The 72,089-nt window shown below is 36.7% G+C and overlaps 1 protein-coding gene across 2 annotated transcripts; it reads left to right on the top strand.

Moving 5' to 3' along the window:
- Positions 1-60,376: 60,376 nt before the first annotated feature.
- CAV2 (caveolin 2) lies at positions 60,377-69,075 on the top strand. 2 transcript variants are annotated; one of them, XM_046021629.1, is made up of 3 exons: positions 60,773-61,332; positions 61,658-61,845; positions 66,862-69,075. In XM_046021629.1, exons 1-3 carry the CDS (start codon positions 61,183-61,185, stop codon positions 67,010-67,012), a joined length of 489 nt encoding a protein of 162 aa, XP_045877585.1. In that variant the 5' UTR covers positions 60,773-61,182; the 3' UTR covers positions 67,013-69,075. The 2 variants fall into 2 exon arrangements, with proteins under 2 accessions (XP_045877586.1, XP_045877585.1); XM_046021630.1 differs by lacking the exon at positions 61,658-61,845 and having other exon boundaries at positions 60,377-61,332.
- Positions 69,076-72,089: the final 3,014 nt, after the last annotated feature.

Below are 72,089 nucleotides of genomic sequence, written 5' to 3'. Positions count from 1 at the left end.
ATAGGGAAATAGCATAAGCTTTTCATACTTTGTGCATATTTAAAATAAAAATATTCATGAGCAGAAGCAGCATGCCTTGATGGATTCAAAACTAGGAGTTATGAGCCCCAGGCTTATTCTTCAATGGAACTTTTTAAAAAAATCACTTAAGTGTACCACAATTTTTCTTTCATGAAATTTTTCAGCTTCATGTATCAATCAGAGAACTCTGGACTGATTCACTAAAGCTCCTAATAAAATTTTATAATCTGAAGGCCAAGTAAGAGTGTTAATTCAAAATGAAGATTTTTCTTTTTTTCACCCTGGAAATTTTTCAGTCCATAATCTACAGGTAGAAATATGAAAAATTGAAATGTTGTTATATTCAACTATATGAGAGGAATAAGAATTATCTAGGAGGAAAGGAAGGAAATGCCAATGATTTTAATATTGAATTGCCATCATCATAAATAGTATGTTGGAAGGATATCAAATCACACTTGTCTTATCAGGATATTTTTATATACAGGAAAAAAAAAATCTACTACACAGTCAAATTCTGGCAGTGGCGTTTCTCACTCTGATACATCTTGGAAGATCACCAAAGCCAAAATAAACATCAAACTATTCAAAAGGCACCTGGATTATTAAAAATAAAATGAAGTCCTCATGCCATATTTTGGAGCTAAATATGAATTCAGTGACTGGCCTAGAAAAAGTACTCAGAAAGTATTTTTTAGAAACAATAAAAGTGCTCATTCATCAGATTGGTACGTTGATAAAATTATAACTCAGGGTTGCAAAGACCAACACTATCCCTTGTTTCACAAGAAAGATATGAAAAAAATTATAGTGTGATGCAGTAAATGGAAAAACAGAGTCACATCAAGTTTTATGGGAATATAATAAATGATAAATAACTCTGCCTACAAAGTTTGCACAAGCAGGCACAAAATATAAGTAATATTTGAGCTTGTTCTTGAAGCATGAATAGGATTTAGGTAGATAGAGAACAGGAAAGGATCTCCCAGAAGGGCTAGCATGTACAAAGGCACAGTATTTTAAAAAAATCTCTGTTTAAAGCAAAGTGGGCAAGTTTGGGGTGTATGTGTGAAAGAGTGAAACAAGATGTAGCTGGGAAGTCAGGTTCAGATCTCGTGAAAACACCTGTAGGCTGTTGTAAGGATTTTGAATATTTTCCATTAAGTCTCAGGAAGCCATTGAAATCATTTAAGCAGAAATGAGGTATAATTGAAATGGTGTTGGAAAAATTGGACAGCTACATGCAAAAGAATGAAACTGGACTATTTTCTCAAACCATACACAAGACTAAACTTGAAATGGATTAAAGACCTAAATGCAAGACATGGAACCATAAAAATCCTAGAAAAGAGCACAGGCAGCATTTCTCTAACATCAGCCATAGCAACATTTTTTCTATACAATGTCTCCTGAGGCAAGGGAAACAAAACCAAAAATAAACTATTGGAATTACATCAAAATAAAAAGCTTCTGAATAGCAAAGGAAATAATAAAACAAAAAGACAATCCACTGATTTGGAGAAGATATTTGTAAATGACATATCCAATAAGGCATTAATATCCAAAATATATAAAGAACTTATGTAACTCAACACCAAAACCCCTAAAATCCAATTAATACATGGGCAGAAGACATGAACAGACATTTTCCAAAGAAGGCACAGAGATGGCCAACGGATGTATAAAGAGATGCTCAACATCACTCATCGCTGGGGAAATGCAAAGAAAATCACAATGAGATATCCCTTCACACCTGTGAGAATGACTAAAATCAAAGTGTTGGTGAAGATACGGAGAAAAAGGAACCCTTGTGCACTATTGGTGAGAATGCAAACTGGTGAAGCCACTGTGGAAAATAATATGGAGATTCCTCAAAAAATTAAAACTAGAACTACCATGTGATTTGTAATCCACTACTATTTACTCAAAGAATATGAAAACACTAATTTAAAAAGATATGTTCATTGCAGCATTATTTAAAATAGACAAAATATGGCAGCAGCTCGTGTCAATTTACAGAAGAATGGATAAAGATGTGGTATATACACATACAATGGTATTATTCAGCCATTAAAAAAAAAAAAAAAAAAGAATGAGACCTTAACATTTACAATAACATGGATGGGTGTAGAGGATATAATGCTAAGTAAAATAAGTCAGTCAGAAATACAAAGACCATACAATTTCACTCATATGTGGGATTTAAGAAACAAAACAAATGAATGCCATTAAAGAAGACAAAAAACCAGACTCAACTATAGACGACAAATTGAGGCCACCAAAGGTGAGTGAAAAAGATGGGTGGATAGGGTCACCTGGGTGGCTCAGTGGGTTAAAGCCTCTGCCTTCGGCTCAGGTCATGATCCCAGGGTCCTGGGATCGAGCCCCGCATCGGGCTCTCTGCTCGGCAGGGAGCCTGCTTCCTCCTCTCTCTCTGCCTGCCTCTCTGCCTACTTGTAATTTCTGTCTTTCAAATAAATAAATAAAATCTTTAAAAAAAAAAAAAAGATGGGTGGATAGGTGAAACAAATGACAGGGATTAAGAGTACACTTGTAATGATCACTGAGTAATGTTGAATCACTACATTGTACACCTGAAACTAATATAACACTGTATGTTAATTATACTGGGGCTAAAAAAAAAAGAAGAAGAAGAAGAAGAGTTAAGGTATAACTGAATCTGAGTTTTGTAAAAATTGTTCTGTTGGCAGGCTGTAAGAAGACTCAGTAATGGAGGGAGGAAAAAATTATGTGAAAGCCTCTCAGGAAAGAAATCCTGAGAATCCACAGAGAATTTACATACAACTGACAAGTATGCACCAGCCTATCCCCAAGAGTTTGGTGTTCAACTATAGAACTTATCAAATAAGTGAGCATGTGAATGCATGTCTATTGGAGTTAGCTTTGAGGTCACTTTTAATCATGGCATATGTTATTTCAGTGAAACATGGAAGAACTGAGATTTCTATAGGTTGATGAGGTTAGGATTCTGTGATATCCTAACCACCTACTTTTCAGAAAGATTTTGGTCATATTTAGTTGCATGGGGGTTCAGAGTAAAATTGAAAAACAGATTTAAATTAGAAAGGTATGTTGCAGAGTTTACTAGATAGTAGTATATATACTGTTTTTATAATTACAAATATTACAAATATAAATATAATTATATACTTACATATATATAAATTATATTTATATATAATTATATATTTACATATATAAATTATATTTCTATATAATTGTATATTTACATATATAAATTATATTTATATATAATTATATATATTATATAATACATAATTATACATAATTATGTAATATGTACATAATTATATAATATAAAATATATGTATATAATAAAATATATAATATAATATAAATAATATAATATATATTATATAATATATATTATTATATAATAATAATATAATATATAATATTATATAATAATATATAATATATTATATATAAATATATATAATATATAATATAATATAAATATAATTTACATATATAATAATTATATAATTTATATATTATATATTATATATAAAAATATAATTATATATAAATATAAATTATATTTGTATATATATAAGTTTGTATATATACAAATAAAATTACAAAATTTACAAATATAATTACAAATATTATTATATTATTCAATGAGAATTATATAACATTCAGTTTTATTTTCAAACTATTTTCTCTTTCATATTTACCTAAAAAATTCAATTTCTTAGTAGTCTTATTTCATATTTTATAAAAATTTACAGATAAATGCTATTTCCCCTGAAGAGTTTTAATATGATATGATATTAAAGATTTCCTGAAAAGATTGTTGGAATTTAGAAATTTATACCTCAACAATAAATGGATCTTTAAGCAATATTGTGATAAGTCACCATATCTCTGAAAGCCCACATCCTCAAAATGAGGAATGTAGTAAGAACTGGGGTTCCCTGCCTACTCTTCATTCTCCACATCTCCCCCACAACTACCTTCAGTTTGTTTATTCACATAAGAAATTCATGTACTTCAGGGAAAGTTGACTTCAACACTGGGTTTAGAGGTGAGGCAAGACATTCAGGTATACACTGATCTGCACAAATCCATCCACTCACTAGCCATTGGTACTAGAGGGTACATGACCTAATTTCTGTCTGTGAGGCTAGAAGACATATTTAGAGGTGATTCTGTGACAGTTTTCTCTTTGGGGGGACAATTGAAGACAATATCTCTTCTTCTAGATCATAACTCATAGAACAACTATAGTCATCTCCCTACCATTTTCTCTACCTAGTTGAAGATGAGGCTGACATCTCAAGAAATGCAGGGCTGTGAGAATCATAGGGAACCAAACCACAGCCCAGATAAGCTATCCTAGAGTCTGACCTATCTGTGAACATTTTGGTTACATGAGTCAATAAATCCTCTACATTTTGAAATGGGTTTTCTGCAACTTACAACTAAGGCATCACCAGGGGTAGAAGTGGATAACATAGAAAATTACTACAAAGACATTACAAAGAAGCAGTAATACAGAGAAAAAGAGAAGGGACTTTGAAACCACATTGCCTGCTTGACTCCAGTTCTGTATTCCCTAGTCATGGACATTTGAGAATCCTGTAGACTTGCTGTGCCTCATTTCCATCATCTGTAAAATGAGGATAATAATGCTTGTCTCACAATGTTACAAGTTAATAACAATGAATTCACAAAAATGAGTTAATACCTATAAAATACTTAGAACAGTATCTAATACACTGCCAATACCTCAATAGAAGATAGCCTTTATTAAGGTCCTTCTGGTCCTGAAGAATCTGGAAATTTCAGTGCAAACTTCACAGCCAAATTAACTCTTAAGTTCAAGCATAGACTGCTAGTACATCTAGGACAGAACCTAAAACTTCTGAACCATTCAGTCATTCAACAAATAATTAAAGCTCTCTGTTATGAAAGATACTGGATGTATAGATACATTGCTTTAACAACTGCAGTGGGCTGGGTATTTTTCTAAACTCTTGGATTACAGTAGTAAGCAAAAGAGACCAAGTCTCTACCCTCACGGCATTTCCACTGGAGTGGCCATCTGAGCTCCATAACTAGATTATGTTCACTACCCTTAACTTATTCACAGCCTGCAAGTACAGTTGGAGTCCCATACAGAAAAAAATTAAAGATTGCAATTCACTAGTAGGTGCTATCATATAGCAAAATATATGGTATGGTGGAGGGCAAGAAAACAAGGGAGGATTAAAAAGGTGTGCCTCCAGAATAAAATGGAATTTGCCAGAGATATTGGTATTAGGCAGAGGCGAATAAAGAGCTCATAATGAAGAGAACAGGGACTGTAACATGTAAAGGAAGAGGTGTGACACAGCATGATAAACTGATTTAGAAAATACAAGGTGCCTCAATATAGACCTGCAGATAGCAAAGTCAGGGCAACTGGCAGAGTTCAGAACCTGGAGGGCTGTGTAATCAATGCTAACAAGTTTAGACGTGACATGATAGGAACTCCAGAAGAGATCTGTCACTAAGTGGGTGCCTCCTGACAGAGAGTGGATAAAGGAATGAAAGAAGTATTAAAGAGGATGAAATGTATTCCAAAGCAACTTTCCCTTACTAATTTTCTTTTAATTGATCCAGATCAGTTAGGAATATCTCAGTCATTTCTTAGAGGGTTTTGAAAAATAGTAGAGAAAAACACTGAACTTCATAACGCCAAAATCTGTTGATTCACTTTGATCCTGAAAACATAATGCTTTATTAAAGCCAACTAACATGTTTATATTAATTTTTAAAAGATAAAACAATACCTATGCTGTTACAGCAAATAATGCTTAGAATCCTAAGAAATTACATTAGCTTCATATCCAGACATTTTGGCTGGAACTAAAATATCAAGTCATGAAGTCATGTCATCTCAGAATCATAAGATGTTAAAGGTCATCTAGTCCAACATCAAGACCAATGCAGGAGGCCATCCTCTCTATGACATCCAACTTATTTTAAAAATCTTTTTTATTTATTCATCTAATGAATATTTGTAGAGTACCAACAACATGCAAGGCTCTTCACTGGGTATTGTACATTTGGGAGTTAAACATAGTCTCTTTCTTCATGAAACTTACATTAAAAAAATGATTAATAGTGTAGCAAGTATCAATTTGGACTGCTGTTTTTCTTCCCATCATCACTATACCCCTCCTCTCAACACCAAAAAATGCAAACCATCCTACTGGTCAAATATGTCAAAATATGTCCTGGCACATTGTCCATTGCCCTTGGGAGTAGCATGAATTCTATTCATAGCCTAGTCTACTCCTCAAGTCTTGAGCCATTCCCAAATGTTCATGCCTATCTCTCTCAGATTCTTTGTCTTATGGCTTACAAAAACCCACTGCAGCTACCAGAAACAAGAATATGATAAAGGTTCCCTACTCATAAATTCAAAGGCCTAATTATTTCAATGATACCAGCTTACACTTACATATACCTCCTTCCATAGTGACCCCCATTTAAATCAACGTCATTTTTGTTATACATCTCTCACTATTCATGCAGGATCAGGTCGCACAGATGAAAGTTTCACCAATCTCTGTCCCACTTACTCCTAGCTTTTTTCCTCCACTACCACTAAAATTTTTGAGGGTCTAACATGTTTTAACAGATACCTGAGCTTTTCTTAATTGTTAGAATCAAGGACAATGGTTTGTGACTCTCAAAGATTTTAAAGACTGTTCTAGTATTTACTTTTAGTTCTGACTTGCATTAATTTTTTTTAATATTAATTAATTAATTATTTTTTTCAGCATAACAGTATTCATTGTTTTTGCACAACACTTTACCTCTAACATGGGGTTTGAACTCACAACCCCGAGTTTAAGTGTCGCATGTTCTACCAGCTGAGCAGCCAAGTGCCCCAACTGACCTGTATTATTCCTACCTTCTCACATAACTAGTAGTTTTACAAGATTCTAGTTTACTTTTAATAAATATGGACTTCCATTTAATAGATATGTATAATCATTTATAGAGAAAATAAATATCCAAATAACTATGTATAAATAAATGCAGGTTTGTGTAATCACAAACAATGCTACAATACTTTTTAGATGCCTATGATTGATTTTTGTTTTGGATATATCTGAGTCTGAACTGTCCAATATGGAAGCCATTAGCAATAGCTGGCTATACTAAAGATTTAGTTCCTCAGTCACAAGAGCTATACTGCAGGAGCTCAGTATCCACTAGCCACACGTGGCTAGAGTACTGGGCAGCACAGACACAGAATGTGTCCATCACCACAAAGTTCTATTGGACAACAATTATCTAGATGGTATAACAATGGTGAAATACATCTATCAGAGAGAAGACCAGGCTAAAGTCCTTTAAGTTGTTAAATCCAGCCTTCTTTGTCTCATGAGTAAAATAGAGTAGGTAAATGCTCCATTTTCTAGTTCTTTCTTCTCCTTTATCACACAACAAATATTCATTATTGACAAAGTTAAAATATAAAGAAGTAAAAGAAAAAGAGGTAAATCATAAATCACCCTAAATAAGATATGCTACCATGATGAAGAAATTCATTTATAAATAGTGACTGGTTCTTCCAATTTTCTGTTTAAGGTAGCTTTTCCCTTGATTCTTTTAATAGGTAATACATTGATCTGCTATGAGAACTCACAAAAATCTACAGCAATTATACATATTCATCAAGTAATCATAATGTCTGAATTTTTAAAAAATTAGTTACCAGAACACAGGTGCTCCACCCAGAGGGAAAAATGTAACACTTTAATGAAGAGTAGCTAATTTCAACTATTAGGAAACCCAGGGAATCCCATTCTTCTATAAAAAAAAAATATTCTCGGCCAACAGACACATGAAAAAGTGCTCCGCGTCACTCGGCATCAGGGAAATACAAATCAAAACCACAATGAGATATCACCTCACACCAGGCAGAATGGCTAAAATCAACAAGTCAGGAAATGACAGATGCTGGCGAGGATGCGGAGAAAGGGGAACCCTCCTCCACTGTTGGTGGGAATGCAAGCTGGTGCAACCACTCTGGAAAACAGCATGAAGGTTCCTCAAAATGTTGAAAATAGAACTACCCTATGACCCAGCAATTGCACTACTGGGTATTTACCCTAAAGATACAAACATAGTGATCCGAAGGGGCACATGTACCCGAATGTTTATAGCAGCAATGTCTACAATAGCCAAACTATGGAAAGAACCTAGATGTCCATCAACAGATGAATGGATAAAGAAGATGTGGTATATATACACAATGGAATACTATGCAGCCATCAAAAGAAATGAAATCTTGCCATTTGCGACGACGTGGATGGAACTAGAGCGTATCATGCTTAGTGAAATAAGTCAATCGGAGAAAGACAACTATCATATGATCTCCCTGATATGAGGACATGGAGAAGCAACATGGGGGGTTGGGGGATAGGAGAAGAATAAATGAAACAAGATGGGATTGGGAGGGAGACAAACCATAAATGACTCTTAATCTCACAAAAGAAACTGGGGGTTGCTGGGGGGAGGTGGGATTGGGAGAGGGGGAGGGGGCTATGGACATTGGGGAGGGTATGTGCTATCGTGAGTGCTGTGAAGTGTGTAAACCTGGCGATTCACAGACCTGTACCCCTGGAGATAAAAATACATTATATGTTTATTAAAAAAAAAAATTTGGAAGGGGAGGCGAACCATAAGAGACTATGGACTCTGAAAAACAACCTGAGGGTTTTGAAGGGTCAGGGGTGGGAGGTTGGGGGAACAGGTGGTGGGTAATAGGGAGGGCACGTTTTGCATGGAGCACTGGGTGTTGTGCAAAAACAATGAATACTGTTACGCTGAAAAAATAAATAAAATGGAAAAAAAAAATATTCTCACACTCCCTGTGAAGAGCAGAGTGGGAAAATGTTGAGCAAATGAGGCCTTCCTGTTTCTGCCACATGTGGATAATAATCCAGCTGCATCTCCAAAATAAGTATGGCTGGGAAGTTCTTTCAAAGATCTCCTTGCAGCTGAATATCAAAGGGAAAATTTGCATGTTTCTAAAACTATTGTTCTTGTGGTGCATGATGGATTTATGAGGGATCTCCTGTTTTTGTCTCTTAATACATAAATAAAGTTCAGTAATTTGAACCTACTGGATCTCTCCACAGACTTTTTTTTTTCCTTTGCTTTATTTTTTTTTCTTTTTTATATGATGGCTATATCAAAAGCAAGGAATTTTTTTTTTTTTTGCAAGGAATGTTTTGATGACAACAAGTTGCCTTCATTTATGTGAGGCCAAACACCACTATAAAGTCTTTGTTCTACTTGATACTCAGATTTTTGGGGTGTTTTTTTGGTGGCTTTGGTGTTAGATTTTATTAAATACTCTTTAGAGTACTGCTTAGAGTACTTTTCTACACACATCTAAGAAAGAGCATGTCACAATAATAATGGTCATACTTTCCTTTGCTGGGCAAAATATATTATTTTACAGATGTTACTCTTTTATAATAAATAAATATCTAAAGGAGCTTTAGATAACCAGTTCAGTCCATTCTGTTTCTAAAGAGGGTGGATGAGGCCTGAGCTGGTGGTACCACCAAGTCACATTTCCTGATAGCAGGAAGTAGTACAGTAGTTGAGAAATAACAAACAGAGCAAGAAAGCAGTTCTGGGCTCCAGCTTCAGCATTGTGACCACGGTGCTTCCTCTCCTGGATGGGTCACTTCCTTAGAAAAGGAAACTTCTACCTCATTGTTAAATAGAAGAGTTCAAAACCATTCAAACATTTCTCATACAATGTTAAGGAGTATAAGAAAGGGTAATGGTGAAAAAGCAATCAGTGAAAAAGAACAACCAATACATACTAATCAAAACGATGAAACCTTCCAAGTGAATTAATTTAGCAAACATTAATTTAGCAAAGGAATTCTTTTATGTAGAATAAAGAAGTTTAAAACATGGCAATGTATATTTAATAAAAGGTATTAAAATATAAACCAAATTTAATTCAAAAATTAAAACCAAAAATTACACTGTTACAAGAGTCTAAAATAGGGTGAGGGCTTTGGGCCTGGAGAGTGATATTGGTCAGAATCAGAAAAATGTACTGTGATTTCAAAGCTGGTAATTTGAAAGGAAGTTGGGCCTCTGAGAGAGGTGAAAGGGAAGGCAGTATAAATATTTTTCCACAAACACTCCTAGATCAGGAATTTATGTAACTGACTAAGGCATGATGCATAACAAGTTTTTTTATATGAGTGTAAAAAGATGTGACTAATTTCTATGTAATTCTTTGTGCTGTACTTCTTTTCATGAAAGTAAAGCAGTGTTGTCTTCAAGTTTTAATATTCGGACAGTTTCCCACAGAGAATATCAAAATATCAAATATTCTTCTACTTCCCTTATTCTTCCACAGTTAAATCCTGGCTTCACGCCTCACCTTTTACAGGACTGCGAGCAAGTTACCGAACTCTCTATCTTGGCTTCTCCACCTAGAAAATGGAGATACTAATAGCACCTATGACATATAGTTATTGTAATGATTACATGAGCTAATGCAGATAAAGTGCAGAGCACAGTGCCTAGAACATAGTTGAGTCCTCAGTAAAAAGAAATCATTCAAACTATCTCTGCTTTTAAGACCATAGAGATATTTCACAGGAACAAAGCAATGATGTATGTAGTTTGTCAACCCACAAAGAGAAAAAACAGCCAGTGTGACAAAAAGAGTAAATGTCAGTGCCCACTGAGATATGGCTCTAGTTGGTGATGGATCCTGTACCTATGGATTTTCTTTTCTTTTCCTTCCTTCCTTTCTTTCTTTCTTTCTTTCTTTTTCTTTTCTTTCTTTCTTCCTTTCGTCCTTCCTTCCTTCCTTTCTTTCTTCCTTTTTTTCTTTCTTTTAGAGAGAGAGAGAGAACATAGGAGGGGCAGAGGGAAAAAGAGCATCTTAAGCAGGTTCCACACTCAGCACACAGAGCCCAACTCAGGGTTTGACCTCATGATGCTAAGGTCATGACATGAGCTGAAATCAAGAGGTTGATGCTTAACTGACTGAGCCACCCAGGCTCCTCTATCCCTGTGGATTTCAGATGACCTACTAAACACATAAAATTCCCAATAAGTATACTTGTCTGCATGACAGAGAAGCATTCTGTTGAACAGTGTCATCCGGTAGAACTTTCCCTGATCATGGAAAAATACTATTTTTCTGCATTTAAGACAATAGCCTCTAGCCAGATGTAGCTATTGAGTAATTAGAATGTGGGTAGTATAAATGAGGTACTAAATTTTTATTTTACTTTATCTTTTTTTTTAATTTTTTTAAATAGACTCCATGCCCAGTGTGGAGTCCAACACAGAGCCTGAATTCATGACGCTGAGATCAAGAATCAATAGACTATGCCACCCAGGCACCCCAATTTTAATTTATTTTAAATTTAAGTGGCTACCTGTTGCAAGATTACCATTTGGACAATACACCCATACACAGACACAAACACCATACTTAGTTCATATATTTAAGACAAACTTCTCTTTTCATCACTTTGCATTACTCTAAAAATAAACTTTAAAAGTGTGAGTTCAATTACCACGCATCATCCTTAAATTATAGTATACTACAACACCAAGCATGTATGTATGTATATGTGTGTACACATATATATATGGGCTTAAATCAGCTAGCCCTAAACCTTGGCATAGTTACATTTCTTAAATTGAGAATTCCCTTTCTGGTAATGGCTGAGGAGCTCTTATTGAACAATCTTCCTGAAGATTAACAATTATACCCTCTGGGCAAAATATTAAAAAAAAAAAAAAACAGTTACCTAAAAATACTGGAGAACAAGCCAAAACAAGGAGGATCTGAATATGGGAAAGAATCCACACAAAGAGGGGATCAGCCGTGAGTGAGCTCCCATTTCTTATAGCCTATTGTCCCAGGACAGGGCGCAGTTTGGCTCAGTGCTGGGTAGCTAGAACTCTGATAGAATCCAACAGTCTCTCTGGTATAAAGAATGAGGGAACAGGGTGCTGGTGATCACAGCAGCTAGAAAGTGAGTAGTAAATCCCAAAATGGAGAGAGCAAGAGAGGAAGTGCTCCAAATGCTGTGCATAAACTCTACCCAAATTTCTGGTAAACCCCGCACTATACACACTCAGGGAAGACTGTAAGCTTAGGACTAAAAAGAACCAAATAGGTATTTTAACTGTTATTCATTACAAGAGAGACAGAGCTGGTAGTGTGAATTTAGCCAAGTTTATTGCCAGCTTAAACCAAAAGTGAACACTCTTCTAAGGAATATAAGAGAATCCTAGAGTCTCTAGAACATATCATTCATAAAGTCCAGCATGTAATCAAAAACTCCTAGATTATAAGAAACAGAAAATATGACCCATATTTAGAAAAAAAGCAACCAAAGGAAAGAAACCCTGAGATGACCCAGATTTTGGAGTTAGCATACAAGTGTTTAAAGCAGATACTATAACTATGCTCAATAACAAAAAATATGCTCATGATCAATGAGCAGATGTAATAAATCTCAACAGAGAAATAGAAACTATAAAAAGGTACCAAAAGGAGATTCTAGAAATAGAAACTACATACATAAAATAAAACTTCAGTTTATGAGCAAATTAGAGATAACAAATAAACTTCAATATTTAATTCATATTTTTAAACTACAGATGTCAGTGAACTTCAATATAAAATAATAGAAAAAAGAAGAAAAAGAGGAAAAATATTTTGAAAATTTAACAGAGCCTTGAATATCTATGAGAGAATAGCAAAATATTTCTGATATGTATGCATGTATATGTATGTACATATACTTATACATATATTTGTAATCCCAGAAGGGAGGGGAGAGAGATAATGGGACAGAAAAAAAAAATATTTAAAGAAATAATGTCTGAAAATCTTCCAAATTTTGTCAAATATATAATTTTGGGGGCTTCTTAAGTTTATTTTAATTCCAGTTAATTAACATACAGCATTATATTAATTTCAGGTGTACAATATAATAATTCAACAACCACACATCACCCCGTGTTCATCTCAAGTGCACTTCTTTTTTTTTTTTTAATATTTTATTTATTTGACAGAGAGAAATCACAACTAGGCAGAGAGGCAGGCAGAGAGAGAGGAGGAAGCAGGCTTCCTGTGGAGCAGAGAGCCTGATGTGGGGCTCAATCCCAGGACCCTGGGATCATGACCTGAGCTGAAGGCAGAGGCTTTAACCTACTGAGCCACCCAGGTGCCCCTCAAGTGCACTTCTTAATCCATATCACCTATTTCACCCATCCTGCACCCTTCTCCCTTCTAGTAACCATCCATTTGTTTTCTATGGTTAAGAGTCTGTTTCTCGGGGCACCTGGGTGGCTCAGTGGGTTAAAGCCTCTGCCTTCAGCTCAGGTCATGATCTCAGGGTCCTGGGATCTGCTCGGCAGGGAGCCTGCTTCCCTTCCTCTCTCTCTGCCTGCCTCTCTGCCTACTAGTGATTTCTCTCTGTCAAATATATAAATAAAATCTTTTTTTAAAAAAATTCTGTTTCTCAATTTCTTTCTTTCTCTCTCTTTTTTTCCTTTTGCCTGTTTGGTTTCTTAAATTCCACATATAAGTGACGTCATATGGTATTTGTCTTTCTCTGATTGACTTATTTCACTTAGCATTATACTCTAGCTCCACCCATGTCATTGCAAAAGGCAAAATTTCAATCTTTTTATGGCTGAATAATATTCCATATATATAGATGTGAGATATATATGTATCTATATATCTCACATCTTTATCCATTCATCAGCTGATGAACTCCAAGGTAATGGTGGCAGACTATTTCCATATCTTGGTTATTGTAAATAATGCTGCTATAAGCAGAGGAGTGCATGTATCTTTTTGAATCCATGTTTTTGTATTCTTTAGATAAACACACAGCAGTATGATTGCTGAATCATAAAGTAGTGCTATTTTTAACTCAAAGATATAAATTTAAAGATTCCAGAAATTTACCAAATATTATACATTATACACACACACACAAATAAATAACAAAAACTAATAAAATATAGTAAGATAGATTTCATAGTATACACATGATACCACATACCATCACACACATCATATTGCATATACATATCATTCCGTGATGTATGTATTGTCACACTGTGTATGTATTGTCATATATGTTGTATTGTACTTGGTCTGCTTTCCAAATTAAAGTGCGTTCCCTAAGGAAAGGAGTTTTATTTGTCTCCATTCCAGTTTCTGGAACATAGTACAGGAAAAATATGCATAAAGTGATGAATGAATAAAGTGTCAGGACTTAAATCACAAAAAAAGTTAGTGGTACAGCCAAAATTTAATCAAGTCTTTAGTATTTCCCCTAGGCCTGCCACCATTACCTTGGGGTTCATCTTCTCTCTACCTAGTTAGGGACACACAAACTTCTGCTTAGAAATTTAGGGATTTGTTTGCTATGTCAAGTGAAAGTTAAACAGGTTTTATGAAACTAATCTCCATGTTAAGCCACAGAAAGTATCTTAATAAAAACAGGGATTTAGATATAAATAAGCTATATACAAACTTGACCTCCTAAGTGGAGGGAAGATTAAGGTTGGACTTAATACTTCAATTGCCACATTATGCAAGCAATTCCCAAAATCTGGATCATGCCTATGATGTGAAAGAAGAGAAGTTCCTATCTTTTCCTATTGGAAAACTATCTTCAGAATACATCTTAGGTCCTCAAAAACATAAGGAGAAATTCAGTGTGTAGGTATTTCTATGTGCTCAGATAGGACTAATACTTCTGAATATTTTTGAATAATTAACAAGTCAAGATAATAAGAATAAAAATAACTAACATTTATAATGTGTATTTTATAGGTGTGGGCATTTTGCTGTGTTTTACATGAGTTGCTTTATATTAGCCTCTTGGCAGCTATCTAAGGTAAATACTATTATTGTTCCCATTCATAAGTTTTGAAAGAGTAAGTCAAATGTCTAAGGTCATGTAGTCAGTAAGAAGATGAGCCAGGAATGGCACCCACTATCTGGCTTCCAAGCCAGGCCCCTCACCACTAAGCTACAGTCCTCTCTTTTCCTGAAATCAGTTTTTCACAAGGCCACCTTCAGTCCAGGACAAAGCAGTCTGTCCTGCTGGCACATCAAGACATCCCTCAAGCCTACAAAGTGGTAAAGAAAATATCCAAAAAAAAAAAAAAAAAAGTACTTTCAGGAAATAATAAGAAAACAGGGAGACATAAATTTGACATACTTAAAATAGGAATCATGCAGACATTGACTTTATTGTAGACAACTGTCTGGCAAAATGATTTTGTGAGACAAAATTCTTGGGACTTTGGATTGTGTACATATTGTAGTTAAGCTGATCTCTTGGTTTTAATTTATGAGTATATTTTATTTAGGAACACAATTGTTTTCATAATACAGCAATAACAAAATTGTCACTCTGAATAAACAGGAATATATGTTTATATTGTACAGTAATTTGTTCCAAGGAGTTATTAAAACTGTAAACCAGGCTTTACAGAAGGCAGGGAAAGTATATTACTATCTCATCCTGCAGTGCAGATGAAGATATCAAAATGGGCAATTGCCTGCCAGGCATAGTATAAACTGTAATTGGAGGAAACTAAATAAAGAATCAAGATACCATGCCAAAACTTTAAAAGAAAACATTTTTGTTTTTGATATATTTTTAAGAATGTCAGAATAAAAAGATAATTAAAATCAATGGTTGGTTTTTACATGTTTCTTTCCATTTTCCAGAATTTGTTTGCCTTTCTCATTTGCCATGTCAGGGTGTTTTGGATTAAAACGCTTTCCTTCCTAAATTTAAAGCAATAATGAAATGTTGAATTCAGAAGTAAAATGACAGTATGTATTAAATGGAGTTCCAATAGTGGATTACTGAAAACACGAATCTAGTTAGATTATTGTTGGTGCAACATTTTTCTTTCGTTACATATGTATTGGGGAGGTAGTGGGGGCCTAAGTTAAAAAGGAGCTTCCGAAGAAGATGATGTGGACTGAGACACTTTTTACCCTTTTTCCTTTTTTAGATTTTATCAGAAAGAAAGAAATGAAGATTGTATGAAACTACAATCAGAGATGAACTATCAGTTTAAAAAAAAAAAAAAGAGTTTTCAATGACTTTTTAGGACGTAAAAAGTAGAATGATATGGGATTATTACTGAAGGTGGCCGGGGGGGAAAAAAAAATACAAAGACCAGGATATGTTGATTTTCAACTTTAGAATCAGCTTATATATACATCAGAATGCATTAACTGTGAATACAGAATACAATGCAAATGATTTTCAACTTGATATGTATAAATGGAAGTGTAAACAATTTGGGAGATGAAACAAGGAAGAGTTTAAATGCAGACCAGGGGCACTGCTGTCCTTTTATGAAGTGAGAAGTATGGAGATACTATATAACAATTGGTATTGTTATAAATTGTTTAACAATGACCAATACAAGTCATAAAATCATGCCATAACCAACTAGAAGGTGATGGTGGTGGTGGTGCCAAGGATGTGGAGGAGATAATTGATCTAAATATGTATCTATCAGAAAGTCAATAAACGATGTCTGTCGAAAATTAAGAAACAGTGTCATAGTATACCTAACATAGAGATACATAAAGTGAACTGGCAAAGAAGTTTAAGATGGAAACACTTAAAAAAGAAAACTGTTGCCCCTGGGGTACAGAATTACATGTGGGAGAAGATGAGGTGGGGCCAATGGTTTTTAATTATAAACACTTCCACCTGTTTTTTTTAACATAAACCTATATCATGTTTATAAGAATTTAAAATGTATGTAAGAAAAATAAAAGGTTTTGAAAAACTCTGTATGTTCAGTATATCAATTTAAGACTCATAAGCAAGGTGGACACCTAAGGCCAATGCATCAAAAATTCAGAATCTTCCAATGCTGCAGTAGAAAACATAGACACTCCTGTTTAGGACTGTTATGACATAGTGATGTCTGCTTCTGTTCTGGCTAATAAAACCTGGCAGTTTGTCAGCTGTTATCCTGTTAAAAGTGCTGTAGTGGAAGGATGAATTAATTGTGTTTTTCATAAAAGGCTCTCTAAAAAAAACCATAGAGAGGCTCCCCTGGCAACTTTAGTGCACAGTCTTTCTGTTCTTTGGGCAATATAGATGTTGGCAGTGGGCTACCACATTTTAGAGGCAGTGGCCTCTAAAATCCTTCACTTCACTATTCTGGATGCAAACCTCTACAGTATGGAATGTTCTGAAAATTCTATGATTCTGTAATTACTAGTACTCTTGGAAAATCTTTAGAACTATAGCAGAAAAAGGGCTTGATTTTCCAGAACATGGCAGCTTGGTGATATAGCATCAACTAATTCAAGAGAACATAGTTTTTATAGGTCTAAAAAATTAGAAAATTTCCAATGATTCATGGAATGAATTGGTCAATTATTGACAATTTAAATTACTAAGGAAAACACACATACACACACACACATACACACACACCAGAACAAACCTCTGCATTGTTTAGTTGTGTCCCAAAAGGAAATGATAGTGACTAAGGCAACGGAAGGGTCAACAGTCTATCAGGTTCCTGAGTAGCATTCTGAGACTGAGAGAGTTCATTTTTATCCCATATTAGGAAGGTATTAATTACTACTATAGAACAGAATATAAATGTTTTCAAGCAAACATATAAATGATATCATTTAGAAGGTACATTTTTTCTAAATGTGGCCCACTGAGTCCCAAAGCTTTGACCCCTTGTGAATGGCTGCTGCTTGCTTGCATGTGACATATACAAATGAGGCCCATGCAACTGAGTTAATATGGTAACTATTGGCTATAGATTAATTTATGAGCTAACACAGTTATAAAAACATGTTAGCAACAGAGGTATAAGTCTCTACCCATTCAATTCCTAATAGGAATAATTTAGGATAATCCTTAGTCTCCCCTTGTTTCTCCAATGAAAATCATTTCTTCATAGATGATTTCCAGAGAGCCTGCAGCATACTCTAGTACTCCTAACAGCCTCTAGATAGGCTCCCTCTTCTTCCAAATGAGCGTAGCCTGCTGTATTCCTGTTGGACTCTTTCTTGGAAGTTTTCACCAGTGCTAAGGTATTAAAAGCTAATAGTGGTTTAATAATAACTTATATTTGCCTATTATTTTTGAGTTTGTTTCATTTGATGTTCATGTCAAATCTAAGGCACAGCTTCCATAGACACTTGGACACAAGATTTACAGAGACTCCCATCACATCTCACTCTTCAATTCTGCCTTCCTACTTGTCCCTAGCTAATCAGTTCTTCCACTTGCAGCAGACATATTTACTCCCCCTTGTTGAGAACATTACTTCAGCAACTTTTACCCTTGTCTCCTGCATCAGTGTTTTGCTATCGATTCATTAGCATAACATGGGTTATTTTTTTTCTCATTTAACTGAACCTTGTTGGAGAGTGCCTGAGTGGTTCAGTCTGTTAAGCTTCCAAGTCTTGGTCTGGGCTCAGGTAGTGACCTCACGGTCATAGGATCAAGTCCTGCAATGGGCTCTTGTGCAGCACGGGTCTGCTTCAGACTCTCTCTCCATCCCCCTCCTGCTCACTGTCTCTCTCAAATAAAGAAATAAAATCTTTTTTTAAAATATCTTGTTTTTCATCTCTTCTTACCTTAGCTGATACTCCATTTATTCCACCATTTTTATTATATTTCCTCAAAAAGAATTGCCTATCCTTACAATCTCAAATCCTTCTCTTCCAGCTCTCCCTTAAATCCACTCCAAAAAGTTGTTATATCAGACCTTCAAAATATGGAGGACACCGATGAGCTCCACCTTGTTAATGTAATGGTCAATTCTCAGTTCTTATCATACTGGAAATATCAGTAGCTCTGTCATAGTTCATCACTCTATTTTCTTTGGTACCCTTTCTTCACTTGAATTTCAGGGCACTCTAGGCTCCTGGATTTCCTCTTACTTCATTATATAGTCCTTTTTAGTCTCCTTTCCTTTTTTTCTTCCACTCTCCAACCTATAAACAATGGAGAACCCCAGGGATCAATCCTTCTTCCTCTCCTCTCCTCTAACTTTGTTCTCTCCCTGGTGATTTCACAATCCCCTGGATTTAAATATTATTCACATAGCAAATCACTCTCAAATTCATATCACAGCACAGACCTCTTAACTGAATGTCTGCTAATTTATCGAAGTCCTTATTTCTCACCCTTTTACAATTAGATGGTGCCGTATGACGAGGTTTGGTCAGTGGGTTGTAGGAGAACGTATGTGGCACTTCTGGGCAGATATATTAAGAGCCAAGACAACTCTCTAGTTCTTCTCTTCCCCTGTTTCATGATCCTGGAAGCCATATGTTTCTAAATTCAGTTACAATAAAGCTGTCTTTCCATCACCTTTGGTCCCTTTGTCTGTGTGTGTAAAGCATGTTTTATGTATAACATGAGTGAGAAGCAACCTTTGATACGTTAAGTCACTGGCATTTTGAGATTTAGTTTCAACAATAGCATAATTTAGATTATCCTAAATTAGATTTCACTTACACATCTCAATGCTAGCATTACCAAAATGAATTTCTGGCATTCCTCCTTCAAAATTTAGTCTACCTACAGGTTCCCTGTGTGAGTTGATGTTAACTCCACCCTTCCAGATGCTCAGGTCAAATTTTGAGCAACCTGACTACTCACTTCTCACATCCCATATCCAATCTATCAGGAAATGCTTTTGGCTCTGCCTTCAAAAGATATCTACAGAGCAGAGGCAAGATGGCAGAGGAGTAGTGGACTGAAATGACATCAGGTCACAGGAGTTCAGCTAGATAGTTATCAAACCATTCCAAATACCTACAAACTCAACAGGAGATCGAAGAGAAGAAGAGTAGCAATTCTAGGAACAGAAAATCGACCACTTTCTGAAAGGTAGGATGTGCAGAGAAGTGAATCTGAAGCAACAGGAAGATAGACCACAGGGAGAAGGACCAGCTCCCGGCAAGCGGCAGAGCAGTGGAGCACAAAAGCAGAACTTTTGGAAGTCTGTTCCACTGAGAGATATCCCTCCAGAACTAAGCAGAGGTGGAGCACTCGCAGGGACAGTGTGGTCTCAGGATCCACAGGGTCACTGAAATATCAGGGGTGTCTGAGCGTAGCAGAGCTCCAAGGTATCCGAGTGGGGAAGCTGACTACAGAGACAGAGCCAAGGAATGAGCTCTCAGCTCGGGATGACCTTAAACCATGATCTGCAGCACAGTCGAACCACTGCTCTTCAGGCAGGGACCCCACAAGTGGCAGATCTGGGAATTCACCTTCCTCCTCTGGAGGCAGGAATCTGCTGGGTTTGAAGACTCCAAATGGGGCTGTGTGACAAAGACAGAAATGCTTGGTCACAGGCCAGGAGAGCCCAGAGTGCAGCCAGAGACCAAGGAGACAGGAGTGATTGACCCCTTTTCTCTGAGGGTGCAATGAGGAGTAGGGCCCTGAGCCGCCAATTTCATCCTCCAGAGCTCTACAGAAAGCATTCAGGGAACAAAAATTCCTAAGAGCAAAGGGCGGTGCAATCCCGCCTCTGGCAAAGACATTTGAGAATCACTACAAGAGGCCCTTCCCCCAGAAGATCAGCAAGAACATCCAGCCAAGACCAAGCCCACTGATCAAGGAGAAGAGCAGAACTCCAGAACTAGGGGAAAACAATGCATGGAATTCATGGCTTTCTCCCCATGATCTTTAGTCTTAATGAAGGTTTAAAAAAATCTTTTAAACCTTCATTATTATAATCATATTTTATCCTTTGTTATATTTAACCTTATTTTTTGTATACATAAAGGGTTTTTTTATTCTAAAAAATTTTGGGATACAATTTCTTCTAATAGGTCAAAATAATACCCGAAATCTAGCACAGGGCTTTGTTCTAGTCTCCAACCTGAGCACATACTCTCCCTTTTTCTTCTTTCTTTTTCCAACCAACTTACCTTATCAACTCCTTTTTTAGAATTTTTTTTAAATTTTCATCTTTACACTCATATTCCATCTCTTCATTGTATTTACCCTTATTTTTGTATATATATATATGTTTTTCATTCTTTAAAATGTTGGGAGGTAGTTTTTTCTAAGAGACCAAAATATACCCAAAATCAAGCAGGTTCTATTCACCAGTCATATCTATCTATCTATAGATAGATTTTTTTTTTTTACTCCCCTCTTCTGCTCCCAGTTTGGGGTCCTTCTGACTTGGTTAGTGTACATTTTTCTGGGGTCTTTGCCACACTACGAGTATGTCATTCTCTCTCCCTCATATATTCTTATCTGGATAAAATGACAAGGTGGAAAAACTCACCACAAAAAAAGAACAAGAGGGGCTCCTGGGTGGCTCAGTTGGTAAAGCAACTGCCTTCTACTCAGGTCATGATCCTGGAGTCTGGGATTGAGTCCCACATCGGGCTCTCTGATCGCCAAAGAGTCTGTTTCTCCCACTGACCTCTCTCCTCTCATGCTCTCTTTCTCAAAAAAAAAAAAAAAAAAAAAAAAAAGAACAAGAGGCAGTACCTATGGCTAGGGACCTAATCAATACAAACATTGGTAATATGTCAGATCTAGAGTTCAGAATGATAATTCTCAAGTTGCTAGTTGGGATCCAAAAAGACATGGAGGATAATAGAGAAACCCTGTCTGGAGAAATAAAATCCCTTTCTGGAGAAATAAAAGAACTAATATCTAAGCTGAAATCAAAAAAGGTATTAATGATGTGCAATCAAAAAAGGTATTAATGAGATGCAATCAAGAATGGATAAATGAGGCAGAAGAGAGAATTAGTCATATAGAAGAACAAATGACAGGGAATGAAGAAGCTGAGAAAAAAGAGACACAAACAACTACTAGACCATGAAGGTAGGATTTGAGAGATAAGCGATACCATAAGACAAAACAATATTGGAATAATTGAGATTCCAGTAGAAGAGGAAAGAGAGAGAGAGGTAGAATGTATATTGGATCAAATTGTAATAGAGAATTTCCCTAATATGGCATAGGAAACAAGCATCAAAATCCAGGAGGCACAAGAGAAACCTCCACAAAATCAACAAATCTAATCATCTAATAGTAAAACTTACAAATCTTAGTGACAAAGAGAAAATCCTGAAAGCATCACAGGACTAGAAGTCTGTAACATACAATGGTAGAAATATTAGATTGGCAGCAGACTTATCCACAGAGACCCAGCAGGCCAGAAAAGAATGGGCATGATATATTCAGAGCACTAATGAGAAAAATATGCAACCAAGAATACTATATCCAGCTAAGCTGTCATTGAAAATAGAAGGAGAGATAAAAAACTTCCAGGACAAACAAAAATCAAAAGAATTTTCAAACACCAAACCAACCCTACAGGAAATATTGAAAGGGGTCCTCTAAGCAAAGAGAGAGGCTAAAAGTAATAGACCAGAAAGGAACAGAGACAATATACAATAACAGCCACCTTGCAGGCAATAAAATGGCACTAAACTCATAACTTTCAGTAGTTACCCTGAATGTAAAAGGGCTAAATGCTCCAATCAAAAGACACAGGGTATCAGAATGGATAAAAAAACAAAATGCATCTATATGCTGTCTACAGGAAACTCATTTTAGACCCAAAGACTCCTCCAGATTTAAAGTGAGGTGGTGGAAAACAATTTACCATGCTAATGGGCATCAAAAGAAACCTGGGGTGGCAATCCTTATATCAGATCAATTAGATTTTAAGCCAAAGACTATAATAAGAGATGAGGAAGGACACTATATCATACTCCAAGGGTCTGTCCAACAAGAAGATCTCAAATTTTAAATATCTATGCCCCTAACAATCTGGAAGAAATGGATGAATTCCTAGAGACATATAAACTACCAAAACTGAACCAGAATGAAATAGAAAACCCGAACAGACCCATAAGCAGTAAGGAGATTGAAGCAGTCATCAAAAATCTCCCAACAAACAAGAGCCCAGGGCCAGACAGCTTCCCAGGGGAATTCTACCAAACATTTAAAGAAGAATTAATACCTATTCTTCTGAAACTGTTCCAAAAAAATAGAAATGGAAGGAAAACTTCCGAACTCATTTTATGAGGCCAGCCTTACTTTGATCTCCAAACCAGACAAAGAACCCATCAGAAAAGAGAATTATAGACCAATATCCTTGCTGAACACAGATGTGAAAATTCTCACCAAAATACTAGTCAAGAGGATAAAAAATATTATGTTCACCAAAATACTAGCCAATAGTATTAAAAGGATTATTCATCATGACCAAATGGGATTTATTCCCAGGCTTGCAAGGTTGGTTCAACATCTGCAAATCAATCAATGTGATACAACACATTAACAAAAGAAAGAACAAGAACCATATGATACTCTTAATACATGCTGAAAAAGCATTTGACAAAGTATAGCATCTTTTCTTGATCAAAACTCTTCACAGTGTTGGGATAGAGGGTACATTCCTCAATATCATCAAAGCCATCTATGAAAAACCCACAGTGAATATCATTCTCAATGGGGCAAAACAGAACTTTTCCGCTAAGATCAGGAACATGGCAGGGATGTCCACTATCACCACTGGTATTCAACATAGTATTAGAAGTCCTAGCCTCAGCAGTCAGACAACAAAAAGAAATAAAAAGCATCTGAATCAGCAAAGAAGAACTCAAATTCTCACTCTTTGCAGATGATATGATACTTTATGTAGAAAACCCAAAACACTCTAAAACTTTTGGAACTCATACAGGGATTCAGTAGTGTCAGGATATAAAATCAATGCACAGAAATCAGTTGCATTTCTATACACCAACAGCAAGAGAGATGAAAGAGAAATTAAGGAGTCAATCCCATTTACAATTGCACCCCAAACCACAAGATACCTAGGAATAAACCTAACCAAAATGGCAAAGAATCTGTACTCAGAAAACTATAAAGTACTCATGAAAGAAATTGAGGAAGACACAAAGAAATGGAAAAGTATTCCATGCTCATGGATTGGAAGAACAAATATTGTGAAGATGTCTCTGCTACCTAAAGCAATCTACATATTTAATGCAATCCCTACCAAAATACCATCAACTTTTTTTTTCCAAGAAATAGAACAAATAATCCTAAAATTTATATGGAATCAGAAAAGACCCCAGATAGCCAGAAGAATGTAGAAAAAGAAAGCCAAAGTTGGTGGCATCATAATTCCAGACTTCAAGCTCTATTACAAAGTTCTCATCATCAAGACAGTATGGTACTGGCACAAAAGCAGATACATAGATCAATGGAATAGAATAGAGAGCCCAGAAATAGACCCTCAACTATGGTCAACTAATCTTCGACAAAGCAGGAAAGAACATTCAATGGAAAAAAGACAGTCCCTTCAACAAATGGTGTTGGGAAAATTGGACATTCACATGTAGAAAAATGAAACTGGACCATTTCCCTACACCACACACACAAATAGACTCAAAATGGATGAAAGACCTCAATGTGGGATTGGAATCCATCAAAATCCTTGAGGAGAACACAGGCAGAAACCTCTTCCACCTCAGCCACAGCAACTTCTTCCTAGAAACATCACTAAAGGTAAGGAAAGCAAGGTCTAAAATGAACTATTGGGACTTCATCAAGATCAAAAGCTTTTGCACAGCAAAGGAAATAGTTAACAAAACCAAAAGACAACTGACAGAATGGGAGAAGATATTTGCAAATGACATATCAGATAAAGGGCTAGTATCCAAAATCTGTAAAGAACTTACCAAACTCAATACCCAAAGAACAAATAATCCAATCAAGAAATGGGCAGAGGACATGAATAGACATTTCTGCAAAGAAGACATCCAGATGGCCAACAGACACATGAGAAAGTGCTCCATATCACTCAGCATCAGGGAAATACAAATCAAAACCACAATGAGATTCCACCTCACACCAGTCAGAATAGCTAAAATTAACAATCAGGAAACGACAGATGTTGGAGAAAATGCAGAGGAAGGGGAACCCTCCTACACTGTTGGTGGGAATGGAAGCTGGTGCAACGACTCTGGAAAACAGCATGGAGGTTCCTCAAAAAGTTGAAAATAGAGCAACTCTATGACTCAGCAATACTGGGTATTTACCTTAAATATACAAATGTAATGATCCGAAGGGACACGTACACCCGAATGTTTATAGCAGCAATGTATACAATAGCCAAACTATGGAAAGAACCTAGATGTCCATCAACAGATGAATGGATAAAGAAGAACTGGTATACATATATACAATGGAATATTATGCAGCCATCAAAAATGAAATCTTGCCATTTGCAATGACATAGAAGGAACTAGAGGGTATTACACTGAGTGAAATAAGTCAATCAGAGAAAGACAATTATCATATGATCTCCCTGATATGAGGAATTTGAGAGGCAGAGCCGGGGGTTTGGGGGAAGAGAAGGAAAAAATGAAACAAGATGGGACTGGAAGGGGGACAAACCATAAGAGACTCTTAATCTCACAAAACAAACTGAGGGTTGCTGGTGGGGAGAGGAGGTATGGAGAGGGTGGCTGTGTTATGGACATTGGGGAGGATATGCGATATAGTGAGTGCTGTGAAGTGTGTAAGCCTGATGATTCATAGACCTGTAGCCCTGGGGCAAATAATACATTATATGTTAATAAAAATAATTTTTTAAAAAAGATATCTACAAATCAAGCACTTCACCCCACCTCCAGGCCTAGCAGCCTGGTCCATTGGCCAACATCATCTTTCTCAGATCTCCTTTACAGCCTCCCAAAGGTCTCCTTCCTCCCACTCTTTTCTCTTGAATATATTCTCAAAATAGTAGTTAGAGTGGTACTTTTAACACCCAATTCAAATCATATCACTCCTAATCAAACCCTCATAACCTTTCTCATCTCCCCCAGAATCAAAGCAAACTGCTTACTATGGCTTAAAAAACTTTACATGATCAACCTGTACTCCTGTCCTCCTTATCTCTGATTTCTGCTACTTTTCCGCTCACTCCATTTTAGTCACACTGGCCTCCTTTCTGACTGCCGACTCACCAAACATGCCTTGGCCCTTTGCCCTAGTGAATCCCTAAGGCTGGAATGTTCCTTGGTGGTTGTCTCCTTTATATATCTTGAGTCTTTTCTCAGATGCCACCTTCTCAATGCAGCCTACCCTGACAATTCTATTTTTTTTTAAGATTTTTAAAATTTATTTATTTGACAGAGAAAGAGAGAGATCACAAGTAGGCAGAGAGGCAGGCAGAGAGTGGGGGAAGCAGGCTCCCAGCTGAGCTGAAAGCCTGATATGGGCCTCAATCTCAGGACCCTGGGATCATGACCTGAGCTGAAGGCAGAGGCTTAACCTACTGAGCCACCCAGGTGCCTGATAATTCTATTTTAAATAGCAATGAGCCCATCCCTCCCACCAGAAACTTTCTGCCTTTAACCTGCTTTATTTTTTTCCACATCATTTCCCATCTTCTAATTTGCTATATGGTTTATTGATTTATTGTTGTTATTGTGGATCTTCTATTTATTTCTGTCTCTTCTGTCATGTAACATAAATATCTAGAATAGTCATTATGTCCTGTAATAGTAACTTAAGAAAGTTTTACTGTACTAACTAAGGTAGGTGAGGCAAACATGTTTTTACACATAACATGTAAAAACACAGGGTCAGAGATAGCATAGACTTGTCCCAAATCATCCAACTAATAAGTGTATCCAAAAAAAAGAAAAGAAAAGATGCAAAAGCACAATTTCCCAAATATGACAGAAGTGTCTCTGTTCTCTACATTGACCAGATATTTTAAACCTTATAGTTTCATCCTGATGTTGGATATAAACCGACTTAACTTGTTTGCTCAAACTCTAGATTAATTTGCCAGAATGATACATGTTAGGCTCCATTTTTACTGGCTTTAACAACCAAATTTATCAAAGAGGATTTTGATGTAGATAGAAAAATTTTCAAAATAAATTTAATATAGCAATATATCTTAAATGAATTTGCATATTTTGTTTTTGTACCATGATACAAATTGCCTTTTTTTTTTTTTTGGAAAGCTACAATTTGCTCATAATCTAACTTTCTATTCATCAAAGTTTCCACAAGGAATAGAAATAATAAACAAGTTGGCATTAGTCATTAGTGATCTGTGCTCATAAGCCACATGTGGAGATCACACATCTGCTAAGATTCTGCTTTTATGATGCCTTTCTTATATCCAAGATTAAAATAAAAAGCAAATGAAATTTTTAAATATGTTGACCATATGCAAAACATATTTCAAATTGCTCATTAAAATTTTTCTCCACCCATATTTAAAACCTTGATTTAATTTACTTCATACAGTTATTGTAAAACAAAATAAAAAACAAGGAAAAACAAAATATTTTCTCTCATCAAAAATTAAGTGAATAATGGTAAAAAATAAAAAATAATAGCATACCAAAACCAAATACCTGAAGTCTAAGGGGATAGGAAAGTCAAAAGATGTATTGGCCTTATTGGCAAGACATGAGTATTATCTCATAAAACTTCAGCAAAAAAATATTTAAGAAGAAACAAGTACCAAAGTCTAATTAATACAAATATAAGAAGCTGTTTTTTTATATTCTTACATTTGTATTTCTATGAAACTCTGGATTTGGGGAGCAGGGAAAAAGATAAAAACCAGAGTTTCCAAAGCTGGCTTTGTATAAGGTTCATGTTTGTAATAGTTCCATGTCTATACTCTTATAATTTTAGTCTTGGCATAATTTGATTCATATTTATTATGTCGCATCTTTGAGCAGACTCTGCATGAGGCATTATTATGTTCTTGCCTCAAAAACTTCAACATCCAATACTAACTGCAAAGCAAGGCAATATGAGCTTAAAGGGCTTTCAGAGCATAAGAAAAGAATGGATAATTTCTGACTTTAGAACTAAGGTAAAGAATTAGGAATAAAGAGACATTTGTGCTAAAATGTTCAATTTCAATCATTGGCATTTCACCAAATGCAGCCTAATTTTCCATATGAATAGGATTAAGATGAGTTTTCCATTAGGGTCATGGGCCTTTATGCCTCCCACAAATTAAAATAGATTTAAAGCCAAATAAATGTGAATAACTTGACTTTTTTTTTTAATTGAGTATGTAACTATTGGCCCACACAATACTGGGAATAAGACAGTTCCCATCATCCTGGCTGTGCTATAATCAAGTATTTGATTCTTTGTTATTCTAGTTAGGGAAATGTTGACTATGGTTATTGCGCAGAAGTTGTGATAATTTTTTACCTTGCTAAGTTATGTGGAATTCATTTCAACTCAAATCCTTTCTGGACATTTCTATAACAGGGGGCAGATCTTGAAGTTTAAGAACAGCATTAATGGGAGCCTGGGTGGCTCAGTGGTGTAAAGCCTCTGTCTTTGGCTCAGGTCATGATTGCTGGGTCTTGGGATGGAGCCCTGCATCAGGCTCTCTGCTCAGCAGGGAGCCTGCTTCCTCCTCTCACTCTCTGCCTACTTGTGATCTCTGTCAAATAAATAAAATCTTAAAAAAAAAAAAAAGAACTGCATTAATGAGTTCATGTGCTAAAAACAAAAAAGGAGACATTAAGTAATTTTAAGCAGAAAAGGGTAATTTATTTTTCAGAAAGGTTAAGCTAGTAGCAATGTAAAAGACAGGCTGGTAATGGCAACAGTAGCAAGTTAGAGCATGGTTTCTCTTGGTAAGCCAAGAGAGATATGGTGAGCACCTAGGCAATGATAGGATACAGGAAAGGAGGTGGCACTGAAGAATTTTTAAGATACAGAGTTCGTAATATTTGATTATGGATCAAAGATAGAGAATGACAGAGAAAGAACCATGTTTTTCTGATTCGGATGATAAAATGTACAGAGTTGTCAATAGCAGAAAATACTGGAGAAGATGATTGGGTCTGAGGAAAGGGAGGAATACAGTCAAGGCATTTGTGTAACAGTCCAAGTTAAAATATCCTGTATGAAAAGAAAAGAAAATATCTGATACTTTATATAAAAGTTACTATGTATAATATATCTAAAGAAATCATAGATCAAAGTTACAGAGAATGATTTGAGATATGTGAAGATCTTAATTCTTATTATAAACTTCGAGTAAATACATTGATATAAACTGTGGATATTATAAAATAAATACAATAAAGTTATCACATTATGACTAAGTGTGGTTTATTCCAGGAATGCAAGGTTGACTCAAAATTCAAAGGTCATGGGTGCCTGGGTGGCTCAGTCGGTTGAGTGTCCAACTCTTGGTTTCTGCTGAAGTCATGGTCTCAGGGTCACGAGATGGAGCCCCACATGGGGCTCCATGGCTAGGTGTGCAGCCAGCTTTAAGTATCTCTCTCTCTCTCAAAAAAAAGATCAAAGATTAATGGAAAATAACCACACTAATAGAATAAAGAAAAATCACATGATTCTTTCAATAGATGAAGAAAAGATGTTTGACAAAATTAAATTTGATTCATGATAAAAACACTCAGCAAACTAGGAATAGAAGGGAATTTTCTCAATTTAATAAAGTGAATCTAAGAAAAACCCACAGCTAACATTACAGTTAATAGTAAATTATTGAATATTTCCCTTTAAGATAGAGAACATGGCAAAGATGACCACTTTCACCACTTCTATTAACACAGTACTGCAAGTACTATATGGCAATAAAACAAAATAAAAGATATACAGATTGTAAAGAAAGTATTGACTGTTGTTATTTGCAGATGTCATGTTTGAGTACATAAAATATCCTAAAGGAGTCGATAAAACAATTTTAGAAGTAATGCTCTATTTATTAGTCTCAGAATCCAAGGTCAATTTAAAAAATTAATTGTATTTCTGTAGGCTCAAAACAAATAATTGGAAAATAAAAGTTTTAACATTACCATGTGTAAGCATCAAGAATATTAAAATATTAGGAATTAATTTAACAAAAGATGTGCTATATATTTGAAACCTCAAAATACTGATGAGAACATAGAAAGCCCTAAGTAAGTGGAGAGATACGTCGTTTGTCTTGTTTGAAAGACTACATTATTAAGATGCTCATTCTCCATAAATTGGTCTCTAAGTTCAACACAGTTGCATTCAAGTGTCCCAGAGGTTTTTTAATAGAAACTGACAAGCTGATCCTAATATGCACACACTGAGACTCTAATATGCATACATATTTATACATATACATGTACAAAGGATGAGAATGGAGCAAAATTTTTTGAAAAAGAATAAAGTTAAAGGACTTATATAAAATTATTTCAAGACTTAAAGCTACATTTCTCAAGAGAGTGAAGAGTGAAAATATACTATATATGACAACACTCTCATGTTATTATGGATATTTAAAATATTTTAAATAGGTCTTGATTTTCATTTTTGATTTTAGAGAGGGAGGAAGAGTGAAAGGAGAGTAAGAGAGAGAATTTTTTTTTCGATTAAAAACAAACCAACCCACGATTTATTGAAAACGGGTACCTTTCAATAGCCCTAATTACAACAGCTTAAAAGATGCCATTAATCAGGAACACAATATGCACAAAAGTTTCAGGAAAGGGAGAATAAAACAACTTGAAAGGAATACAGCTGCGATAGGACTGGATTGCTAGGAGGGTCACAGAGCAAAGTGACATGGAGTAGAACACAGAGCCACACGGGAGAACACGGGGCCCTCGAGCGTGGGGCAGGAACTCCTGAGTTTCCGTACTTTTGGACCACATCTCATGATTCGTTGGGGTGGAGGTGTAGGCTGGAGCACAGGGACCATGGGGCGGACTCTGAGTAACTAGCCTATGCCCGGAGCACAGGCCAAACACGTGGAATGAGGCCACCAGGCAATTCACACCTGCCCCCCAGTGAACCCCGTAAGAGGAAGTGCTCTCTGCAAAGTCTGTGGACCTGGCAGGGACCACTGGACCATGGAGAGCTTAGAGATAGTTTCTCTGCAGCTGGTCATGTAAAATCCTAGACTAAACTAAGCCCTAGAATTCTCTTATCCAAATTCCTACCATTTAGAGAGGTAGAGGTGCCAGACGTGGAAGCTGCCTCCAAACCAGTTTTTGGTCTTCGGTAAAGGGATAAATACAAACTGCGGTTCCACAAGTCAGCTTGGAAAAAACTACTGCGCACAGCGGGTGTAAGATCCTGAAGCCCCACTGAGTATCCACCACCGCAGAAAGCAGGGCTGGGGCCGGGCTGAGATGGGCTCTGCTGTGGCTACTGCTAGGACACGTCCCATTCTGCTGTCCTGTCCCCATTTGCACGGTTCCTCCCAGCTTTCTAGGTCTGTCCTGCCATGGCCCAGAGCTCACTGCTTTGAGCCTAAAACTCCCAGCCTCAAGCAACACAGAGTAGAAATGCCAGATGCAGAGGGTTCTCTGAGGAGGGGGAGCAGGTGGTCTTCCTGGGAACTTGAGGTTCTCTCCCACCACCTCCACTGAAGTAATGGCAGGACGGAGAGGAGGCTGGGTTACAGGAGGCAGACGGCAGCAGCTCTGAGAGCAGGAAGGAGAATTCTGCCAGGAGAGTGACAGGAAGTTTCAACTGCATGGATGCAGCAGGCAGTCAGGTTGGGTGGCGTGAACAGCAAAGCTTAATCTAACCGATGGAGGAGCAGTATGTCTCCCTGCTTCCCGAATTCACCCAGAGGAACACCACTCCCTGCTCTGGAACTTCACACTCAAACAAACAGTAAACCTGAAGGGAAGAAGTCTCTTCGGGGTCCCGGAAGTGCCCGCAGAAAGTCCATCCCGTCAAGCTCAGTTTCTTGGGATAGCAGCCTCATTTGTGAGTCCGTATGCTGCTGCAGATCTGGGCAAGGCGGCTAGAGAGTTTCTTGATGTTTCCCAAGGCCTCTGGGTCCAGCTGTGTGATGTCCATCCTCTGCAAGTCACTAGCCAGCAATCGCATGCTCTCTCCACCGCCCACCGGCACCGCGAGGAAAATCAAGAGAGAGAATTTTAAGCAGGCTCCACACCCAGCAAAGAGCCTAACATGGGGCTTGATCTCACAACCCTGAGATCATGATCTGAGCCAAGAGTCAGACGCTTAACCAACTGAGCCACCCAGGGGCCCCAACAGCTCTTGATTTTCATTGCAGTGAGGAACACTGTGGAGATGTGTAGATTTAAACATTCTTTTACTTATGTAACACAGAAGATTTTCCTCATGTCCTCCTCTTCGATATGTACCAAAATTTGATGAGAAAATCTTCAGACAGTAATGTACATTTTAGTGAATAGTTCCGACAGAAAATACACAGCAATTCAAATATCACTTGTTAGTCGTATCTCTTTTCCATGCTGTTCAACTGTCAGCGGCTAGCACTTCTCCCAGCCGCAGTCCCCCACTCTCCCAGTCACTTGTCTGCCCTCTCTCTCCATTCCTTCCTTCCACCAGCCCACCACCTCCCTGCTATTTTCTTTTATTTCAGTAATTTTCTCTCTCTCAGCATCTCCCATACAGAACCATTTTATTCCCACCAACCTTCAATCTTGAATTTGAACATCTCACCCTCTACTTAATACTGCATATTACCTGCATCTTTTACAGACTCATACTTTTGAATTAGGAATGTTTTCCTTCTAATGAAGAAGCCACAAAGAATATATGGAGAAGTATGGAACTGTCTGTCATGTCCTCCTTTCCTCCACTCCCTCCTCCTTCCCTCCCTCTTCTCCTCAATAAGTAATATAAGTAATATAATACAAAAGAAATAAAAGATGTGCTATGTACCTTCACAGAAGATGAGACATACCTATGTAAGCCCAAATTCTGTATTAATTTGTGTACAAAAGACATCTAAAGTAGAAAAAAATGTACTAATTAAGATCTGGTTTTCACTGTGCTATGAAAAAATATCAACTTGTTAATTAAGACCTTGTGTTTTATAGTATAATTTCTTTTACAGAAGCATTTATTGGGGCACCTGGGAGGCTCAGTCAGTTAAGCATCTGACTCTTGATTTTGCTCAGGTCATGGTTTCAGGGTCGTGGGATCAAGCCTGGTGTGAGGCTTCCCACACTTAGCAGGGAGTCAGCTTGAGATTCTCTCCCTCTACACTTCCCTGCTCATGCTCTCTCTGTCTCTCTAATAAATAAATAAGTCTTTTTAAAAAATTATTGACTGAGGATGAGTCTTTGATAAGCAAATCAAGTGTACAATTCGAGGATGGCTATTCAACTTAAGGGCATTTTTCTTATCATCATAGTTAAATGCCTATAAGCAGGACTTGTAGACATCGGGTCAAACCAACAAATAATTCTAGTTTGCTACAGAAGTACCCACAGGCACTAAATAATGAATTTTCCAAAAGTGTTATTTATGTATACCTTATGATATTAAAAAAAAAACTAAAGCAAATAAACCATAACAAATTACAAAATAGATAATAAGGATAGAGGAAACACTAATTCTGGGTTAGAAATACTTCTGTGGGGTAGATGGATCTAGGAAGGTATTCAAAGGAAACTGTATTAGTCTGGAAGGACCACCATAGCAAAATACCACAGACTGGGTGGCTTAAACAGAATTTATTTTCTCCCAGATCTGAGGTCTGAAGTCAAAGATCAAAGTCCTGGCAGGGTTATCCTCTCCTGAGGCCTCCCTTCCTTGGATGGCAGGTGGCTGGCTTCCTACTGAATCCTCACATGACCTTTTCTCTTCCCCTTCTTATAAGCACACCAGTCCTACTGGATTAGGGCCCCACCCCTACAACTTCATTTAACATTAATCAGTTCTTTCAAGGTCCTATCTCCAAAAATAATCAACTGGAAGATCAGGGCTTTGACCCAAACTGTATAGTTTGGGAGGACACAATTTAGTCCATGATATGAATAATGGACATAAAGATTGTGGTAAAACAGGTGATACAGGTGAATATATATTATTAAGTATATTATTATATTTTTCTTAAGAAACAGAAACACATTGTGATACACTAGCATCATGGCAATTTCCCTGACAATCTTTATTTGCTGAAAATCAAAAGGACATTCCAGATGAGTGAGTAATATAAGCAATGACACAGAAATGGGAACAGGAAAAACAAGCCTGAGAAAGATGAAAACCCCCATCTAGACAGATATAAGGCAGAATGGACAAGGATGGAGTAACAAAAAGCAGGAAGAAATGACTCTATTTTAAAATTCAATACCAAATAAAATAAAATTCAATATCAATTAAAATAAATTTCAGTTAAAAATCAAGACTTTGCCACTCACTAGTTTTGTGGTGTTGGGTAGTAATTTCATCTTCCCCGCCCTCAGATACTGGAAAAATTTCTAGGTGTTTACCATTCTAAGATTTTATTATTTATTCCACTATATCTATGCTTATGTTCATATATTATTTTTATTTCATTTTTAAAATATTTTATTTATTATTTGAGAGACAGAATGAGTGAGAGGAAGAGGAGAGAGACTCTTAAGCAGACTCTGTCCTGAGCACAGGGCCCAACTCGGGGCTCAATCCCACACCTCGAGATCATGACCTGAGCAGAAACAAGAGTCAGATGCTCACCAACTGAAATGGGAACAGGAAGTGCCCTTGTTTTTTGTTTTTTGTTTTTTTTCCACAGAATAATTAAGTTGCAGTAGACACTTAAGTTACCACAGCCTACAAGAGACTGGACTTGTTTCTAAGATGAGCAAGAATGATAATGCCAAAATAATTCAAATATATTTTCACTTTGAACCAGAAACAAGCACTAATAGCATATACAGGATCAAGGATACAAATTAGCAAATGAATGCAATGATTTTCTTGCTATAGTTATATATTGTTGTATTCTGTTTCTTGCAGTAAACAAGCTTACCACAGGACTTTTAGGACACAGGACTCCTCAAAGTGTGTCCACTCTTCAGCAAAATAGAATTAATTTCCTTTTTGTTCTAGAGATGACACATTTTTAATCAACTTTATTGAGGTAGAATTTACATACGTAAAACACATTCATTTTAGGTATACATTTCAATGAGTTTTTACAAGTATATATATATCATATAACCACGGCAGTCAGAATTTAGTATACGTCCATGGCCTCTAAAAGTACCTAGTGTCCCTTCTAAGTCAATAAACAGCCATGCCCCATGTGCCTTGTTCCCTGGTAACCACTGATCTTTATTCTGTCATTCTAAATAAATGTTGTCTTTTCCATAGCTTCATATAAATGGAATCACACACTATATACTCTTTGGAATCTGGTTCCTTGTATTCACTGTAATAGTTTTGAGCTTCATCTGTGTTGCTGCATGCACCAGTATTTCATTCCTTTTTACTTGTAAGTAACATTCTATGCTATAAATGTACCATCATCTGTGTTATCCATCACCTCTTGATGGACACCTGGGTTATTTTCATTTTCTGGTTGCTATAAATAAAGTTGCAATGAAGATTCGTGTATAAGTCTATGTGAACTTAACTTTTCATTTCTCTTAGGTAAAAACTGGGTGGAGGATTTCTAAATCACATTGTAGTTTTACGTTTAATTTTATTTTTAAAGATTTACTTATTTATTTTAGAAAGAGAGTATGCACGTGCATACTGTGGAGGAGGGGCAGAGGGAAAGGGAAAGAAGAATAAATATTCCCCACTGAGTATGGAGCCAGATGGTGGTCTCCATCTCATGATCCAGAAATCATGACCTGAACTGAAATCAATAGATGCTTAACTGATTGAGTCACTCAGGTGCTCCAATATATGTTTAACTTTAAAAGAAACTCTCAAACTATACCATTTATAGTGTCAAAATCAATGTATAATGGTTCTAATTGTTCTACATCCTGGCCAGGACTTGGTATGGTCAGTTCATTAATCATCTGCCTTTGGCTTAGGTCATGATCTCGGTCAGGATCCTGGGATTGAGCCCCAAGTAGAGTTTCTTGCTCAGTGGAGAGTCTGCTTCTCCCTCTCCCTGCTCCCACTTGTACTCTCTCTTTCTACCTCTTGATCACTCTCTCTCACTAAAATATTTTTTTTTAAAGGAATAAAATAAAATTAGATAATCTGGTAGATGTGTGGTGGTATTTCAGTACTTTTTTTTAAAGATTTATTTATTTATTTGAGATAGAGAGAAAGCGTGAGCAGGAGGGGCAGAGGAACAGGGAAAGAACCTCAAGCAGACTGCACTGAGCTCAGAGCCTGACACAGGGCTCAATCTCATGACTCTGAGATCATGATCTGAGCCAAAACCAAGAGTCAGACACTTAACTGACTGCACCACCCAGACCCTCCACAGTGGTTTTAATTCGCATTTCCCTAATGACTAATAATATTGAGCATATTTTCAAGGTTTTGTCATTTATGTATCTTCTTTTACTTCTCCCTCCTCTCCTTTGTGCTATTATTATACATTTTATTTCTACATATGTTATAAACTCTCAAAATACATTGCATTATTTTTACTTTAAGCAATTACATACTTTTTAAAGTACTAAAAATTAAAGGTAATGGTCTTTATATTTAACTATATATTTAGCATTACCAGTGCTTTTCATTCCTTTGTATTGATCCACATTTCCATCTGGTCTCATTTCATCTCCACCTAAAGAACTTCAACATTTCTTACAGTTCAGTATTTTTTAAAACAATTTTTTCAATTTTTTTTCTGAAAAAATGTCTTCATTTAGCTTTATCTGGGGGGTTGCAATGCTGCTGTTCATTAACTTTTAGATTGATAGCTTCTTTTTCCTTTCAGTACTTTAAAAACATCATTCCATTGTCCACTTATATTATGAGATAATAAATCTGCTGTAATTTTTACCTTTGTTTCTCTGTAAATCATGTGCCTTTTTCCTTTCTTTTAAAATATTCTTTTTCAGTGGTTTTCACAAATTTGATTATGGTATGCTTTGATGCAACTGTGTTAGCATGTGTGTGTTCACCCTGCTTTGGGCCCATTGTGCTTTAGGGATCTGTGGGTTTATAACTTTCATCAAACATGGAAAATTGGGGGCCATCATTTCTTTTTTTCACACATAGTATTTTTATTCCTATAAATTCTATTTGGTCTATTTTAATAGTTTACATTTCTCTCCCTACTATGTTCATGTTTTTAATGTCTTTGCTCATTCAAACAACTCTGTTACTTCTGTGCTTTTTCTGTTGACTATTTTGTTCCTGGTTATGGGTTACATTTTCCTTCTTCTTATCTTGTTTATTAATTTTTTGTTGGATGCTGGGTGTTGCGAATGTTATGTTTTTAAGGGTTTGGATGTGCTTGCTTCCTTTATAGAGTTAAATAACTTGCAGATCTATTTTTGTCACTTTGAACCCTATTTTTACATTTTGCTAGGGTGGGTCTACAATGGCCTTCACTCCAGAGTTAGTTCAATCCTACCTCTGAGTCAGGACTCCTGGGTTCTCCATCAGATTTCCCAGATGACCAACAAGGAATCTCCATTGTGGATGGCTAGAGTTCAAGTATCTTCCTGCCCTATGTGGCCTTTGGGAATATTTGCACTTACAATTTCACAGTGATTCTTTGTCCATCTTTGTGAAGATTTATTCTACACAGGGGCAACCCAGTATTAAAAATACCAGAGAGACGCTATGCAGATTTATGGAGCTCCTTTAGTATAGAGTATCCCCCTTTCTAAAATTCCACCCTTTAACTTCCAGCTGCCTCAGTCTCCCCAGACTTGATCTTCATCTTCTCAAGTCAGTGGGCCTCCAGAATTTGTTGGGGTTTTCCTTTCTGCGTCCAGGGTTAGAAATCAACTCTAGGCAAAAACCCAGGAAGAATGCAGGGTTCATAGTTACTTTCTTTCTCACAAGGATCACAGTCTCATGCTGCTTATTCCCTAGTCACTAAAAACATCCATTTTGTTATTTTGTTCAGTTGTCTAATTGTTTACTATGGGAAATTAAAGCTAGTCTTTGACAATGTTTTTTAACAGAGTGCTGGCACAGGATTTAATCCTAGGTGGGACTATAGAATGAGTATAGTCATTATATAATGACTTAGTCCACAGACTAACTGGAGTTTATACGGCAACTTCTTTTAGAAACTGCTACCTGAAGCAATGTGTTGTAATTGAATGTTTCAACAAAGACATTCACCATCATGTTAGAACTGGTTGTGGACAGTCACCTCTGACTAAGCCCAAAAGCCCCATACATCCCAGGCAACAAATAGAACAATTTAACATTAATCTAATTAATTTAAAAGTCATTTTATAATACATGTATTATTCTAAAGAAATTAATAATGTGTAGGTTTTAAACACACACATAAAGTTCTTATTAATATTAAACAAATTATCATTTTGTTTCACCACAGTGTATCTATACATATATACATACCCAAATTGAATGTTAACCTATTCAAAGTGTTCTCAAATTATTTCTAATGCTCCCAAATGGTTACCACTCATATTTCTATTTGAACAATCTTCTTTAGCTATAGTCACCTAATGCCCTCCAATATCCTCTCTCCCTCATTTCACTGAGTCTCACTGAAGAAACCTATAATTGTACCCACTGATGGTGCCCACCAACCCAAAATCTATGTCAAGTGCTGAATCCTGAAGCTGTCAAAGCAATTAAACTTAGGGATGTCAGAGCAAGACTGTAATCCATAAAGAGTCAAGAAGAATGGGTCTTAAAGTAGCTCCAGGAGTTACAGAATTTTACAAGGTCTTTTAAGAAAACAGTTCTTCCAACTTCTAGACTTTCCCTTCTAATCCAAGGGCCCCACTCCAGTCCAAAAAGCCAGGCTAGGAACATAAGTCATGCCATCCTTTCCATTCTCTAGCTGCCCCATTTCTTATGATACCTTCCTAAAGTGAAACTCAGAGTCTGGCAGCAAAAAAGAAGCTTCATGCATACAACAGATTATAGACACACTGATGTGTGTGTGTGTGTGTGTGTGTGTGTGTTTTGACTGGGAAGTGGGAGGGGAGCTATTGATGTTTTATATTCCAAAATGCTTGCATCCCAATCCAAACAGTGAAAACCACCCTTTAAAGGGCATTAAACACTCAATGAAATTTCAGAGGGCATCAAAATGGTGCCTATATATTTTACATTTCATAATGTATTTCCTCTTTTAAATCCCTTTAAAATTTCCTCTTTTAAATCCCTTTAAAGGGTGCCTGGGTGGCTCAGTGGGTTAAGCCTCTGCCTTCAGCTCAGGTCATGATCTCAGGGTCTTGGGATCAAGCCCCGCATTAGGCTCTCTGCTCAGCAGGGAGCCTGCTTCCTCCTCTCCCTCCTACTGTCTCTCTGCCTACTTGTGATCTCTCTCTTTCTCTCCTTGTCAAATAAATAAATAAAATCTTAAAAAAAAAATCCCTTTAAAATTGTCAAAACCCCAAGGGTTCTAAAATATCCTAAAACGATTACCATTTTAATCATTAGACTTAGCAATTTAGATGTTTAATAAAATATTTTAATACAGTAATTATAATGAGTTACAGAATGCATAAGTTTAGAAGTCAACAAAAATGTAGAAAATATGTTAGACTATATTAGGTATGTGTTAAATATGTTAAATGTTATCTATGTGTTAAATATGTTAAATACTTATCTACTTTAATTATTGGCATTATAGACAACAAATTCTAATGTTTACAATTAAGGTACATAAATGCCAAAATCTATCATGCTATGTAAAATATGAAGAATATATAACATTTTTTTTGCAAAGCACTTACATTGCTTACAAAAAATTTACAATTCCTAAGAAGATTCTTAATAAACCTCCTATTAATGTTAGTCATGATTTGGTAAGTAGTAACTCCCATGCATTCACCCACAGATTTAAATAAGTCAAGAAAATGAATATTTATGATAACACATTTTCTCCTAAATGTAAGTAAGCTTAGTATATTCACACTAAAAAAACAAATTGATTTAATTGATAAGATCAGGTTATAGCAGGAAAAGTCATTACACAATTACTCTAGGATCACTGCAGATCTGGGAGACCACCACGCAAATTCTGGGCCATGAATTTGTCTTATAAAATCATTTATCACAAGGTCAAATCACTATGTTGTAGCTCGGAACTGATGAAACATTTTGTGTCAACTGTACTTTAATTTTTATTTATTTATTATTTTTTTAAAGATTTTATTTATTTATTTGACAGAGAGAGAGAGAGATAACAAGTAGGCAGAGAGGCCAGGGGAAGCAGGCTCCCCGCTGAGCAAAGAGCCTGATGTGGGGCTCGATCCCAGGACCCTGAGATCATGACCTGAGCAGAAGGCAGTGGCTTAACCCACTGAGCCATCCAGGTGCCCCTGTACTTAAGTAATTTTTAAAAAATCATTTATCACAACTCTAGAGTATGTAAATGCCACAAAGTTACGTGATCAAACCTGCATTTGCAAATCGTTGGAAGTTAACTCTTTTGTGTGGGGGGTAGGGGGCAGGGCCAGTGTGGGATATGCATATATGTCCACAAAATATATAAGATATATATTAATTTTTAGACCATAACTGAGTAAGGACAAGTGAATGCTAACAGGTCTTTCAAAAAATATAAAGAAAGAACAAAATAGTTCCATTAACTTTTCAGAATTTTCTTTACCAAATCTCCACCTATCTCTTTTCTCATACTACTGGGGTAGATCAGTGATCTGTTCTTTTAATTCTCTTTGATGCCCCTTCTCCAAATTCTAATAGCACATACCATCAACCATTCTTAAGTGTACATTTCCACACTGAAAAGAATCTAAAGATTCAAAATCTATATAATTAAGAATATTCTGTATCCATTGTTCAAGTAACTTCACTCAGCATAAACCATATGAACATCTCTTCCTATCATTCTCTACTTCACTTATTTCAACCCCAGAAGACTGGCTTCTCCCTGGCACATGCTTCCAGATTACCATTCTTCCTTACTAATTTACTGTTTCTCTATCCACTTCTCAGGATTAGTTGGCTAGATTAAACCAGTTTTGCCTCATCCCATTGACAATGGAATTTGGAATACATTCACCAAAATTCACCACTCAGATCTCCTGTCCCAAGGAGCATAACTGATAGGTGACCCTAGCTGCTACTCTCTCCATCCACACCCTGTTCCTGCTGATACCACACTTTCCAACTGGTTGTCCACAGCCAGTAACTGAGCATGGGGATGCTGAAGCCAACCCAAAATTTCAACTTCACTACAGTCTGAGCCTCTTTCTAACCAACTCTTCTTCCTTTCCTCTTTATTTTACATTGCACCATGATCTGATGATTCTCCCAATGACCTACAGGCTTCCTTCCCTTTTCCTCTCACAAGGTGTTCCCCCAAGAAATCTCCTGCACATCCATTATATAATCCCATTTTGGTGTTTGTTCTTCAGAAGACTCAATTTGGTGCACCTCCAGCTCCATAGTCAGCCTATCTCTCTGAGTTCCTCCCGGTTGAGTGGGCCCAAAATAAGCCCAGTGTGTGAACTCTCAGAGTTTCTTATTACCAAGTGATTATGACATAAGGAACATAAGCAATTTATACACATGAAGTACCTTAAAATTAAAAAGTGTGTATAGTAGATACTCAAAGAACGTGGATTCCATTCACTTGCCTCCCAAAGCTATACATACTAACTTGAGATTCTCAGGACAAACTGAAATTTATTCAAGGAACATTAATGACTTCACACTGTATATTTAACACTATGCTAGATGTGAAAAATACGAAGATCAATAAGGTATGGTTGCTGTCTTCAAGGAATTCACGGCTTGTTTGTAATAAAAGATAACCTTTACAAAGTTCTATAGAGTTTACAAAGCAATTTAGATATTTTTCCTTACTTGTGCCTCATAAATTCCTTTTAACATAATAAAAGATTACTACCTTTATTTTCATGTCATAGTTGAGAAGTGAACACTTACTGTGTTTCAGGTTCTATTCTAGTTACTGGGGATGGGACACTGAACAAAGTAGATAAAAATCCCTGCCCTTGTAGAGCTTGAATCCTGTGTGGAACCCACAGAACTAGACTCAAACACAGCTCTTCTTATAACACCATGGATAGCTCTCCAAAATATGTTGAGTGGAAGAAGCCATATAATAGGAGCATATCCTAATAGGATTCCATTTATATAAGGTTCAAGTATTGGCCAAATCAAAAAGAATTTTAAAAAAAAGAATTAGCCAAGCTAATCTACGGCAATAGAAATTAGAACTGTCATTTCCTCACCAGGGTGGGGGTGAATAGAGACTAACTGAAAAGGCGCACAGGGGAACATTCTATAATAATAGCAATGTTCTACGTCATGATTAGAGTGATGATTACCCAGGTGTACACATATGTCAGGATCCATCAAACTCCACAATTGAGATCTGTGCATCTTATCACATGTAATTATATCTGAAAAAAAGAATAAATGATTCTGCAAACTCCTACTTTCACAATCACACTTTCTCATCATTTATTAAGAGCTTCAAAGGCTTCTACCTATTTTGTTTTTCCTCTTTGACAGGTAAGACAGAAGTAAAACAGAACCCTAGCAATTCAGCCTCCCTTCTAGCAATGGTTAATTGGCCTACATTCTCCCACAAGAAGGCAGATAATTTCACTTTTGTTAATAATCTTGCATCAAATTGAGCTTTAAGCCATCCATGTCCTTCACTACATTTATATTTTGCCTCTAACCATTTTCACAAGCTTTGTTTTGTTTTTATCTCTAGCTTTTATAACACTTGTTTCATTTCTCTTTAATTACACCTTTTTTTTTGTTCCATTTGATGCAGACATGCTTGCTTAGTACCATAGTTCAATGTGCAACAAACATTGCTTTATTTAGGTTTTTCCTCTTTTCCATTCCAACTATGACATTTCATTGTGTCTAGATACTTCTACTCAATTAGTCATACTTAGCTTCTTCCTATAGCCTGCCTTCCAAGTAAACAGTTGCTTTGCCTTTAATGATCCAAGGTGTGCATTAAGGTCCCCCCCTTATTCCAGATTACAAGCTTAGTTTCAAATAAGACCAGAAAGGTATTTCCCTCAATATGTACACTCTATTCTGAAAAATGAGAAATTTAGGAGATACTCTGTTTTTAACAGACTCTTACACCACTTGTCCAAACAATTACTGCTCCTGCTTCTCAACTATATCTTGCCTCAATGCCACAATTATTTACTTCTTCCCACTGGACAAGAGAGCTGGAATATATGTCCTTACACACATACCATTTGTTTCTCTTTCCTTCTATGGGAAGAAAATATGCCAATATTCACATACCTGAAGAGATTTCTTAACACTCAGTTTCTTTCACTTCTCTTAAATCATTTTCTTCTAAAGAAAATGTTAGAAAGTACCATATATTTATTCAACAGCAAATAAATTTATCATATAATCACTGTCGCTATTTGAAGGATATCTATAGAAATCATGTTACCATACTTTTTATTTCTTTTAAAAACTAACTATTTGTAACGTTTAAATGCTAGAATAGTGTTAAACATCTATGGAGTTATATGAGTTCTGAATCAAACAAGTTAAAGATAGTTTTGAATTATATAGTTTTGACACTATGGCATAAAACTTGGAAGTAATATAGATATAGGATCTGTTTCTAATCACTTTGAAATAAAGCCTATCTTTTTAAATTAAAATTAACAACCAATATTGAGAATTGTATTTATATAATATATAAATATGCTTATGTGCAGGTATGTATGTATAAACACACACAAATATATATACATATACATAAATAATTTCTTAGGTGTGTCACTAATGTTTGAAAAGATGGAGAGGAAAAGTCCATTAGAAGAAAGAAATTTTGCTATTCAGTGAAAACAGCAGAGTTCCCAGAGAAAGAAATAGAACAATTCATTTCCTTTTTTGTCAATCCTCTTATCAGTTCATACTACGTCTGCCTTAAAAGGTTTATTGCCCCTGTAACTTCCCAGGGTCCTAGCTCCCAGATAAGAAATGTGTATATGTTGTGTGGAGGACAGTAGCTTTAGGACCTGTAGACCCCTTGTCTTAGTCAGTCTGGGCTACCATAACAAAACACCATAGACTGGGGAACCTTAACAATAGACATTTATTTTCTCACAGTTTAAGAGGGTGGGAAGCCCAAGGATAGAGTTCTAGCATTGTCAAGTTCATGATAAAGGCACTGTTCTTGGCTTGCAGATAGCAGCCTTCTCACTGTACCCTCACTTAGCAAGGTGTCTCTTCTTAGAGTTTCTTCCTCTTTTTATAAGGGTACTAATCCCATCATGCGGGCTCCATCCCCAGCCCTCGGTCTAAATACAATTACCTATGCCAAAGGCCTTATCTCCTAATACCATCACATTGGCGATTAAGATTTCAACAAGAATTTTGAAGGAAAATACAAACATTCAGTTCACCACACCCCTCAGTTCTTCTAGAAATCTACAAGCAATTGAGCTATAAGACATAACTTTCTCTTGCCCTGACAACCTCTTATAGCACTAGTATATTGTTTTTCTCAGCATGCTGGATATTCTCCACGTGCTCTTCAGATAGGCTCTCTATTCACCCCTACCCTGGTCTGTGTCCCAGAGAGCTGGCCTTATGGACTGCACCTACAGTGCCCCTGCCTTTTGTTTTCTAGCTCAGTTTGGCCAGTTGGAGGCACCTGTAGAAGATCAAAGGATGGGAGGAGAATGAACCTAGGCTTTATTCCCCCAAAACCTACCAACAGCTATATTTGTCTTCCGAAGTCCACACTATCAGATGGCTTCTAGGTTCTGGTCAGTAGCCTTTTCTTCCCTCCATTCAGGGCTGATTGGCAACGGTACCCACTGTTGGTAAGTTTCCCCTTCCTCACCTCATACCATTGAAAACAGTCTCTTAGCACACTGTCCTTAAGGACCCTACCTATTTCCTCACAAGATCCTGAATGCATACAGATTACCTGTCTCCTTTCACCATTTTATCAAAGACCCCCTCCTATTAGCCTAATTTTTCATGAGCTTGGACCTCAGAGGGAGCATGGTTAAGTGCCAAACTACGAGAAGTTTAAAGGCAGGAAAAACCCATTCTGCAACATGGAGAAGTTGTATAAGTGATAAATCCAAGTCACACTATAAACAGAAACCTATATATGGATGGACATTGTCAAGAGTAAAAAACTGACCATATTTGGCTTGAAAAGAGAAAATCTTACCCTCAGTTAAAGCTGTACTTCTCACTGCCAAATCAAACATTGCAATATACTTACCAACTTGTAACCCTCTTATAATATTTAAACGTAACCACTTTTCTGAAATTTTATCTACTATAATTTAGATATAACTAGGTTTTTCTTTTAACCTGACAGTATTTTTAAATTCTTTCAATATATTGATCAAAAACCAACCAAACAAAATCCTAATCCTAAAAATCCTAATCCAAATCCTAAAAAGTGATGATAACTACTCTGAGGAGAAAGATCAAAGACCTTCTGTGAAGGTCTTGAAAAGCATGCTTGGTTCACATCTCACTGGAATCATTCAGGAGCATCTTCTGGGATGAATTCCAGAAGCAGAATGTGCTCAGAGACTGGACAGCTGCTGTTCATTTGCTTTCCCACCATCCCCCAAGACCAGATTTTTCAGATAAAATCTGATCAAAATTAAAATAATGGATAGCATCAGAGAGGAAAGTCAGTTACAAAAGCAAAGCCTGTGCAATTGGAAAATATCCTTCCTTGGTCCATAGCAATGTTCTTCACTTCATTATTTTTTTTCTACAATATCCCCTGAAAAAGTTTGAAAAAAGTATTACCTTTTGTACATTTCTAGGTTGATATATAAAATGTCCTCCCTACCACTGTTTAAATAACTCCAAAGACTGTAATTTCCAGAATATTATAAATACTAACATTACTGTTTTAAATATAGCCAATGGAATAGAAATATCACATCAATTTGATACCATCATCAGTTATTTTATTAATGTATGAGCAAATACATGACAAGCTTCTCTTTAATTGTCAAAAATCTGACTTAGTCCTTTATCTTCTTGAAACAATTATTTCAAGTGACTTCTACTATAATATCTACAGAATACGATTTTGAGGTAATATGTTTTTTATGCTGTCAATGAACCATGAAGCCTTCACCAAACACTGAATCTGCTGGTACTATGATCCTGGATTTTCCAGCCGCTGGAACTATGAGAAATAAATGTTTGTTTTTATAAGCCACCCATCCTATGGTATTTTTTTTTATAGTTTCCCAAATGAGATACCACTTACCATCTACTCACATGACTATATTCAAAAAGATAACTAATAATAAGCAATGATGAGAATGTGGAAAACTGGAACCCTCATAAACTGCTGGTAGAAGTATAAAATGGTGCAATTACTTCAGGACACACTTTGGCAGCTCCTCAAAAGACTAAACATAGAAGTACAAAATGACCCAGCAATTCTACCTCTAGGATTCAAGAGAAATGAAAACATGTTTCTATAAATACCTATAGACAAATGTTCACGGGAGCATTATTCACCATAACCAAAAAGTAGAAACAACCCAGAAGTCCAACTACTAAAGGAGAAATAACATTATTAAAAGGAAATATTACTCATCCACCAAAAGGAATGAAGTACTGATTCATAATGCAATACTGATAACCTTAGAAGTATTGTGCTGACATGAAAAAATGCTCCACATCACTTGCCATCAGGGAAATACAAATCAAAACCACAACGAGATACCACCTTACACCAGCTAGAATGGCTAAAATTACGAGACAGGGAACAACAAATGTTGGCAAGGATGTGGAGAAAGGGGAACCCTCTTACACTGTTGGTGGGAATGCAAGCTGGTGCAGCTACTCTGGAAAGCAGTATGGAGGTTCCTCAAGAAATTAAAAATAGAGCTACCCTATAACTCAGTAATTGCACTACTGGGTATTTACCCAAAGATACAGATGTAGTGAAAGGAAAGGGCACATGCACCACAGTTGTTCACAGCAGCAATGTCCACGAGAGCCAAACTGTGGAAGGAGACAAGATGTCCTTCAACAGATGAATGGATAAAGAAGATGTTGTTCACTCTTCGATATCAGCCACAGCAACGTCTTCCAAGATATGTCTCCAAAAGCAAAGGAAACAAAAGCGAAAATAAACTTTTGGGACTTCATCAAGATCAAAAGCTTCTGCACAGCAAAGGAAACAGTCAACAAAACAAAGAGGCAACCCACAGAATGGGAGAAGATATTTGCAATTGACATACAGACAAAAGGTTGATATCCAGGATCTATAAAGAACTCCTCAAACTCAACACACACAAAACAGATAATCATATCAAAAAATGGGCAGGAGATATGAACAAACGCTTTTCCAATGAAGATATACAAATGGCTATAAGACACATGAAAAAAGTTCATCATCACTAGCCATCAGGGAGATTCAAATTAAAACCACATTGAGATACCACCTGACACCAGTTAGAATGGCCAAAATTAGCAAGACAGGAAACAACATGTGTTGGAGAGGGTATGGAGAAAGGGGAACCCTCTTACACTGTTGGTGGGAATGCAAGTTAGTGCAGCCACTTTGGAGAACAGTGTGGAGATTCCTCAAGAAATTAAGAATAGAGCTTCCCTATGACCCTGCAATTGCACTGCTGGGTATTTACCCCAAAGATACAGATGTAGTGAAAAGAAGGGCCATCTGTACCCCAACATTCCTAGCAGCAATGGCCACGGTCACTAAACTGTGGAAAGAACCAAGATGCCCTTCAATGGACGAATGGATAAAGAAGATATGTACCCCAGCGTTTATAGCAGCAATGCCATGATCACCAAACTGTGAAAGAACCAAGATGCCCTTCAATGGACGAATGGATAAGGAAGATGTGGTCCATATACACTATGGAGTATTATGCCTCCATCAGAAAAGATGAATACCCAACTTTTGTAGCAACATGGACAGGACTGGAAGAGATTATGCTGAGTGAAATAAGTCAAGCAGAGAGAGTCAAGTATCATATGGTTTCACTTATTTGTGGAGCATAACAAATAACATGGAGGACATAGGGAGATGGAGAGGAGAAGGGAGTTGAGGGAAATTGGAAGGGGAGGTGAACCATGAGAGACTATGGACTCTGAAAAACAATCTGAGGGTTTTGAAGGGGCAGGGGGTTGGAGGTTGGGGGAACAAGGTGGTGGGTATTAGTGAGGGCACGTGTTGCATGGAGCACTGGGTGTGGTGCAAAAACAATGAACACTGTTATGCTGAAAAGAAATAAAAAAAAGATGTTGTTCATATATACAATGGAATATTACTCAGCCATCAGAAAGGATGAATACCTACCATTTACATTAACACATATGGAACTGGAGGGTATTATGCTAAGTGAAATAAGTCAATCAGAGAAAGACAATTATCACATGACTTCATTCATGTGCGGAATATAACTAATAGACCAAAGGATCATAAGGGAAGGGAGGGAAAACTGAATGTGAAGAAATCAGGGAAGGAGATAAACCATGAGAGACTCTGAATTTTGGGAAACAAACTGAGGGTTGCAGAAAGGGAGGTGGGTGGGGGGATAGGGTAACTGGGTGATGGGCATTAAAGAGGGCACATGATGTGATGAGCACTGGGTGTTATATGCAACTAATGAATCATTGAACACTAAGTCAAAAATTAATGATGTAATATACACTGGCTACTCGAATTTAAATAAAAAAATAAAATTTAATAATTTAAGAAGTATATGAAAAAAGAAATAATGTGCTGAGAGACAGAAGCAATCACAAAAGATGAGATATTGCATGCATTCATTTATATGAAACGCTCAGGACAGGCAAATCTACAGAGATAAAAAGTTGATCAGTGGTTGCCTGGGGAAGTGGGGTGGGGGAGGAGGGAATGGAAGGATTAATAGATAATAGCTAATGTGTAGTTTCTTTTGAGGGTGATGAAAATGTTCTAAAATTGATTGTGGAGATGACTGCATGTTCTGTGAATACACCAAAAACCACTGAATTGTGCATTTAAAATTTGTAAATTGTATGGTATGTGAATTATAGCTCAATAAAGCTGTTGTTTAAAAAAAAAAAAAAGAAACCCAAAAATAACCTGAATTTTTTCCGTATGGTTCCATCTTCCATTTAGACCATTCTCCGAAAGACAGCAAAGTACACACATTTCTTTCTACTCTTTTAATGCGGTGCTTTCTGATGTACTTCAGAGCTATTTGGGCCAAACCAGCAGCCATGTGGGTGGCCCCTTCCCTTGCCAGTGCTCAGGGTCAGTCCACTGGCTCATCCCCCTTTGGAAAGGCATGAGCCACTCCCATTGACTTGGAACATTGTCCACCTGCTTTCCCTTCTTTCCTTTGTTGTTGAAGAACTAGCAAAGCCCTAACTTTTAAGCTCCAAATGTTTTAGGATTAATTCTAGCTCCCTCATGCTATTAATCAAAGAAGGCAGTGGAAAATAATTCTCAATAATAGTTGGCCCACGATTTCCTTTTAATTTGCCTTCAAAATAATTTATGTGCTTTTTTCACAAACTGAAATTATCTATTTCATTTTGGATATACTATCAGCACTCCCAGCACATAACGCTCTCACTGAATAAGGAGTTGAAGGAAAGCCATCTGAGGCATTTCTAGCATTCAGGGAAAAGCCACTGCAGAATTAAACCTCTGTTTTAGAATAACCAAAAAATATATAATACATATGCAGATTATGAGGTTAGTGATTTTATTCTTTAGCTGATTCCAGAACTATAATCGATACTTGTATCAAAAAAATAATGAGCATATTCTACAAACAAACACACCTTAAATGTTTTACTGAAAGGTTTTTTCCAAACCAATATAATATCTATCTCAAGCCTAAGGCCAAAGTTAATTAATTCTCCACCCAATTCCTTGAAAAAGGCAGGAAGAATGTGGACATGCTAGAAAAAGTCCTGGACCAAAACTGAAGAAACAAGTTTATGTCCTGGACTTAATATTTAATAACAGTGAAAACTCTAAACTCTATATACTTCTTTGAGCCTCAGTTTCTTTGTCTTTAACATGGGTATACTAATAATTGGCTTGCCTAACTCACAGGACAGTTCTTAGCAGCAAATGTAAAATGTATTAGGAGAAAAATGTAAAATACACACACAATATTAAGAATTATGAGTTGGGTGAGAGAATTAAACCTATTTAGTATGAAGTCACCTCCCCTCCCTTTGGTTACCTTGTTTTCTGCAAGCACTGACCCTCTGAAGAGATTAAAATGTATTAACTATCATTTCTGGTAATGGCAGAATTTAACACTTCCTCAGGCATTTTGTTTCATGCTTATGTCATTACCATTTTACAACAAAGAACCCAAGAATAAGAGAGGTCAAGTAACAACCAAAGTTACACAACTAATGATTTTTAGGAAAGGAATTAAAAACTTAAACTCATGTTTTTTTCTACTACATGATACTTTCAGGGAAAATTCTCTTTTCCCCAACTTCTTGAACAGCTCTAATCAACTCTAGGGCATCCCAAATTACAGTATCTGCCATCCATAGCCCTGAAAATGGAGAAAGATGGTCTGAAGACTGTTGTCAAGCTCAGTGGCAATAGGTTTTAATTTCCCTGGAACAGTCTCTGTCTACACTGGTTATCCTAATGTAATTATCAACAGTGCCCTCGTTGCACTCCCAGAAATGTTTTAGTTTGGACCTGAGATGTTAACATTGGCTTTACACCACGAAGGTTAATCAGAATCATCAAGGAAATAGATCAGTACTTCTCAACTGTCATCACTAGCACCAAAATTATAGATCTTTAAATGTATTAAAAATAAATTTATATATATATATATATATATATATATTTCAAGTTGTATGCAGTTAAAAGGGAGCAAAGATAAGAGAAAAAGAGAAGTCATCAGCATGTAAAAGAAGAACGGCCATACTGAATATATCACCATATTCAGAAAAAAATCCACTCATTCCTAATTAGATATTTTAAAAGACAGCTTGTAAAGCAAGATGTAACCTGTAGCACTTGATATATCCATTCCCAGGAAGCAAGCAGAATGAATAAGAATGTATTTTCTACTCTCTGAAGAGCTAGGTTGATTATGTTGACCCTTTCGTGTTCCTATGAGTGTGTTTTCCAGTGATCCACCTTTTGGGAAAAATAGCAATACTCGATTTTGCTTTTCACCCACCTCCTGAATTTAGAAAGACAACAGGGGTCTGTCACCTTTCACTCTTGACATTGCCAACCTTAATATTTTCTTATATTCCTATTGAGTTAACAAATTCATGGAAAGGATGTGGAGCAATTAGAATTTTCACTTGCTGCTGTTGAACGTGTAAATTAGTAAAATCACTTTATAAAATAACTACTATAAGTGAACACACATTTACCTTTTAACTCAGGGAATAATCTCTTAGATATAAACCCAACAGAAATATGTATATATATGCACCAAAATACATATTCAGAAATGTTCGTAGCAGTATTATTCATAGAATCCCTCAAAGGAAACAACCCACATACCCATCAACACTGGAGTAGATAAATGAATTGTGGTTTATTCATACAATGAAACACCACACAGCAATGAAGAGATGAAATGAAAATGACAGAACTATTCCTCCCTACAAATGGATGTATCTCACAGTCATGTTTAATAAATGAATTAGACTCTTAAAGAGTACTATGTATGCCTTTTATGTGAAATTTATAACAAGCAAGTCTAATTAATATATTATGTTAGCATTCAGGATCATAGTTACTTTGGGGGAGGAGATGAGGGTGATACAGAGACTGGCATGTGACAGATTTCTGAGGTCTGGTAATCTTCTATTTATTGATCTGAGTAGAAGTTATAGGGTGTGTTTTCCTTGTGATAAGTTGAGCTGATGCTTATAATTTGTTCACTTTGATATGTGTATATATGTTTGATACACATATATGACGCATGCGTGTGTGTGTGTGTGTGTATATAAAAACACTTTAACAAAAATATATATATTCTTTGGCTTTGTGTGGAGAAAATAATTTTGGGGAGAAGAATGGAAGCGGAGTCAAACACGGAGCCTACTGAGATGATTCATGTTGAGATGTTAATTTAGACCAAGGAGAGGAAATAAAAATGAAAGAGGTAAAAGCCCTGGGTTTGGAGGTAGAACTAACCAGCTTGATGGGGAAAGAAGCAATGAGGGAAATGGAAGAATTCAAGTTGACTCTTAGGCTTTGAGTTTGACCAACTATGTGATGAGAATGACCAATGGTAGAAATCAAGAGCTAAGTTTTGGACATAAAAAGTTTGAGATGTCTAAGTTACCAGCAGGACATATAAATTTGAAGTTTAGGAACAGGCTTCCAATCATCAAATATAGATAATATTGATAGCCATTACACTGAAATGCCTTACAACTAACTCAGTTCTCAACATGCCCTATTCAAAATTTTACCAGTGACTACGAATAAAGATCTAAACAAAAACACAGATTAACAATAAAGTAATACATTGAAAACTGTCAAAAACAAGAAAAGAAACTCAAAGCTTGATAAGTTTTAATAGGAATAATATAGTCATCCTGTTAAGGTCAAATAATCAACTACTTCATATGAGCAGATGACCTAGCCAAAACACAAAGGAATACAAAGGACTTAGAAAGTATACTATCCAATGGTATTAGTCTGAATCAGCACCAGAATACAGCACTCAAAGAAGCAGTCTAGAGATCAATACACAGAAGGCAATATAACATGCTTGCTTTACCACATACTGCTGAGACCCCAGAGTAAGTGTTACACTTTATGCGTGATTATGAGATAAGAAACAGGATCAGAAAAAATATACAGTGGAAAAAAGACAGTCTCTTCAATAAATGGTGCTGGGAAAATTGGACAGCTATATGTAGAAGAATGAAACTCGACCATTCTCTTACACCGTACACAAAGATAAACTCAAAATGGATAAAAGACCTCAACGTGAGACAGGAATTCATCGGAATCCTAGAGGAGAACATAGGCAGTAACCTCTTCGATATCAGCCACAGTAACTTCTTTCAAGATATGTCTCCAAAGGCAAAGGAAACAAAAGCAAAAATGAACTTTTGGGACTTCATCAAGATCAAAATCTTCTGCACAGCAAAGGAAACAGTCAACAAAACAAAGAGGCAACCCATGGAATGGAAGAAGATATTTGCAAATGACAGTACAGACAAAGGCTGATATCCAAGATCTATAAAGAACTTCTCAAACTCAACACACACAAAACAGATAATCATGTCAAAAAATGGGCAGAAGACATGAACAGACATTTCTCCAATGAAGACATACAAATGGCTATAAGACACATGAAAAAATGTTCATCATCACTAGCCATCAGGGAGATTCAAATTAAAACCACATTGAGATACCACCTGACACCAGTTAGAATGGCCAAAATTAGCAAGATAGGAAACAACATGTGTTGGAGAGGATGTGGAGAAAGGGGAACCCTCTTACACTGTTGGAGGGAATGCAAGTTGGTGCATCCACTTTGGAGAACAGTGTGAAGATTCCTTAAGAAATTAAAAATAGAGCTTCCCTATGACCCTGCAATTGCACTACTGGGTATTTACCCCAAAGATACAGATGTAGTGCAAAGAAGGGCCATCTGTACCCCAATGTTTATAGCAGCAATGCCATGATCGCCAAACTGTGAAAGAACCAAGATGCCCTTCAATGGACGAATGGATAAGGAAGATGTGGTCCATATACACGATGGAGTATTATGCCTCCATCAGAAAAGATGAATACCCAACTTTTGTAGCAACATAGACGGGACTGGAAGAGATTATGCTGAGTGAAATAAGTCAAGCAGAGAGGGTCAGTTATCATATGGTTTCACTTATTTGTGGAGCATAACAAATAACATGGAGGACATGGGGAGATGGAGAGGAGAAGGGAGTTGAGGGAAATTGGAAGGGGAGGTGAACCATGAGAGACTATGGACTCTGAAAAACAATCTGAGGGTTTTGAAGGGGCAGGGGTTGGGAGGTTGGGGGTATTATGGAGGGCACATATGGCATGGAGCACTGGGTGTGGTGCATAAACAATGAATTCTGTTACGCTGAAAAGAAATTAATAAAAAAAAAGAAAGAAAAGAAACAGAATCAGAGAAAAAGAGAATTAGAAGAAACATTTGGGAACAGTGACACGTAAAGAACAATTGCAGGAAGTGAATCTTTTCACTTAGAAAGGGGATTTAATAGCAACAGGGGCTGGTGTTTAAAAACTACTTTCAAACACTTCAAGAGCTGACATTTCATACTATTGTTTTAACTGTAGAAGGCAGAACATGATATGGTTGGATGGACAGTTGGAAGGAAGGAGGAAGATAAGTAGAAAAGAAGGAAGAATTTCAGATAGATGATTCTGGAAGAAATAATGAAGAATTTTATAGCAACCATATTTAGCAACCATTGCTAAATATTCCAACAATCTGTAAGATCAATTATGAAGAGTCATTGATGGGTGAACATTGGTATAGAACCTATAAGTTTTTTCCAACCCTGAGATTAATGAGCAAGACTGTGTGACTGGGGAAAATAACATTTTGGAAAAGAAGAGAGCAAGAAAGAGAGGAGGAAAAAAGAAACAGTTCCATCATGGAAACACTGTCTCTGGCAGGAAAAAAACAAACGAACAAGAAAACACCAAAGAAACTTAGAAGAAGGTAAGATCCATGGCACAAGTATAGGCCTCTAAAGGAGGTTCTAATATCCTAAAACATCTCCCTATACCTAAAAGGAACTTACCTGCAATTTATTCTGTTTCTAACAGATAGCTTAACTCTGACAGATAATCAGAATCCTATAATTATAAACAATTTAAGCTTAGCATTCGTCACCTCTTGTGTCTTGTATTATGCTGTGTTTTTTTTTTTTTATTAAAAAGACTTATAATACATACATGGTGAACTTGGATAAGCTTTTCCAAAGTGATAAAATAATAACTCCATTTTTTGGCCCAAACATTTAGCTATTTGTGTTCTACTCCTTCAGAAAATACTTTGCTTTCATAGTAAGAGTCTTCAGAACCAAGTAATTTGAGTAACATGCCCTTTACAGCAACATTCTGGAAATTCTACTATTTCCAAATAAAGTAGTGTGCAGTTTTTCAGGGCCACAGTGTTTTACTATCTAAGTTTATTTTCAGTGACATGTTTATCCAAGAGCTTCCAATGACCACAATAATTTTTAAAAAGGAAAGGCATACTTGTTAGTAAAATGTGTAATTATGTGAATGTATGTAGACTGATAAGTAACAAGCAGAATCTTACATTCATTCACTATTATTAAAGAGAAAATGTCATTCTATTTGAGAAATAATTGTTATCAGGTACCAAAAGTGAGATGGTGACATAAATACAGATGTTATAGGAAACAGTGCATATTTCAATGAAAAGTTTATTGTTTCTCTTGAGATTAGCATGATGAGAATGTTCTGAATGCTCTGAAGGATTCCTATCTTTTAAAGAAAATGCAAACATCCATTAAAATTGCTTTTGAAATCAGACATTTATTCACTTACTAATTGTTTAACTAGAGAAAAATTACCTTATTCAGACACACAAGAATTCCAATGGTCCTACATATGATGTATTTAGTAGAGTAGCTTCTTTAAAAAAAATAAAGTAACTTCTTTAACATCTATCTTTAAATGCAGTCCTCTCACTGTTCTAAACAAGGAACCTAGAAGTTAAAAAGCAATTGGCAGACAGAGGGTCTGTCTGGGCTTCAGCAGCCCAGATAGAGTGGAAAAAGATAACTTTTGTGCCTTTAAGTAGTATAAAAATCTGCCTTATAGTTTTGTGTAACCATAGAACAGAAATAGACAAATATTATTTTAGTAAACTCTGTAGAAACAAAATTCTTCCCACACATTTATTGATAGAAAAATATAATCTAAAAATTCTCCTGCCCAACCCCTTGGCAGTCTTCCAGTCTTCCATCTGTTCCGTGCAGTTGGATTCCCCTTGCTCTTGAGTCATCCCAGATGCCTCTCGCGCTCATTAAAGGTCACCTCGCAGACACTAAAATGCTCCTTTACAAGAATCAGGTAAAAGGTATTCTGTGTTTTTGTCTTTATTCTTATATTGGAAATATGCACTAATATGAAACAAAACAAAATTTCCATCCTTTTTTCTCTTGACTAATGTAGATTAGCAATATTTTTAAATTGGCATTTATTCTAAATGAAAATGAAACATTTGTAAAAAGAATTATAGAAGAAAACAAAGTCTTCAAATTAAGCTTTACTTTTTCTGTCTAAAATAAAACCCTAAATCAAGAAAACAACCTCTAGATCTGATAATATTCAGTAATCTTACTGTACACATTTCAGTTTGTATTTGGAAAACATGTAACTATTCATCTTTACGGAAATATGTTCCCATTTGAATATAGAGGAAGTTGTATTTATTAAGAGGGTAACTTGAAAGTTAGTGCTCACCAAAAGCTAATTAGCACCTATTTCATGTTCTAGAAAGATAAAATATCAAAGTCCTATGCACATGTCTTATTTATGTACACGGTATTCCAGAAATGAATGGGATACTCAAAAGATTAAACAGGAACATCCTTTACTTATGGAAAACAGGATAAAATAAATCTGAAATTAATTGTCATACATTGTTTTGAATAAGAACAGAATGACCTATCCTCTCAGCTCTAATCATGAATATAGACTTTTTAAGAGTGTACTTTTCCCTATGTCTAATAGTTAAGTATTTCCAAACAAAAGTTAATTCTGGAAATTCTTGTGTCTGAAGAGAGGTTTTCGGCCAGAGGAGGTACTATTTGAAAGAGATTAAGTTGGCACTAATTACAATCAAATGACTGTCTTAATATTAAACTAAAATTTCCCGGGTTTGCTGGTACAAGGCTAATTTTACTCAGAATGTAGACAAAAAGACAAGTAATAGGTAAGAAAAAAATTTAATAAGATTTCATTAAATGCCATACAACTACCTGGCACCACCCCACAAGTTATTGAATAACTTTAACAACAGGTATTTTTTTAATCTGTTCCTTTAAATTGTTTTGTGGGAGGCTGTCCTATGTATTGAGGAGGGGATCATTGGAGGGTGGGGATGTAGAGAGGAGAAGATGAAAAGATACACTGATGAAGAAGGTCTGGGGGACAGGGAGTTAGGCCAGAAAGAGTTTATGGGAAAGCCACTATCTACAGAAAGAATAGGTCGTACAGGACTCTGGAGGTCTTTGCAAATTTCTCAGGCTTAGTCTTTGCTGTTAGTAAGAAAGTCTGGTTAGAGATGCTTAAGCAATTGTCTGGCTATTCACTAACAGATCCATGGACTTCTCTGTTAAGGTCACATAAAACTTGAAAAGCTATCCAGTTCCTGAAGAGTCTCAAAAATTACTAAACCTTACAAGCTGAGGGAATCAAGAAGTCCCAAATTTCCATTTTTCTAGCTATAATTATTAAAACCATTCTGGCCCATATGAGGGAAGAGCAGGAGTTTGCAAGGTAGACCGGGCTTGGCAGTTGCTTCTTGTTGTTTTCGTATTGTATTGAAAATCTGTAACTAAACCATAACAAAGGGTTATTCTGAAAGCTTAAGAGAGCAAACAAGTATCCTTAAGTTTAATTTCAAAAATCCCTGGAATTTCTGACAAATTGGTGTTATAGTTCTGAGATTTATCCTCATCGTGGGTTTGTAAACAGACAGCTGGAGCTTAATTTTTCCCATTCACATGAAGAACTGTTTCAACAATGTCCTATCTAAGGGTTCTCAGCCTGGGAAAGGAGGGGAAAGATGATGTTGGCCCCCAAGGGACATTTGGCAATGTCTGGAAATGGTTTTGGTTGTCATAACTGGGGAGTGCTATTGGCAACTAGTGGACAGAGGGCAGAGATACTGCTAAACATCCAGCAAAGCACAAGACAGCTCCTCACAACAAAGAAGGATCCAACCTGAAATGTCAATACAGTTGAGGTTGAGAAAACCTGGTCTACTCCAAATGTTTTAAATATTATTAACTCATAATCCTATATGGTGAGTTTAAGGAGTCTTTATTATTTTCATTAGGAACCAATTTCACCATGGCAGTTTGAAAAACAGACCCTGCCCTAAAGTTATAGTAAGCTGTACAAAAGGAAAAGATGACACCTTTTCCTGATTTGTGAGAGAAAGAGGGAGGGAGGGAGGAAAGGAAGGGAAAGGAAAAAGGAAAGAAAGACTGGAGGGGAAATAGCTATTTTTATTCATAAAGGTATTCAGATACAATTTTCGATGAACCAGAAAAATTATCTTTCTCAGACAATACACTGAGAAAAGTAAGGAACAAAATAATTATAAACTATCCTACTCATAAAGACTAATCAATTATTAAGTTACTCATAAAAACTAATCAATTACCAAGTCATTATTCCTTAAATATATTAATATGCCATCTGAAAATCAGCTCTCTTATCAGAAGCTATAACAGCTAGGAGTGGAGTATAACAGTATGTATTTATTATGAAATTTTTTAGTTCCCTTGTTTATAGGGTAATTAAAAAAAAAAAAAGAAAAGAAAGCTATGGAAGGAGTAACCCTGTGATCTGGGAGATATTAGAGTATGCTCAGCCATTTAGCTCTAACCCACTTCCTGTCTTCTCCCTTTCCTGTTAGATTTCCCTTTCAGTTAGAAGGGACCATTTGCCTTGGTAATCACTGGTTTAAAGTCCTTGAGAACAGTAGCTAACATTTCCTAAGTATCTACTAATAAGATAAGCAAATTTTTTCATTTTTATAGCTCCTCTCAAAAAATCTTTGGTATTAAAATGATGAAATGAGCCAGAATTTCATCAACATAAGAACCTCACACAGATCAACCCATGGGGGAGGTGCTCAATAAAAATTTGATAGCAAATGGGTGAGTGAATCCTTCTTTTTTAAGTTCTATGGGAAATACAACAAACCTAGATGGGTTTCTTTTAGTTTAGGTTTCAGAGTAACATTTTCATAAATATCTATCATTTTACAAATGAATTTAAAATCTAAGTTGTCCCATTAAGAAAATGTTAATTTCTTCTGCCTTTTGGCCTCCTGGCCCTGCTGCCTGAAAAATGAGTCAATTGCTTTTGATAACTATTGCAAATGTCTTACTAATCCCACTGGCAATGTAAAGGTGATCAGAGGACAAAGAAAGGAAAGAAGCTTAGCCAGATTTTCAGTCACTGCTTTAACTCACTCCAGCACTATGGGAATGACTTTCTTTTTCAGCAATATCTTAAACTCTGGGATTATTTTAAGGAAAATCAACTTTTACAAAATGCTATTTAGCTGTAAACACATTTCTTTTCTGTTTCCTGGTAATCATTATTATGAATTTTATGAGGTATTAATGTCTCCTATTCTATTCACTATTTCACTTTGAAAAACAGTTTTTGGGCAACAACTCTAGGAGAGCCCCAAGACTCTCTAGAAGAGAGTCAGTCTGTTTAGGTGAAAGGAGGAGGTAAAGAAGGACAGAAAAAGCAATAAGCAAAATGCCTAAGTCATCACTTTGGAATGACTGAACATAAATAAAATTGGGAAAGTAAAGTAAGAAGAGAAGAGAATAGGCAAGCAGGACCACCTGCTTGGTGGGGAGGCGCACGAAGACAGGCATGAGATTCAACCATGGGGTTACAACACTGTCATCCATTTAATTATTAGAAATACTGAATTTTGGCTCCAAAATATTTTTCTTATTCAGATCTCGCTCTTTGTATGTAATTTTTATTGTTTCAAAAGTCATCTTTTTTTTTCCCCCCAGAAAAAGTAATGCAGCAAGTTCCAAATACACTGTAGTTCAGCAATACTTAAGTGTGTTCCTACTGTGTCTCAGGCCATGAGCAAGCAGCAGGCACTCCCAATTTCGTTTTTGGCAAATTTTCACTAAGTACTTTCCCTCCCCAAACATGTATTTAAGTCCACCAGACTTTTAAACCTTTATAAACATGCAAACCCCTCCCTTCTGAAAGCTTTTGAGTGAGCCCTCTGGAGTCTGGCTCTTCTCCTGCAGAGTGGCTTTATGGTAGGGGTCTGTTCACATATTTCCTACAGGTAGTTGTGGCTGTGACTGCATCTTGCAGATAGATACCTGACATCTTGGAGATACCTGACATCTTTCAACAGGTCTTGATTCAAAGGCAAATCGAGAGTTTTAATTTAGAAAGGAAAAAAAGAGAGAGACCTCCTTTCTGCTCTGACAGTGCAAACTCCTGGACAGGGAGCTCACCAAACGGACTCTATATCCTCACATTTTCTCCAGCAGGCTCCCACATCTGTGGGCGCTGAGATAGCTGAAGCGCTGACGTGCTTCCTGGATCCTCAAGCACTTGTGGGATTGCCTGGCAGTCAGGTATGTCCTAACTGTGTGTTAAGACCACATAAGAGTTTTACAGGAATTTAATTCTCAAGCGACAACTCTGTGAAGCAGGAACAATTGCTCCGATTCTTTAAAGAGACTTTTATGTATGTATTTGGGGGAGACGGGAGAGAGTGAGTGCACGAACAGGGGGGAGGGGTAGAGGGCAAAGCAGGCTCTCTGCTGAGCAGAACCCTGGAATCATGACCAGAGCCACCCAGACATTCCCAAATGCTCCCATTTTACACGGAGGTAGCGGAGGTCCCGAGCACACAAGTCAACGGTACAGCAGGGAGGTTAAGGCAAACGTTGTGATTCTATACCTGCGCCCCTAAACACCTAGCTGCGTCCCTGCACTAAGTCCATCATCCCTGGGCAGCTCTTAAAAAGTCTCAGTTCTAAGCATCAAGCGATAAGACCCAGGGGGCTCCCCGGAATACGGGTCCTCGTCCCCAGGGCACGCTTCGCCCGCCCGTGCAGGGCCGGAACGTGCCTGCTGGGATGATTCCCGACCGGGAGGCAGACGTGGAGCAGGCCAAAACGCAGCGGCGACTCTGGGTGGGAGCACCTCTCCTGCAGCGTCCTGTTCCCGCCCCTCAGCCTGGGCAGCGAGGCGGGGCTCGGTTCGGGTTGGGCCCCCGCCGGGAGCGGTAGCCCGCAGCGGGAACCAGCCGCCGGGGCCGCGAGGGTAGAGGCGAGGCGGGGCGGAGCCGGGCGCAACGGGAAGGGGAGGCCGTGTAGGCCGGGTTGCTGCTGCTGCCGCCGCCGCCGCCGCCGCCGCCGCGCACTGAGCGCCGCGATGGGGCTGGAGACCGAGAAAGCAGACGTCCAGCTCTTCATGGATGACGATGCCTACAGCCGCCATAGCGGCGTCGACTACGCGGACCTGGATAAGTTCGCGGACTCGGGCTCCGATCGGGATCCCCACCGGCTCAACTCGCATCTCAAGGTGAAGAAGCCTGGGGCGGGCCGTAACCTGGGCCCCGCCAAGGCTTGGGGTAACGGGTGCCCCCTTTACCCCTGCCCGGACCCCAAACCCCCACCCTCGCCACCGGGTCAGCCCCGCGGGGTCCGGGACCCGGAATTCACATGCCTTGGGGCCGCCTGTGTAACTTGGAATTCTTAGCCAAATTCTTGTGTGCCCAACCTCACCCTAAAAGAAGGTAGGCGACCCAGCCAGCTCCTTCCTTCTCGCTTCTTCTATCCGAGCACTCCTAGTTCCCGGGGCTGCGGGTTGGGTGACAGTTGGGTGTTCCTGCGTCTTGCCTCTGCAGGTGGGCTTCGAGGATGTGATTGCAGAGCCGGTGTCTACACACTCCTTTGACAAAGTGTGGATTTGTAGCCATGCCCTCTTTGAAATCAGCAAATACGTGATCTACAAGTTCCTGACATTTTTCCTGGCTATCCCCATGGCCTTCGCTGCAGGAATTCTCTTTGCCATCCTCAGCTGTCTGCACATCTGGTGAGAAAGGGCACACGGGGTGGACCGACTTTCTGAAACGTAGAAATGTTCTTTGCCACCTGCCCCCTGCACTCCCCTTCTCCCAAGGCCTGCTTGCAAGAAGAACAGGCATCAGCTCGCCACAGTAGCAAGAAATGGGAGGCCCTGAAGGGCAGTGTGCTTTTTGGAGAATCATAGGTTGGGTTAGGAGTTTAAACAGTAACGTCCCTCTGCCCTTGGGTGTGATTTTCCTTCTGATGTTAATAAGCGCCCCCCACTCCCTGACTGTGGAGGTGGAGACCTGGAGGCCATGCTTCCTGCCACAGGCTGTTCTCTTATAGGACAAGTTAGGACTTGTGCCAGTGGTTCTGGGCTAGACTCTTATTTCTATCATCACCTTTTATTCAGTCACCACCTGTGCTTGGGCTAAAACAAAAGTGATCTCTGAGCAGAATGCCAGTGACAGTATAATTGAACAGGGATATCAAGCTTGGTTTAAAAATGCTATGGAGGGACTGCTCCAATCCTGACACTAGCAGATGGCAAGAATGTGACCCTGTGTGTGTCCAGTTAAGGTGAGGGCCCCCCCCCAACAGAAATGAAAGGAAAGTCAAGCTGCAGGATAATGAAATGAGAAGGCCTCCAAATTACTTTTTCACCTATGAGACAACATAGGGAGTGGCATCAACTTAAAGGGAAATAATTATAAAACCTCCTGGGCATTAATAGGATGTTTTGAGTAACTTTATTCACACTCAAAGTGCATCATAAAACTTTGGAGAACATTTTAAACATTAAAAATTTTTTTAAAGGAAAATGTTACATTGTTTTAAAAGATACCACCTTGTCTTGAGGGAAAGAACATTCTGATCATCCCCTGTATTGCAACAGTTGTCAAGATTGTGCTTTAGGGCAGTCCTGGCAAAATGTATAATCCTAAATGCCTCCATGTCTTTCTTAGTCACTTCTTCTGGTATTGCCACACCCTAACACATGTTGTGTTCATTGTTAGAAGTTACAGAATTATTCTCAATTCCCCTTTACCTTGTAATTCAATTCAGTTTCTTTTAGTTACTTGGCTAGTTAGCTCAACTTGATAAATTTATTGAGTGCTTAGTTTGTGCTGGGCACTGGGCCAAGGATGAGTAAAATGTAGAATCTGCCTTCAGTTTATTCAGCTTATCAGGGTAACAGACAAGGTACAGAAGTAGATGCTGAGGAAAACTCTGTTAAATCTATTAAGGAAGAGGGAGACACTAGGAAGCCTTCGTAGAGAAAAAGGAATCTAAAAAATCTTTTAAAGGATAAATAAAAATTCTGGGTGCCTGTGTGGCTCAGTTCGTTAAGTGACCAACTGTTGCTTTCAGCTCAGGTCATGATCTCAGGGTCAAGAGATAAAACCTTGCATCAGCCTTGGCACTCAGCATGGAGTCTGCCTGAGGATTCTTTCTCTCCCTCTTCCTTTGTCCTTCCCCCTGTGCGTAGGCTGTCTCTCAAAAATAAATAAATAACCCTTTAAAAAAAAAAAGATAGATAAAAATTCACCAAATAAGTAAAGGACAACACAATTTAATTTGGTCACTAAAGATGGAAGCAACTAAAATATATTGAAAGTGTCAAAAGACTGTTGGAGGAATGAAAATCTTTGCCTTTATACATAAGCAAATTCACTAAGGCCAGATGTATAGTTTGCTTATAATCTGACATTATTAGCACATGGATTTTTTTAAAAGGCACAAGCCAGCATATAAAATTTTGGATTCCTAATTAACCAAAACCAATCGTGTAACTTCTTTCAAAAATGTGAAAAACTGAGTGACCACATAGCATGTTGTGAAATGTTGGCTATTAAGCTGTTTGGAAATACAGAGTGCAGCATTTATAATCAATAAAGCTGGGCTTCCCTAAAGCACTGGCTGAGGAATTAAAGACAAAATGGTTTTCATTTACTAAATGGTGGAAAGATATAAGTAAAGCTACAATTACCCAATGATGCTTTTCTTAACCTGGGTCACCTGAAAACAGATGTTTTTTGTGTGCAGTGCTTCCAATGGTGAATCATCAAACTATTTCTTTTTCAGACACATAAAATGTATTATTTAACCTCAGCTTGTTTTTCAAATTACATTCATGTGGGTCATTAATGTTTAACAATCATCCATTCATCATCAGGCAGCTGTGATTGCAAGTAGAGGAGTTACTTCAAACAAAAAAAAAAATGCTTAAAAGTTAGCGTGTATCTTGATAAAATAGATTTATCATTAATGAATTACATTCCCTTGACATGATAAGACCAGATCAAGGAGAGGCCCTATAAAAAAACAAACTATTTGAGTAAACCTTTCTTCCCCATTGTTTCACTTCCCCTTCTTTCTTTTTTTTCCCTTTTGGCAGGAAATAGGGCTTGTTATTACCAAGAGTTTGAGAACCAAAGCTATGAAAGTATGCAGTAATAGATATTCAACCCACATCACATCATTACAATGGATCTGATTTTAGATTCCTTAAACAAACAAAACAACAACAAAACATCCAGAACTCAGTCTGGTGATGTTGGATCCTAGGTTGGAAGTACAGGTCATGAGGGACCAGTGGGTTGTTTGAGTACCATACCACATTCAGACTGAGATAACCACCATTTGGCAACAGCAGATTATTGGTCATAAGGGGATCACATCAAAGAAATGTGTCTGGAGCACCCTTACCTTTTGTGTTTGCTGGGATGCAATTCAAATAGATAGTCCAACTTATAGAAATATAGTAGTAGCAATTTCACTTCTAGAAGAGTTTTTTTTTTTTTTTAGAAGAGATTTTTATACAGCGAATTGCTATGATAATGCAACCTATATGACACTATAGTTAATACAAAGCTAGGTAAAAGTCTCTGTCCCAAGGGCTTTGTCCAATGGAGGAATGTATAATCTTACAAATTATAAGATTTCTTTAAGAAGTGTTTGGATCCAGTGCCTGAGGGCTAAGTGGATTAAGTGCCTGCCTTCAGCTCAGGTCATGATCCAGGATCCCTGGACCAAGTTCTGCATCAGGCTCCCTGCTCAGCCGGGAGTCTGCTTCTCCCTTTTGCTCCATTCTCTCTCCTTTTCTCTTGCCCTTTCTCTCTCTCTCAAATAAATAAATAAAACCTTAAAAAAAAAAAGAAGAAGAAGCATTTGGATCATGGATCCTCTGACCCACAGTGAGAGAACAACAACTTAAAGAAAATAAAATGAGTTTACTACATCCTATCAACTGAACTCTCACATGTAAGCAACCACACTTCACTGAACTGGAAAGTCCACTATTGTCCTGTGCTTCATTCCCTTTTAGGATATAGAAATTTAAGAAATTATGAGATAGAAAATGTCTCAGCCTATGGAAGAGTGGAAAGTATATTGTCAGTGAAGTAGATTTGGTTAGGAAGCTTTCTGATTTAAACTGTAGAGTACATCAGTTTGAGATCGTTTTCTTTTTACTATATATTCTGACTTCAAATTGTTCTACTTATAAATGATGACATCATATATACATTATAATGACAGCATCATATAGACATTTCAAGGGTGCATTGTAAGTGTTAATCCTTATAGCCAATCTTACGAACTTTGGTTCTACTTTCATTTGTAGTGATACCCCCAAGGCCACATATCAAGTGAGAAACGTAATGTGATAAGAAATCAGAAGTTGTCATCATTCGGGTTTCTATTCAGCTATTTAGCTTCGAAACACCTAGTAATTAATTTTCTTTAAAAATTTCTTTAAGTCTTTAGTACTTGGAACAAAATAAATATAAATGTGTACACAGTTCCTATGAATATTCAGTATTCTGAAAATATCTCTATCAATCAGACAGTTGCCTGATCTTCCCTTCACTGTTAGCTAAGTACAACAGACCATTATTTAAGTCACATTTTAATAGCAAACCAAGAAAATCAACCTTACTTCCTTGTGCCCATCCATATAATAATAAAAATCCCACTGAGGCTACCAGCAAGTCCTTAGAATTCAAAGATACTTCTGTGCTCAAGTAGCACTACTACAACAGAGAGCATTATACAGAAGATTATACAGAAAATTAATCAGCCTAAGGAATATGAAGATTTGCAGTTATCTTACAAAAAGACATAAGGAAAAAATAATTTCAGGATAGTCTCGGTTTTGTTTTGTTTTGTTTTGTTTTTGTCTAAGAGTTCTGACATAATTGCAGGGTTCTTTTAACTCTACCATACAGCTCTTTTCAGTGTATGTAATTACCATGAAAGATTAGTAATATTAAGCATGACAGTGCTAAATTCACTTCAGCCCAAACCTTTAATAAAGGTCAAGATTGTCCTCACTTAAACAGCTTCCACTTTAGGGGCATCCGGGTGGCTCAGTTGGTTAAGCGTCTGCCTTCAGCTCAGCTTATGATCTTAGGGTCCTGGGATCGAGCCCTGCATGGGGCTCCCTGCTCACTGGGAGTCTGCTTTTCCCTCTCCCTCTGCCCCTCCCCCCTGCTCATGTTCTGAAATAAAATCCTTTAAAATGGGGGGGGCCTCTATTCAAGTAGGAAAGACAGAAGTATAGCCATGTATTTATGATACACTTTGGTAAATTTAAGGATTAAGAAATTTAGTACTATAGCACAAAAAAGGAGTGTCCAACCCAGCCTGGCCCAAGGGGTGGAGAAGTGGAATGAGGCAACAGGAAAAGGCTACTTTCAAGTAGAACTCCAGGGAATTATGAAGAATTAAGCAGGTTAATGTTTAGGGACAGAGATCAGGTAGATCATTTACCATTTTATTTATTTTTTTAGTTTTACTGTTTCAGATAGCATGCCATCTATAGAAAGAATACTGGTGTTATTATCTATATGCCTGTTTATTTTTTTAAGCAACATATCTCTGTGCATCTTATCACTATGTGGGTCACTATTTGTTTGTTTCAGATGTTCAGATTTAGGTGAATTAGGCCATTATTATATTTTTTCATGCATGTACAAGAGTCAGTGGCCTTATTAGATTACACCACTAATCCTTACACAAATCTCTTCCTCCATTCTAGGATTATAATGCCTTTTGTAAAGACCTGCCTAATGGTCCTGCCTTCGGTGCAGACAATATGGAAGAGTATAACAGATGTTGTCATTGCCCCATTGTGTACAAGTGTAGGACGCAGCTTCTCTTCTATCAGCTTGCAACTGAGTCACGACTAAACACTTGGACCCCAGGTCTGGAGATTTGGATACTGTCATACTTCTTGACTGTCATAATATAAAAGCACTACTGTTCTGTTCTAAGCGTTCCCAACTGTTCTAATTAAGAAAATTTTTAAGATTGGGCAACCACATGTAGAAATGTTTACTGGCAGATCTTTTCAAATCATGCTTTTCTAATTAATAGTCAAGGATTTAATATGTAACTTTAGAGCCAGAATTATACAGTAGGTTGGCAACACTTAATTTTAAAGGCAGACAATTTTTAGTTTAGTACAAAAGTATACAATTTATAATGACAAATTTATAAAGATCAAGAGACATTTCTCAAACACTAAGTTTTGTGCACAACTGCCTATAAAAATATGGAATTTCTTATTTTTTTACTCTGAAAGTAATACTTTTAAAATTACCTTCGCAGATAAAGTCATGAGAATACTTATAGAAAAAATATACAAAGATCCTAGAAATTATAGTAACAAAAGCATGCAGTGGTGATAGGAGCTATGAAATATAATAGGACAAATAAATGTGAAAATAGATTCATGAACATGTGTACCTTTAAGATATTGTTAACCTACAGATCTATTTAATAAGATGTTTCATTTTACTGTATATTTTGTACTTAATGTAAATTTTGCTCTAATCAGATTGCTTTTAAGTACTTTTATTGTATTTGTTATCTTATTGAACTAATATATAGAATGAGTAAATGTCTCTTTCATGGGGAACTTCACTGGTGAGATTCCACTGTCTTGATAATATAAGCATATATATCTTGTTTGGGAATAGAATGTAAAAGAGCAATATACAAGGCTTTTCTAACTTTTCTAGGCAAAATCCTATAATGTTTTATGACTGAACTTTTCCTGGCTGTGACCTTAAAAATAATCCAAATCTAATTGGTATTTCATCTGGGAGATGCTTTCTCTCTTGTAGTTAGAAATTAAACTTGCATTCTGCATTCCTGTTAATGTCTCACTTTACCTTCAAGTAATACTGGTGCTAATTAATAACATTTTACATAAAGGCTATTTCTTACACTCGAGTACTATTTCAACTACAGTGATTCATGGAGATACACTTATAGGAAAGTTGTCAGTTTGTTGGGCCCATACTATTTAGCTACATATTTATATGTAAGAGACTAAAAGATACAGACTTTCATAAAGTTGTCTGATATGGGATTTGTTACACAGTATAAAATTATTCTTATCACTTTTGAGTTGTAGAGTCCTATTTCAATGTTATGAGTCACTGTTATTTTAAAAATCTCATTATTCCAAAATGATAGGCATATACAAAAGATGTCTATGATGTAAGTGGTTACTATAATTTACATATCTTAAGTGTATAAATGCTCAAATTTTAAGAATTATTATCAGAACCTGAATTAACATTCCTTTGAGTATCTATCTTCATAGATGAAGGATGATTTAACTGGAATACTATTGGGGGCCAAAGTAAACAAATGATTAAACTATGAAACTCCTATCCTTTTGAGGATAACTACAAAAGAGATTTCAAAATTGCCTCTAGGCCATTGTAGCATTCTTAGAAAAGATTCTCATGATCATTACCTTAAAACATTACCACTCATTTGACTACATAGATTTTATTATGTTAGTTAAAAAGATCAATCTCTTGACTTTATAGTTATACTATAAACTATACAACTATATAGTTGTATTTAAAGTGTTTTTTTAAATATGTGGATATGCTGATTGACAAAAGTATTTGATTAATAAAATATGCATTTAAATAAATTATAAGTTTAAATAAATCATACCTTTTCAAATAGCTGTTGATAAGTTTTAAAGCCAAAATGTACAGCATACCTTTTAACTTTTAACAAGTGAGATATATGATTTCCTTATTTCTGAATTGCATTGATTATTCACCAAAATGAATTTTTATTGAGATTTACCATTAACTATTTTATTTCGAAGACTGAAATTTTGTACCAAGTGGATCCAGGTTTCATGTGCAAATATGTTGGTTCTTCTATTTGGGGGTGGGGCAAATAGATGATGAGTATCTATAATAAACTTTCTAAAAACCCATAAAATGTGCTCATTGTTTTCATTACATTAGAGATGAAATTGATCAATAAAGAACATTTTTAAACCTTGTTAAAAACCCATAAGAGAAAAAAATACATGAGTTACTGCTCATTCAGGGATGTACTTATGAAAAATTATGGGGTTGGTAATTTAATTATTTCTTTTCCCAGCACTTAAACAGGTCCCCTGTAAATTTTTCTATCATTTGATGAATAGTATACACAATGAATTGCTCATAAGCCCATCATACTTCATCTTCCTCATGAAATGAAAGTCTCTTGCTAATTCTAAATAAACTGATATTTCTGTTTTCAATTTTTTAAATAAGAAAGTAAAACAATATAAATCACATGTACTTGGATACTGGTACCACGAAGCCAGACTAGAGTCCAAAATTATTTTGTGATGAGTAGTTGCTGATATTGGCATGGATTTTCCCATCAGCTAATCTGGAAAAATGAATAGCCCCTAATAATAAAGCAGGTGTTTGGCTTTCTAAAATGCTTTTTATAGTTTTGAAGAACTTAAAAATCTCCTCTTTTCAAATAGTCATCCACATCCCATTGATTTATTTAGATGTCTTCCCTGGGAAGCTGTTAGAGTGCAGTGAAAAGGGCCCTGCCCTCCTGATTAGGCATCTGGATTCCAGTCTCAGATCTGCCGTTACTGAGGTGTGTCACCTGCAAGGGGTTTAATCTCAGGGTCTCAGTTTTCTTACCCCTTTAATGAAAGAATTGAACTAAAGGATCTCAGGAGCTTGCCATTTCATTGCTTTCTGTGACTTTAGTAGGATGAAGACTTGCATATACATATGCAAGCCAGTCTAGCTGTTCAGACCAAGAATTTTCTAAAAATCATAAACTTTCTATCAATTAGAGGGCCTATGTGCTATAAAGATAATAATGAATGCATTTACTTTTCAATCTTAAGCTGACTGTGAAAATGAGTAATGTGGCTTTGATTCTCCATGACGGGGACTTCAAGGTCTTAAACAATTCTGTTTCTTTATTGTTGTTACATTTTCTCTGAAAGTAATGTGTTATTCTATCTTTTTAATTAATTAAAATATATTTTATTTGAAGATATTTCTACCAAAATCACTGCTGTAAGACCATAATCGTTGCCATTTTCATCTTTTGCCTAGCTAGTTGCCACAGCTTCCTAATGGCCTCATTTCCAGACTTCAGTGATCTCCAATCCATCTTCCTTTTCAAAAGATAGAGTAATCTTATCAAAACTCTCCTGACATTCTCCTGCATAAAACAATCAATTGTATGTGATTGCCCTTAGACCAAAATCTAAACTCTTGAGCTATGGATACAAGATATTCACTCTCAACCCATTGTTGTCTTCAGCCAGTGCCTATTCTAGCCCTTACTGAAGTGCCATTCTGCTCTTGTGTGCCCCACCCTCTCCTCTGTTCCCATGCCAACATCCCTCCTGGAGGCCTGCCCCACCCCCACTTCTAAAACTCCACATCAAGTGCTTCTTCTATGTCTTCAGTTAAAATCGTGTGCAAACCCCTGTTACCACTTGCCACATGGTAAAACCAACCCTGTTAAACCCCCTAGACTATTACATGGTCTTTGAGAACCAAAGACATCATCTTTGGTTCCTAAGACTCTGAAATGGTGCCCAGCAGTCAGTGAGCTCAATCAGTATTTTCTGAATGAATGATGATGTGAATAAATAATTGAAGAAAACTAGGAATGACTGCAGAGCTGAGATAGGAATCACATTTCAACTTCATGATTTTCTTTATTTTCAAGAGACGTTTGAAATGTACTGATTCTAGTAAGGTTTCCTTTCTCACCATTTTCTCACTCATGAATCATCAAGTTGGGAAAACAAAAATGTATGTAAAACATATTAGGTGTATTTCATCCTTTGGGATAATGCTTGTCTTTACTCTCAATTCTCTTACCTAAAGGAAATGTATTTTCACATCTCAGGGGTAGGAAATACCAGCACTTAAAAGCTCATCTGGAAACTTTGTAGTATGTTTAAAATATTGCTATTTCTTTTACTATCGTATTTTCCATTTTGAAATCTATAATACTAAAAGATTGTTTTATGGAGTTTTACATTGTCAAAAACACAATCCCTACTTCGTCTCATTTGAATCCCAGGACAAATTAAATAGCATATAATATCATATAAAATAGTGGCTTCGTTTCTTTAGCTTGGTGCTTTGTCATTTTAGAATGTTTATTTAAGATAACAAGAGCTTATGAAAAAATAAATAAAATTTTTAAAAAAAGATAACAAGAGCTTAAAGAATGTTTAAAAAGCTATACATTAAGAAACCAAAAAAAAAAAAAAAATGTAGGTAGTACTGCAGTGAAAAATTACCACCACTAATGCAATTTATCATAAACCAGGATTTGGTATATTTCTTTCCTTCAAGATATATCTATGTGTATGGGAAAGGACAAGAGAAAGAATTAAAGGAGGAGGAAGCAGAAGATAAAGATATACTAGATATTCAGGCAATAATTTTTAGGAATAAAAACAATTCAGGTTCCCATAATTTAATCATCCCAGTTTCCTCTCCCCATTCACCCCCAAAGGGCAAAATGAGCAAAAGAAGACCCTTTGTTATATTTTTAAGACATTTTTGTACCTCCTCCTCAGCCTTTTTCTTTGGACTATATCTGAAATACCAACAATGGAACCTTACACTTGGATGTTTGTTTAAGTAAAAGATGCCCTTGGGTGGGTTAACATTTCAATCATGAGCAGTCATTCATTACTTTATGTGAATGAAGGACCTGAGAAGGGGATACTGAAAACTACATAAGGGACCTGAAAGTGAGGACTTTAAACTGAGTTCCACATGAGAGTACCAAAGGAGAAGTTGGGACAGAAAAAGGGAAAAATAGGAGCCTCCAAAGACAATGATCCTCACCCATTACAGCTTTGCTTTTGGACATTCCTGCCCCCAAACCTCTAGTGAAGGGGACAATGGAAAATGAAAAGGGATAAAGGGAGTTGAAGTTATCTACGGACTTCTC

Source organism: Meles meles, chromosome 10 (genome assembly GCF_922984935.1).
Source record: "Meles meles chromosome 10, mMelMel3.1 paternal haplotype, whole genome shotgun sequence".
In the NCBI taxonomy this organism is placed as follows: domain Eukaryota; kingdom Metazoa; phylum Chordata; class Mammalia; order Carnivora; family Mustelidae; genus Meles; species Meles meles.
Note: the sequence above shows the minus strand (reverse complement) of the source record. Positions and strands in the feature narration are given on the sequence as shown.

What these genes read in the sequence shown, in the direction of transcription:
- CAV2 (XM_046021629.1), top strand. Translation starts at nt 61,183, where the DNA reads ATGGGGCTGGAGACCGAGAAAGCAGACGTCCAGCTCTTCATGGATGAC. An exon ending in GGCTCAACTCGCATCTCAAG is followed by an intron (nt 61,333 to 61,657) that starts GTGAAGAAGCCT and finishes TTGCCTCTGCAG; the next exon opens with GTGGGCTTCGAGGATGTGAT. An exon ending in CTCAGCTGTCTGCACATCTG is followed by an intron (nt 61,846 to 66,861) that starts GTGAGAAAGGGC and finishes CCTCCATTCTAG; the next exon opens with GATTATAATGCCTTTTGTAA.